This window comes from Schistocerca piceifrons, chromosome 4, assembly GCF_021461385.2.
Source record: "Schistocerca piceifrons isolate TAMUIC-IGC-003096 chromosome 4, iqSchPice1.1, whole genome shotgun sequence".
Classification (NCBI taxonomy): Eukaryota; Metazoa; Arthropoda; class Insecta; order Orthoptera; family Acrididae; genus Schistocerca; species Schistocerca piceifrons.
The window spans coordinates 315,432,513-315,504,601 of record NC_060141.1 but is presented as its reverse complement, the minus strand read 5'-3'; positions in this window follow the sequence as shown (position 1 = coordinate 315,504,601).

Genomic DNA, 72,089 nt, shown 5'->3' with positions numbered 1-72,089 from the left:
AGTAAGAATCTGGCCGCAATAAGATGTACGTAGTGTATACAGTCTCAGAAGATCGAGAAAGGGAGGCCAATTGTGACCTAATACAAGAACAGTTTGCCATACAACCTCCAGAAGTAAAACGATGTCGTATCGTATCTGTAGACGTACAACAACTACACAAATCCGTGTCGTTGGGCCCAGTACAGAAAAGTCACTCGTTCGTTGGAATCAAATTATTTACTACCTTATACCACGAGGACGCTATGCGCTTCGGGAGAATCGGAAGACTGATAATGAACAAAACTGTCGTCCATGTTATTTGCGGCGATTCTCTTTCAACGAGATTCGGGCAAGGCGCTCCTTCCCAACGATTCTTTAGGAATTTCATGGTGAGGACGGGTCTCCATAAACTATCCCACAAATAGCTCACCGCAAGCTAGGAGTAACGAATGTGTTTTAACTTATAATTTATGCGACCAACATCAATAGGGGGTTCAAGACCAGCAGGACGGACACAGAGAAATAAACGTGACGTGAATGTGGAGTTGCTTGAGTTATCGTCAGAGCAACACGTTTCACATATAGCATCTGCGTCTTCCTTCGACTATCAGCTAGGCCCATCCCCGCAAAGGAACGAGGCTTCGTCACTACCTCATAACGTAAACAAAAGATATGCCATTACGATACGTACACGATATGTCGTGAGAAAATGAGTGCAAGCACGCTGGCGACGGGTCTGACGCCGAAGCAAATGATATAAGGAAGTTAGTTCTTACATCACCAATGAATGTGGCTTGTATCGCATTTTGCCTTTATACGCCTAACATCAGCAGTTAGCAAAGCGGAGTGATCCACAAGTTGGAATATTAATATTCATAAGTTTTCCGAAAGTCTTGCGCTTTGGCAGAAAAAAGCTTCCCTGAGCCTCGGCTTTGACAGTTGTGTCCACCCCTCAAAGATGGAAGAGCACTTCCCAGTGGACCGTACAGTACGTTCCCACACGGCTCGATCACGTCATCGAGAGAGCAGTCAGCGAGGTGAGCGACGTTTAACATCCAAGGAGTGCGAAACAATTTGACTGGTTGCCGTTCAAGACTGAGACTTGCAGTCACAGTGAAGTGATACGTAAAGGAAGCTGGGATGTCTTCAACATTAAGAATACTATCGTGCAGGCAGTCTGATAAGTGAAATATAACTAATCTGCTACCACAAGTAGCAGTACAGTAGGTAAATTTAACTAACATCGGGTATTTACAAATCCAGACTTCTTTCAGGCGTAAGAATCGGGATAATTCATATAATTCAGGAGAGAAATTAAAATTTGGAGATTTATCTGCAGCAGGACGCAATACACCCAACAGAATACCCGGAGGACTCTTATGCAACAGATAAACGATTTCCTCTTTATGAAAACGCAAGTGATCCACTGTGTGACCAGTGCCAGATGGGGCATATAAAAGAACCAAGGTAAGATTAAAAAGTTGCCAACTGTCAGAACCCAACATTTCCACCTCAGCAATAGGAATGCCTTCACGAAAGAGTAAGGCGGTCCCCGTAGAATATTCAGGTGCTACCTTAAAGATCACACGAAAACCAGGTAAGGAGAAATGCCTAAATAACACCTTCTGCGAGAATAGTATGTCCGCACATGAATCATAAATGAACTGGCGCACCGAAGCCAATCGCAATTCTGATTCCACACGATTAACATTAAAGGAAAGGAACGTGTAGGCTTGGGTCATTGATCACAGCTGTACAGGGATATGCGGAACGTACCGAGCAGAATTACCTAGACAGCTGAAGGTAAAAGTTCCACAGCGGAGTCCACGATGAGTCAGACATCGAGGGACCAGAACCCCCGCCATCGGAATCTTTTTCTTAGATTTCTTACGTGCCACCGCACCGTCAGGTTGTAAACGCAATTTCTAAGTGGCATGGCGGCCTCTATAGACGAAGGTGTGGGAGGAGTCTATTCACAGCTTCCTGCCCCCCCCCCCCCCCAGATCAAGGGGCATGTAATGCAGCTCCAGCATTCTGTGGAACCACCAATGCAACTAGTGATACTTTGTCACTAACGTTATTCTCCTCTGGAATTGCTGTAGGCGGCAAATTTAGGAAACCGTAGGCGGCTGAAGGAACAGGAGGACGTTACCACGTCTCAGACTGTAACGGGGGACACAAAGACAAAGGGAAGGGTGGGGGGGGGAACTCTTCTCTCCCTCTCCACACACACAGGTATCGTACCGTCGAGAGGAGGAGTGACAAAAGCGATGCGGACGAGGCTGGGTCAGAAGAAGGCACAACAAAATCCACACCCTCACCATCGTCAATGCACGTCACTTGTTTGTCAGTGTTGCATGTTCTTTTCTGCGGGCAATAGGATTCTGACCATGTCGTGACGGGAATTCATTTACACTGTTGTCAGAACTGTCTTTTCGTTCATTATAATCCGAAGCAGTAGTAGGTCGGACTTCGGTAGTGGAAGGAATTAGATCAGCAACCGTTAATTTCCGATGCTGCACTAATGACAGCTTTAATACAAACACTCTCCGCGAACAATTAGACTGAACGTGTCCACTTTCATTTCATAGGAAGCAGGTTCTATCTTGACAAGTGTACATGACACGGACTCTGTAACCACACACTTGTAAATATGATGGAAGCCATTTCCACCGAACGAATTCCACAATAGCACTGCAGTCTGTGCCGAGTAGACCAACGTTCACGACGGACGTTTTTGACGTTAATACGGAGACCGACAACACTGCTGGCGGTTTTCTGTACTTTCCATAGACGTGTAGGAAAATGCAAGGGCATTGATGCCGGTATACCAAAACTTTCTGTATTTCAGTGCCCTTTACTTCTCTAAATAGTGATCTCAGGGTGTCAACACTGTAAAAGTAGACCTTCGCGCTGCTACAAAAAGATTCAAGCGTATGGGCCCTTCGTTATAAGTAACAGCATTAACTAAAATTCTTGCATGTAAAGATTCAAGGAACAAAAGGGGACAAGGAAATAAAACGCTAAATACTTCCTAGTTTATGTCATACAAACGTAATCTTCATTTCGTTCTTTTATATCTACACTCCTGGAAATTGAAATAAGAACACCGTGAATTCATTGTCCCAGGAAGGGGAAACTTTATTGACACATTCCTAGGGTCAGATACATCACATGATCACAATGACAGAACCACAGGCACATAGACACAGGCAACAGAGCATGCACAATGTCGGCACTAGTACAGTGTATATCCACCTTTCGCAGCAATGCAGGCTGCTATTCTCCCATGGAGACAATCGTAGAGATGCTGGATGTAGTCCTGTGGAACAGCTTGCCATGCCATTTCCACCTGGCGCCTCAATTGGACCAGCGTTCGTGCTGGACGTGCAGACTGCGTGAGACGACGCTTCATCCAGTCCCAAACATGCTCAATGGGGGACAGATCCGGAGATCTTGCTGGCCAGGGTAGTTGACTTACACCTTCTAGAGCACGTTGGGTGGCACGGGATACATGCGGACGTGCATTGTCCTGTTGGAACAGCAAGTTCCCTTGCCGGTCTAGGAATGGTAGAACGATGGGTTCGATGACGGTTTGGATGTACCGTGCACTATTAAGTGTCCCCTTGACGATCACCAGTGGTGTACGGCCAGTGTAGGAGATCGCTCCCCACACCATGATGCCGGGTGTTGGCCCCGTGTGTCTCGGTCGTATGCAGTCCTGATTGTGGAGCTCATCTGCACGGCGCCAAACACGCATACGACCATCATTGGCACCAAGGCAGAAGCGACTCTCATTGCTGAAGACGACACGTCTCCATTCGTCCCTCCATTCACGCCTGTCGCGACACCACTGGAGGCGGGCTGCGCGATGTTGGGGCGTGAGCGGAAGACGGCCTAACGGTGTGCGGGACCGTAGCCCAGCTTCATGGAGACGGTTGCGAATGGTCCTCGCCGATACCCCAGGAGCAACAGTGTCCCTAATTTGCTGGGAAGTGGCGGTGAGGTCCCCTACGGCACTGCGTAGGATCCTACGGTCTTGGCGTGCATCCGTGCGTCGCTGCGGTCCGGTCCCAGGTCGACGGGCACGTGCACCTTCCGCCGACCACTGGCGACAACATCGATGTACTGTGGAGACCTCACGCCCCACGTGTTGAGCAATTCGGCGGTACGTCCACCCGGCCTCCCGCATGCCCACTATACGCCCTCGCTCAAAGTCCGTCAACTGCACATACGGTTCACGTCCACGCTGTCGCGGCATGCTACCAGTGTTAAAGACTGCGATGGAGCTCCGTATGCCACGGCAAACTGGCTGACACTGACGGCGGCGGTGCACAAATGCTGCGCAGCTAGCGCCATTCGACGGCCAACACCGCGGTTCCTGGTGTGTCCGCTGTGCCGTGCGTGTGATCATTGCTTGTACAGCCCTCTCGCAGTGTGCGGAGCAAGTATGGTGGGTCTGACACACCGGTGTCAATGTGTTCTTTTTTCCATTTCCAGAAGTGTATATTTTTTATGAAGCTGAAATACATCGTGAAATAGTAAATGCAAAGCTGCAATTCCCATGAAAATAGACCTCTCATACAACGCGTAGTAGGCAACAAGGCAACATGACATGTAATTTAATATCCTGAATAAATGATAAAAATATTCCCTAAATTACTTACGCCGATTGCTAATGCAATTTTTTAAGGGGCAGGTCAGTATCATTTACTGCCTCATCCAGTTGAAAAGAATGAAAGAGTAAGTTATAACATATTTTCGGAGAGCCCGTTCGAGGTGGAACCGCAAACTGGGTTTAGGGTAAGAATAGGGAAGGGAATCGTCCCTGTCCTTTACACAGGAACCGTTGTGACACTTTCGTTCATCTGTTTAAGGAAAATAGGAGAAAACTAAATATGGATCATGGTGCAAGCCGTCGTTTGCTTTAATCATAAATACAGGTCTGAGTGATGCTAAATCTTTACACAAAGGGAAATATTATCTTCTCAGTTCCCTTAAAATCGTGAACTACACCCTTGACTTTTGTGTGTGGAGTTAGCGAATTTACTCATGGCACTTGTATTGCCTATGTCTGCAGATACTTTCAGAACTCAGATTGATAATCAATCTAAATAATTTAATAAGATTGAACCTTGAATTGCTGGTGTACGCATGTATCACCTTAATAAAATAAAAACAGCGAATAGTTAAGGGAGTATGAATAAGTACAGTGGCGTATTTAAGTTTAAAAAGTAATGATGAGTTTTTATTAATCCTTTTATAATTACAATGAGCTGATAACTCTTACAAAAAATGAAAAACACAAAACAGATAAAGGATGGTGCTTGACTGGCAAAGCATTCATTGGGGTGGAAGTTATACAAATTCTCCTCTGAATTAATCCCTTTTACAATGCAATCTGACTTTGTTTACATGAATCCACTGTGAGGCCCAATTCAGTTCAAATGGAATCAACTACGACCAAGTACACCACAACCTATGGTTCACGGAGAACAGGGAGCTCTGAATACCATTTAACAAGCCGACGCCTGCGCAGCTATAATTTACCCTTTCACTTTGATGCAGGAGGCAGCAGAAATCGGCGCACTGTAGGCGAGGAGCGGCGCGCTGCGGCAGCTATAATATTCTGACACATCCACAAAAATTTGCAAACTATGCAGATTGTATTTCTGACCCTTAGAAAGCTGGAAACTTCCCTACCAGAGGCCCGAAATGCTGGCAGGTTTCAGTGTGAGGTGCACCCGTTCGCTGGTCTGGCCAAACCAATTTGACTCACAGGCACGACGATGCGTGCTGGAATCGTCAAACGTCAGACGGCTGACCCAGGATGAATATGTTTACCCTTGGGACACACGATACGTCTGAGTTGATATGAAGTTTCACTGTCGGTACAGTTGGAAATTGCCACTGGCTCTTAGTCCACCACAAGTTACATATCAAAAGTTTCACCTATTAGGGAAGGACCTGCATTTCTCCACAGGGGAGAACGAGAAGATAAAGAAGGCAAAGAACCACAACCACTTTCTACCAAGCCGAATTAGCAAAAGCGAAACCGTCTCCACATTGTGCAAACAAACCGAACTATTCTTTACTCATTGAATCTCCCATCTTCACTGTTCTGTTGGCCTGGTATCTATCCATACACAGCATCAGGGTTCCCGCTCCAGGGGAGCAAGCCTCTGCTTTGCATATCCTCAGAGGAGCCAATCAACGACTCAAAATGGCGTCGTTGTCACGGTGATTACGGCCATGTTTCGACAAAAAACATCTACCTAGACAGGATCACAGTCCCTCATTTAAGAAGAGATCTGATCTTGCCAGGCCGACCATTTCCAATTTCTGAAAGAAGGCTGTGAAGCCTCCCAGGCGTTCATGTCCATGAAATAGAGGTTTTTGCCGCTCTCTGTCACCCTAGGATACAAGTCACTACAGGCTACACGTACAGTTATATGAACGCTCTGTCCACAGTTTACTCATCTAAAAAAGTCACAAACTACACATACCAAATGTAGTACCGGGGAACGCCGAGATCATGACCTAAAATATGAATATTAATCTGACTGACAGCGTTGCCAGAGTGAGAGCGTGGTGTGCCACCTCTCAATGGGGCAGCGATCAGAACAACCACCCTGCCGAATGCGAATTCACTGTCTTACCACTGCAGCTCTTCATTTCGCTATTGCTCATCCTCTAGTGGTTGAGTCATCAACGAAATATTGATCACTAACCACCTCTTCTGCTGTAGCTCACAGAGGGCATTTCCTGCTTGCTGGAGTTTTACACACCATAGAAATCTGTCAGACGGAGAAACCAACATTGGAGGGTTGCTCCTTTGCTGCAACTCTGTGGTTCGAAATTTGTAAGACGCTTCTACTGTTAGCACCCAATACTACTGCGTCAAGAAGTTTGGTGTTCTGAAAACTGATGCACGGGTACAGCGCTTTGCAACATGTTGAACGGTTTAGGCGGCATGCCTTTTGACGTGGAATGTCCTCTGCATGAGATGCTGATTTCAGATATCACGTATAGTGAGTCAAAAATGATAAATGATGGTGTAGGCTGTTCTACTTGATCATTTACGAAAAAATAATCTGGAAAATTTTCTCTGACAGGTAAAATTAGAACCAGTGATATCCAGGCTGAACTGAATACGGGCGAAATATACGAATTGCGGTTGGTTTCCACGACTAGTTTGCGTTTATCAACAAAAAATTAAGACGAGATGTCATTTGATCCCAGACAAAATATAATCTACAGTCAAGTTATTCTTGGAATGTAATTCTGCCGACATTGCCCAAAAAATAAAAACAAATATTTCACGCTACTTCAGAGGGCCCTCATGAAAAAGAGTGATTGTAGTACAATTAAACCTCGTGGAAACATTTGTAAGGCTCTGTGGGAGAGAAATAACGAAGCACATTTTAACTTCCACATGAGAGGGTAACATCTGTTAATTGCCTACCATGTTTACGTTCCAGGTTAGAAACGTTGCTCAATGTGACAACTATCTGCATCCAGGCAACCATAAACTGCAATAGAGATAGCTTTACTGCTATCCGAAACATCTCAGGTAGGATATTCGACCATGGAATGATCAGATGTTGTGACACAGCTCGTGCCCTGCTTGAAAATCGTACATTGCGTCCAGCATTCTCAGCCATGCCAACAGTAACTTCTTCAAAATGTAATGGCGCAACTGACCGTCAGCCTCTCCCAGGAGCAATTCCCAAATCATCAGTTAATTCCCAAATCGTCAGTTAAATCGAACTTCCGAATTCCGGCACTGAAAGAGGGCCTCTCGGGTTTTCTTTAATACGTCGATACTCTTGAACAGCAGCTGCATTGCTGCCGTTGTTTTGAAAAAAACTTCTTTACGAGTAAATACCTTCTTACCTGGTCCAGACCCCTGATGACTATCTGCGACTGTAATACATACGGATGCTTGTGTTTCAACTCTATGATGCCAACGGCAATTCGTGAAATTAACACTACTAACAACGCAAATTCTGCAAAGCAAAATCTGAACATCATTAGGAACTCATACAGAAATAGTTTTCTGGCTACTCTTTCTCAAGTAGCGAAAGTTTAATTATAGCCACCCTGTATCAGGCGATCGATATATAATTGTTGCTATAACTGCTGAGACCGTCTGGAGTAGTTCTTTAAAATGTTACAATGACTTAATATGTCTATTGTTTTATATCGTAGAAAGGCGAAAATATGCAAAGTTTTAATTAGATACTACAAAAGGTAAGTCATCGTCGTTTGCTATTGTGTCGAACAGCAAAATGGAAACTGAGGAAGCGTTGAGGGCTGCTGTAATTCTGCTTCCCTCTGAAATTTCACGTATTGCTGCGGAGAAGACTTATGGTATGGATGCAGGAAATGAATTTGACGTTCAGCGGAATGAATCACCACAAAGATTGTAACGCTTTCCTACACGGGAGCATCACGTTAACGCAACGATGGAACGAACAATTCGAGATAATTGCGGCTTTGTCCTCACGGACTGATTGCGATCCCTGAAATTAGGTCTCTTTCATTTTGACTGAGTGATTTTTCTGCTTTTCCGCTGTCCATAAACTGAACGAACCATCATAAATTTTTAATTCTGCTGGATGGGAGCAGAAATAATACGAAAACCATCAATCCGCTCCCTGCCCTGCATAAATCAGGTTTCGGCGCGCTGTAGATTTACGCCCTGACTTTTCAAGTGAAGCTCATTGTGAACAATAACCATAGCAGTTCGATTGAAAAACTTGAAGTTTTCGTTTACTATTATTTATTGTGCCGGGTGATTCAGCTGCCCCTACATATAAGTTTTGTACAACCCGCAACACCTTCAAATAACAAGCACATGATTTTCATATTCTCTCGCTCCCTAACTACAAATTATTAGTTCTACAGAAAAAATGATCAGACGTTTTTGTGGGAAATTTAATGCAGGTGACTTTTGTGCAGGGATACGTTTTCGCAAGAGGCTGTAGGTTGCAAAGTAATAGAGAAAAATGTGCAAAAGTGACCTTCTTGAATAACTCGAAAACCGTGGGCTCCAATGACAACGCATTCTAGCACAAAATTTAACTTCATTAAATTTCCTGCATAAAGGCCCTGTTTGTATTTTCTATAAGACTAGCAGTTTGTTCTTAGTGAGTGAGGGAATATGAAAATCTTGCATGTGGCTTTTGAATGGTTTGAGGGTTGCATAAAACCCATAAATAATGATTGCTGGATCACACTGTATAAAGTTTCAGTAATGTGGTTATTAGAATTAATGTGACTTGTCAGAGAAAAACTAATGTGCTTCCTGGCAACTTCAAACTGCATACCGGACCTAGATTCGAATGTGGGACCTTGCCTTTTGCCGGCTTTGCTCTTAACAGCTGAGCTGCCCAGGCACGGGTCAGGACAGCTTCAGTTCTGCCAGTGCCTCTACATCACTTCAAACCTTCACAGAAGATTGTCTGCGCAGCTTGTAGGACTAGCAATCCTAGCAATCATGGATGAATACAAACCTCCTAGTCTGTAGTTAAGCCATTTTTCCACAATTTCTTACAGGAGTGCTAGATTCTTCAGGCATGAAAGAGGGCTTTGAAGCTTGGGAAGCAGGAGGGAGATACTGGTAGAACTGAAGTTGTGAGGGCTGGACCTGAGGCGTCGTTGGGTATCTTTACTTCCTGTGAAAGCTAAGTTCCTTGGCTCATGTCGCGGTCCAGCACACAGTTTTAATCAGTTAGTAAGTAACAAAATAGCGCGCATTCCGCCGCATAGTGAGAGATTCATTCAAGATTTAATGCATCTGCAATGGGAAAGAAAGCGTAGCGCAATAATGAATGACTTTTTTGGGGAATTACACGAGCAGTTGTGGTCTTCTTTCGCATCTGAGAATTTTTTCAAATGAAGGATGTAACTCTTGAATGTAAACTGAAAGACATATCTTTTTGAATGAAATTCTTCAAATTTATCGAGGCTGTGGTGTCCACCTAGGAGAAAACATGGCTACTTGTAAGGATTTTTTATTATCACATAATTTATTTCGTTTTGAATACTGTAAACAGAAAATATATATTGTTAAACACATTTTTATTATTACTGAAATGTACTAACACTTCTCAAAATAAGCAGTAAGTCACTCTGTCTTATAATTTTCTCTTGAACAATGTAATTTTTTTTAAATAATGCATGCGATGGAAAATTAAAAAATAAAATAAAATAGACCACACAGGAACTTGTAAAGAGTTTTTTAGTGTCACGCATTTGATAGTATTAATTTCTTTTATTGTGTGCTGTAAACTGAAAGAAAGTATTCAAATATTTTTATACCTATACTCCGTTCATCATAAGAATAAACCTCATGTAAACATTGCACTATGTATTCTTCCGCGTTTGCTGGAACCTCATTGGAGCAGAAGCCAATCTGTCTTGAGTACAGTCAAGTACGATAATGAGGATACGTTTCACGCTGTGCATTACGCGTACATCGACTCCGCGATAATACGGGACTACAGCTTTACCGACGCATTTGACCTGGAAAGAACTGGCCAGCCATCTAGTCCAACTAACCTGCAGCGATGTGAACAGTTGTAGTAAAGACGTAAAATGAGACGAGCAGAGAACAATATAGCCTTGAATGTCATTTAATTTTTGAAAAGAAGGAAATAATGGTAAAACTCGGCAGATACGCTTCTTATATGACCTGAAGGAAAACATGCTCTCGATCATAGCTAACATAGTACTGTAAATAAAAAGGAGAGTGATGAAATTTTCTGACTTTAATATGGGTAATTTTTCTTCATAACTATGTGCGGCGTAAAAGTGCACTGCTGGATTTCACGATGTAGTTAAATATTGAAGCCACTGGAGGTATTACAGTCAGTTGTCTGGTAATCTCTGAACTTCTTCCACATCGGACTCCGAAGAAAGTGGTACATTTCAGTACTGCTCCGCTAAAAACGAGGCAATCAACAGCAGAATCCCAAACCACCAAAAGGTCCACATTTCCTCCTCATCCTCCTCCTCTTTTGTGACGTGCTGTTCGGCATTTCGCCATCGTTCGGTAGTGACGTGTCACAGAGCTTCGTGCATTACCTCCAGTAAGTTTGGCAGCTTATATGTTTTGTTATTCCTCGCGACAAATTCCTTTACTTGGCTCAACATCAATTCTATTGGGTTCATATAGCAGTGATACGGTGACAATTGTAAAAATGCTTCATTTGTACAGTATGAAAATTGTTTTCCGTGTTCCTACGACCTTCTCGTGTGTGTAGATATCTGTCCTGTAAAACAGTGGGAATATTCAAACAAAGAGTCTCTTATTTTTCATTTTTCTCCAAAATATTTAATTGCGTATTGTTCTCTTACTTCAAAATCAGTAAAAATCTTTTAGCATATATATATATATATATATATATATATATATATATATATATATAATGAAGAATGTAAATTAGCAATGAAAACCAGAGTTCTGCGTGTGATATGTAATTAGAAACCAGACTACATGCATTTTTCTCGAAAGAATGATGGTTAAGTATAAGTTAATCACCACATATTGATAAATTTCATATTTAAATGATTTAGGTATCCAAACGGAATAAAAAGATTATTGATTACAGCGGGTTGTCGAACCACAGTCCACCAGCCCGCTCGATTACCAATCAATGATGCTACTGACTACGTCAACTCTACAATTGAAGGTGTGTCTCTTATATTAATACATCATGTTTCTCAACAAACGTCAAAGCTCATTTTTATCTGTAATGCAGTGAAAAATATTTATAACAATTAGTTTCTAGCCATTAATAGTGTTCCGCGCGCGTGTTTCACTGCGAAGCAGGAAGCAGTGTCATCCATTTTCGCGGTACATATGAACAGTGAGACAATCAGAGCAGAAGTAGAGCTTACAGAGACTGTGACTGTACACGATTTTTTAAATAAAAAATTACGTAGGTAAAGTATGATTAAGAAAAACGTTGATAGCTGTTAATACATCAGAATGTCTTAAAGTTTCATTTACAGTGACATAGAAATAAAATACCTAGTACATAAGTTGGACCTACTTCCAATAGCGGAACAACACGAGTACGAAAACTACGGCTGCTGACCAATCACCGCGTTTGTGTTTGTTCACAACAGGTTTTTCTTATGATGAACGGAGTTCAGTCGGGCACACACACACTGTGCGTGGAGTGTCAGTGAGCGTGTAGAATATGGAAGCCGCGCGATGTATCTGAGTTTGACCGAGGACTTATTGTGATGGCACGGAGGCTCGACACGAGCATTTTAGAAGTGCACAACTTGTTGGATTTTCGACAAGTGCTGTGGCGAGGGTCTTCAAGACGTGGCGAAACCATGTGAAACCACATCCAGACGTGTGAAACCACGTATAGACGTCGTGGGGTTGCGCAGACAACCCTCACTACAGATGTCGGATGTCGTAAGCTGAACAGACTGGTGAAACAGGACAGGCGGCGAATAGAGGCGGGAGTCATCAAACTTTAATGCCGGGCAGAGCACAATTGTGTCTGAACACATAGTGCACCGAACACTCCTAGCAATGGGCCTCCGCAGCCGATGACCCTTGCGTGTACGAATGTTAACACCACGACGTCGGAACTACGACTGAGTTGGGCACTTGACCATCGGCACTGACGTAGGCACAGTGGCACAGGCTGGTGAATCCTGATACTTTCTTCATCGTGCCGGTGGGAGGGCGCGAATGCATCGTCTTCCAGGGGAACAGTTCGTTGAGACCCGTACTGCGGGACAGAGATAAGTTGGCGGCAGCTCCATTATGCTGTGGGGAGCATTCACGTAGACATCCATCGGTACAATGGAGCTCGTGCAAGGCACCATGCCACCCAAGGAGTATCGTACACTGGTTGCAGTCCACATACACCGCTTAGTGACGACTATGTTTCTCGACGTCAGGCAGGCCGCTGTGGCCGAGCGTTTCTAGGCGCTTCAGTCCGGAATGACGCTGCTGTTACAGTCCCAGGTTCGAATACTGCCTCGGGCATGGATGTTCATGGTTTCCTTAGTTACACTACTGACCATTAAAATTGCTACACCAAGAAGAAATGCAGATGATAAACGGATATTCATTGGACAAATATATTATGCTTGAACTGACATGTGATTACATTTTCGCACAATTTGGGTGCATAGATCCTGAGAAATCAGTACCCAGAACCACCACCTCTGGCCGTAATAATGACCTTGATACACCTGGGCATTGAGTCAAACAGAGCTTGGATGGCGTGTACGGGTACAGCTGCCCATGCAGCTTCAACACGATACCACAGTTCATCAAGAGTAGTGACTGGCGTATTGTGACGAGCCGGTTGCTCATCCACCATTGATCAGACGTTTTCAATTGGTAAGAGATCTGGAGAATGTGCTGGCCAGGGCAGCAGTCGAACGTTTTGTGTATCCAAAAAGGCCTGTACAGGACCTGCAACATGCGGTCGTGCATTATCCTGCTGAAATGTAGGCTTTCGCAGGGAACGAATGAAGGGTAGCGCCACGGGTCGTAACACATCTGAAACGTAACGTCCACTGTTCAAAGTGCCATCAATGGCAACAAGAGGTGACGAGACGTGTAACCAATGGCACCCCATACCACCACGCCGGGCTATACGCCAGTATGGCGATGACGAATACACACTTCCAATGTGCGTTCACCACGATGCCACCAAACACGGACGCAACCATCATGATGCTGTAAACAGAACCTGGATTCATCTGAAAATATGACATTTTTCCATTCGTGCACCCAGGTTCGTCGTTGAGTAGACCATCGCATGCGCTCCTGTCTGTGATGCAGCGTCAAGGGTAACCGCAGCCATAGTCTCTGAGCTGATATTCCATGCTGCTGCAAACGTCGTCGAACTATTCGTGCAGATGGTTGTTGTCTTGCAAACGTCCCCATCTGTTCACTCAGGGATCGAGACCTTGCTGCACGATCCGTTACAGTCATGCGGATAAGATGCCTGTCATCTGGACTGCTATTGATACGAGGCCGTTGGGATCCAGCACGGCTTTCTGTATTACCCTCCTGAACCCACCGACTCCATATCTGCTAACAGTCATTGGATCTCGACCAATGCGAGCAGCAATGTCGCGATACGATAAACCGCAATCGCGATAGGCTATAATCCGACCTTTATCAAAGCCGGAAACGTGATGGTACGCATTTCTCCTCCTTACACGAGGCATCACAATGTTTCATCAGGCAACGCCGGTTAACTGCTGTTTGTGTATGAGAAATCGGTTGGAAATATTCCTCATGTGTGAATGCTCTGAAAAGCTAATCATTTGCGTATCACAGCATGTTCTTCCTGTCAGTTAAATTTCGCGTCTGTAGCACGTCATCTTCGTGGTGTAGCAATTTTAATGGGCAGTAGTGTAGTTAGGTTTAAATAGTTCTAAGTCTAGGGGACTGATGATCTCAGATGTTATGTCCCATAGTGCTTAGAGCCATTTGAAAAATTTTTTCGATGTCAGTGGCGTTCTTAAGCAAGATAGTGCGCATGTCACAAGGCCAGGAATGTGGTGGAGTAGTTCGAGGAACACAGGGGCGAGTTCTAGTTGTGCTGGCCTCCCGACCCGCCAGTTATCAACTCGATCGAAAACATCTGGGGTGTGACTGAACGTGGAGTCAGAGCTTATCGCCCTCCTACCCGGAATTTACGGGAATTAGGTGACTTGTGTGCAGATATAGTGCCCGCTCCCTCCAGTGATCTACCAAGGCCTCACTGCTGCCATGACATGATGCGTCGCCGTTGTCATCGGTGCCAAAGGTGGACATACCGGCCATTTAGTAGGTGGTCATGTTCTTGCTCATCAGTGTACGTATCTATGGGCCACAATGTAAGTTAGAATTGAATGATCTCTGACTCATCTTTACATTGTTATGATCTTTGATTTGTTTATTTTACTGGCTCGTGTTCTGTGAAAAATTAAGTGAAAAATGTATATTTATAATGAACCGCAGGGTCCTGTGCACTACAAAAGATTGTAACTCTGTCACCGCTTAGAATTTATAATCTTAGTGCCATGTCACTCTAACAAGTGTCTGTTATACGATTTTGTAGCAAAATGAAACAACAACAAACAACTGGCTACATCTAGCTAGCAAAGAGGCAACATAATATCATTGTCCCACTTGAAGATGAGCGTATAAACTCTCGAAACGCATAATGGGAAGAAATAAAAAGAGTGACCGACGCAGATAATTGTTTTATGTAAACTTTAGTTGGAGGAGGGCTGCTCAACGGATTGAAGATTTTCTGAATTTTACAGGAAGATATGTGTACCGGAACACTGTAAATAATGGCGAGACCAAAGGAGTTGAAACATAATAAAGATACCGTGAGAAGCAAATGTGTGATATCTGAAGAAAAGAAGTGGAGTATGCGACAGCAGCGGTACCCCTTAAACTGCACCCAACGTTTCTGCGGAGAGGACTATTTTCGATGCTGCCGTGGAAGAGCACACGGCGGGTGATTTTTTCTGTCCACAGCGCTCTGCTCCGCGTTGTGTGCCAAATGCGGCGTCCGACCGTAGTAATGGAGTTAGCTGGCGGCGGCGTGGCGGACGGCCGCTAGACCAATCTGTTAATGGCGCATCTTGAGCGGCGCTGGCTGCAGCTTCCATAGCACTCTTCCTGTCGGACTTTTGGAAAGCATCAAGCACCACTACTGACGCGGTAGCCCGCAATTCATGTGTCGTTTGCTGTACACCTCGCTGATATGTGACCGCGTGTTTGCATATAGCGATTACCGTATCTCATTCCACTACGTATGCAAACACATAGCTTTGTCATATTTATTATATCTGTAGTGGCAGGTTATTTCAGGGAATAATTGTCGTTAGTATCCAGATATTAATATAATTTGCTCCGCGACGTAGGTTAACAGCATCGGACTAGTTTTTTCTTTTCATTGCTAAAGCGTCAAACATAAATATTTTTGAAACTTCCTGGCTGATTAAAACTGTGTACCCGACCGAGACTCGAACTCGGGACCTTTGCTTTTCGCGGGCAAGTGCTCTACCATCTTTTTTAAAAAAATTTTCTACCAACGTCTTTTAATTTTTTTTAAAAAAGAATGCACCGGCCATGTTTCCATCGTACAACCTTTCGGCTTCTAGCCGGATACTTTACTGCTTTTATTTATTTTTTATAAGAGTTGAGTAGTCAGTTGTGAGCAGGTGGAGACAAGGCGGGCAGCGGTCGAAACCCGAGCACCCCCCCCCTCCCTCCCCCCCTTCGTCCATTCCCTGAATCACTTCCTCAAGAAGTTTTTTTGCTTTTTCTTACCGGGAACAGGGTAAACAATCAAAATATCTTTATTGATACAAGCTTAAATACAACAGAAATGCCATCCTTCCGGCGGAAATAACGCGAAACATTACACTCGAGCAAGGCAAGCAAAGTTTCTGTTAAAAAGTTGTCGGAAATAATAATAATAATAATACCAATGTAAGGTAAGAGGTGTGAAGCAATAGACAGTAGAGTTGGGGGAATAAGCAGCGTGTCCATGCGCCTACTCCACTGTGGGTTACGATATAGAAAGTAGTGCGGAGAGTCTCAGATGTCAGCAAGGGGGGGGGGGGGGGGGGGAGCACCATCCAGCTGTCCAGCTGAGCGGGGCTGACGTAAAGTTCGCGTATAGGTAATTGACGAGGAAGGCGCGGTGCCGCGGTAGGTACTCGACTTCACAGTGGGCCTTTTGTAAATACTGCCAGAAGTCAAGGCGTGATTTGTCGCCATCATTATACATGTAGGTGATTGTCCACCCCTTGACCCGCAAAATCACATGATTTTTCGTGGCGGGGAAATAAGCACCTTCAGGATGGATAAAGTCCAGGGATCAATCGAGTCAGGCGGAATGCGGAGCTAACAGGCAACGAATTGTCGGTCAGGTTTCCAGACGTCACTGCTGGCTGCACAAATGAGTTGGTGGACATCGTCACCCATCTGGTGGCAAATGGAAGAAAGCGGAGAGTCCGTTAGTCCGATGACGAGGACGTTGATTTGTGTCGAATTTTCCACTTGCGACGTGGTACAATGTTGCCCGGACATTGGAGGGAAGAAAAGGCTGGTGGATATGACGCCAAACCGTGGGCCACCTCTTGGATGAATGTCTGAGTTCGATGTTGTTGCTGGATATGTAACGAAGCAGTGGGGTGTAAAAATCGTTAGGTCGAGGAGAACGCTTGTTCGGTTAGTGTGTGTGAGCGTAACTGAAGTTGACGATGAAATCAGAAATGTGCGTCAAATGGTGCTTGATGTATCCGACTGGTACTGGTGGCGTTATGGTCTTGGGCATAAGAATTTCCAGCAAGCTGCGTATAAGGGAGGTGCCCCCGTCCTACTGCTTGTGCACGATGGACATGTACCAGGACGCCGCTCGGAGTTGCACATTGACAAGGCCGAGGCCTCCCGCTAGCGGGGGAAGGGTGAGCGTTTCGTAGCGGACCTTAAAGAGCGTACCGGTCGTAAGAAAGTATCAGAAGGCAGCCTGAAGGCTGCGTCCAATAGTTGATGGCAGCGGGAGTACCTGTGCGATGTGGACCATTCTGGACGCCACATATTTATTGAGGTATTGGACACGTTGTAAAGAATCGAGTCGGCGGAGGAGATTTTGTCGCACCGCCGTGTGGATAATTTGGAGTACACGCCAAAACTTGATGGCAGCGGAGTGGCGAACGGTGGAGGTGAAAATGATACCAAGGTATCGTAGTGTCCGCACACAGGGAAGAGGTGCTAAGTGGTAGTGTGAGAGGCCACGTCCAATGGACATCGCCGTGGATTTAGCAACATTGATGTTACTGCCCGCTGCAGTTCCGTACGTTGATATCAAATCAAGCACCGTTTGTGTTTCATTCCGGGAGTGAACCAAGAGGAGTAGGTCGTCCCCATACGCACGACACTGAAATCTGTGCTGTCGCAAAATGAGACCAGAAAGGTGGCTCGTCAGACTTCCGATGTGTGGCTCCAGGTTTATGGCATAGAGTAGGTCCAAAGTGGGCAACCTTGCCTTACGGAACGCCGGATCGCCACTGGTCCCGCCACACGCCTTTGACCTGAATCAGCGATTCGGTGGTGCCGTACAGGCGCCGGATGACATCGATAAAAGCAGGTGGAAAACCCATTCGGCTCATCACTGAGATCAGAAAACGATGCCGCACCTTGTTGTATGCGCTGTCAAAATCAATGGCAACCACCACGGTGCGGAGTCTGCACGCCGCTGCCAGTGCAATTAAATCACGACATTCTCCTGTGGCCGTTTGTATATTAACTGAGCCATCCGGAGTTTCCTGTTCCGGGGGTAGAATGCTAGGTAGGATCTTGTGGCATCGCGTCCCCAGGAGTCGTGTAAAAATTTTAAAGTCTGCGTTAAGCATAGTCAGGGGACGTTAATGTGCTGTCGTCTCTCCCCCTGTCGGTTTGTGGATGGGTATAACAATTCCCCTCACAAAGGACGGCGGTATGGTGTTCCCATCGTCACCAGTTCATGAAACACCGTGAAGCCATTAGTGCGAGGAAAGCGCGATAAAATTCTATCGGCAATCCATCAGCACCAGGTGACTTATTCAGAGCACCTTTGTTGATTGCATCGTGGACTTCGTCATGCGTAACTGGCTCCATCAGCTCGTCCGCTTCGTCGCTGGCGAGGATGCGAGTTACATGTGTTAACACAGACTCCTCAGCGTGGTTGTTGGTAGTGTCCTCCTGGTACACTGTGTGGCAATGGTCTACAGAGGCATTGACTGTTTCGGCATGGCAAATGACTTGCTGGGCGTGACAGTTGTAGATTTCAGTGATGAGTCGTTGTCGTCGGTGTTTCCTATCGGAGGCGATATGATGCATTGTGGGATGTTCTTGTTCTGCCGAATCTTGAGTCGGGCCCGCACCATCTCCCCATGCAGTCTAAGGCGTGTCAACGCTAAAATTTTTGCCTTAACCCTGCTGCGTTCCCTCTGGGTGTCAGGCGTGGGCGGCTGGGCTTCCAGCTCGCAGAGAACGGCGTAGAAATAGTCGGTTGTGTGACGGCACCATGCAGCTACTTCTTTGCCATACTGTGTCAAGGTACGTCGCATGGCAGGTTTGGCACATTCCAGCCACCATGTCAAGGTCGTGCAGCACTTAGGTAAGCGAAATTCACAGGTGGCCCATGTATCGGTAACACGTTGAAGACATTTGGGAACTTGAAGATGGGAGGTGTTTAGCTTCCACGGTGCACGACTGCGCCAGACCACTTGCTGGGGGAGGAGAATGTTGCAGATGTAGGCACAGTGGTCCGAAAAGGCCAAGGGTTAAAGTTCTGCACCTTGGACTGCAGGTGTGAGTTCCCGAGAGACGTAAATGCTATCAAGGTGGCTCGCGGAGTGACTCGCCTGGTAAGTATGTCCAGGTGCGTCGCCGTACCGAACTTCCCAAATGTCGCGGAGCAAGAGTTCACGGACGAGACAGCGTCTGCGGGTGGAGCCTGACGGAGTGTAAATGTTGACATTACGTGTCCCCATGACGGTGACGGTGATGCCTCTGGCGGATGGAAGGTATGTGATACCAGCCACTGAAATTCCTTCTCGGGCGTAGATGGCTACCCCGTGTCCCAGTTGGTCACCAGGAGAAGGATAAGTGTTATATCCCGCGACGTCTGGAAGTGTGGCGAAGTATACTTCCTGTAGTAATGCGATGTCGACTTTCGATGCCTATGTCATCTCTCGCAGTAGTTGAAGTTTCTCGGGGGAGCTAATGGTATCGTCGCTACTCGGTAGCTTTGGAGTCGTACCCCACCGTGGAGGGCAACTCCACCAGCGGAGGGTGAAGAGAGGCGAGGCAACGGCGAGTCATGCCGTACGCCACCAGACGGCGTTATCGGCGGCGTAACCAGGTTTCCGTCTGGGGTAACTCTGTCCCCAGCGTGGGGTCCGGGTCTTCGCCGACTTCGTCACTCCACGCCATTGAAGGCGCTGTCATTGTGATGTTCTTACGTTCCACTTCGTTCGTAGGAGCGGAGGACGTCTTGGCGGCAGTCGCAACGGTGGAGTCCATGGTTTCAGGTGCACCTGGGCGAGCCAGCAGAGTAGGCACCTGCTTAGCCACAGCCGGCATTCGTGTCGTCGTGCAGATTCTCCGAGGCATCGTCGGCCCGGACGGCCTCTAGAGCCTCAGGGGGAGGTGATCCGTCTCGTTCCGAGACCGTACGGCGCCTCCTCTTGCGCCTTTTCGGCGAATGTTGTTTGCGTGTTCGTTCCTCTGTGAAGACGCGCTCCTGCCGTCGCAGCGGAAGGAGCTCTCAGCCGGTGATGGCCGGTGCAACGGTAGCTACTGGGGTTTAGGCCTCGCTGACCGCTCTGCTCAACAGAGAGTTCCCTTTCGAGGCGCCAGTTGCGCTCGGTGGATCGACGGAAGGTTGAGCTTGCTCCCTTTCGTAGAAAAGCCGCGTAGCTCACGGAGAAGCTCAATTGTCGGAAGAGTCACTGACTCGCAGCAACCCGCAACTTCGGTTACAAACTTCCTTAGCAAGACTATCTCGTTCTGTGTTAGGGTTGATCAGTGCCAGGGGCCCGTTCACGTCGGACCACCCCGCGTACTGTAGGCCACTTCTCTTCCTCCGCACCTCCTTTAGGTGCCGCGCCACTGCACCAACGGCGCAAGCTAGGCCGTAGGGCGTTCCCCCTCTTCTGTAGAACCTATTTGGTAGCTCTTTCTTTTCAGAAAAAGCATAATTGTCGTGTCCACCCACACCTAATAAAGCTCCTGAAAGCACCAAGATGGCAGATTCCGCCGGTGTTTCCCCCGTCCTAACCCGCAACAAGGCTGCAGCTAAAGAGGCGCGTGAGTCGGCTGTTCCCGTCGACGTCAACGTCCCGCTTGCCGCCGTTGAGGAGGTGTTGGCCGACAGGGATCGGCAGATCGCTGCGCAAGCGCAGGAACTGCTGAACCAGCGTCGATTGATAACCGACCTCTGCGGCCCAAGGGAGTCCCCCACGCGGACAAGTACCCTCCACATCACGCTACATTCACCTGCAACTGGTGACTCATGTACTACCGTCCCACTGCGGGAGCTGACTGCAACGGCGGAACCAGTAGCTGCAGATGCGGACACAGAACAACACTACACTGGGCCCTGGCAGGTGGAGGGCCCACGACGCAAACCGAGAAACACCACGCAAACAAGCGAGCAACCACACTCGCAAGGTAGCCGAAAGGCGCTGCTGCCTACACCAAAACCCGCACTTCCGGTTAGGAACACCAACACAACAACAAACACGACCCGACCTGCGGTCAGCAACACCACAAAAGCACCAACCGCAGCTACGCCCGTACAACAGAAGACTGGTTTTCCCCCATTCGTAACACAAAACTACGGGGACCTTAGTGTCCTCAACACAACATTCGCGGAAAGGCACACACCTTGCACGCTACACACGAAGTACTCTGGGGATAGGGCCTCACTGTACGTATCAACTAACAACGAATATAAAGATCTCCTTGTCTTCCTCAAAGAAAAGGGGATCGAACATTATACGTACAGGACTGCTGAAGAACGAACATAGCAGTACGTGGTGAAGGGAGTGGACCCCAGTACCCCAAACACTACAGTACAAGCGGCGTTCAACTTCCTAGGATTCGACTGCAAAAGTGCTTCCAGGATGACGGGCTTCCGCTCCCACCACCGTCTACCACACTACCTGATCGAGATGGCCGACACGGCCGCCTCACGCGGCCTTCTGCAGATAAAAAGCCTTTTGCGGATGGACGTAAGGATACAGATATACGAACCGCCACAGGTCCCCCAACAATGTAACAACTGCCAGCGGTTCGGTCATTCGGCCCTCCGCTGCGGCCTGGCACCCCGTTGCCGCGGATGCGCGGGCAAACACGCGTCCAACGCCTGCACATTAATCCACGAAAACATACGCCGTTGCGCCAACTGTGGCCAAGGCCATGCGGCCAACTACAGGGGCTGCGACGTGTACAAAGAGGCGCAGAGGCGCAAAAATCAAAAGTCGAAGACACCCAACGTCATACACACGTCCAAGGCCCGCACCAAACCCTGTCAGGAACGGAGTGTCGTTCGCCATGGCTACACGCCCTGGAGGAGCGGAGCAGGCCGCGGAACCTCTGCGCCCAGCGCACGCACCTAACACAACCGCTGCGACAACAACACAGTTGTCTCAGCCAACACGCAACACTACAACCACACCGGTACCAACACCAGTCCCCAAAAACAACACAACCCCACTCCCTGAAGCCACTGCCTGCGAACCCACACACGACACACAGGAAGACACACTTACAGAAGGACCCCCAGAACCAAGAACCCAGAGAAGGCGTAGGCGACCACGCGGTAACAGGAGCGGGAACACACGTGCACCACAACAAAGTACCCAACAACAACAAAACACTGACACACAGACACACAGTCAGCAAGCCAGCGACACCAGCACACACACTACTCCACCCCTCACCACATCTGACACACAGGCACCTCAAAATGTTCCACATAACAACAAGCGCCAGCCGACACACAATGCCAACACCCGCAGGCCGCCAACACCACAACCGAGCCACAGGCCGACACACGCAACACCAACACAACACTTGAGGGTTTATTGGAAACAATATTCCCCCATCACACGACCGCTCAGATCTTTAACAAGTTCGCGGCGGCCGTCACCACACTCGTCACACGGCTCTTGACTGCTCAACCTGGGCAGTACTGGGCCGCCATACAAACAGCGCTCTCCACACTGTTTACACCCATACATGGATAACACGCCACACCCGGCCCCCATCGCAAACAACCAGACACTGACACAGATCCTGCTCTGTAATGCAGACGGGATCAACAACAAAAGCGCGGAATTTGCCGCGCTCATGGAGCGTAAGGGTATCCTTATCGCACTACTGAGCGAAACTAAGCTCAAACCACGCAACCAACTAAACTTCACCGGCTACTGCGTCTATCGTACCGACCGACCGGACGACTCCGGTCATGGCGTAACAGCCATCATCATACACAAAGACATAGAACACACAAACATAGTGCTCCCTGAACTTGAAAAACTAGAGGCAACCGCCGTCAGGGTCATGTTCAACGGAGCCCACACTACACTGGTGTCAGTATACAACAGCCCTAAAAACATTAAAACACGCGACATCAGCACAATACTCAACATATCACCGCGCGTAATAGCCGCTGGAGATCTTAACGCAAAACACCCGGACTGGAACTCACAAATACGAAACTCCAACGGCAAGAAACTATACGAACACGCACTAGGACGAAACTACATCACACTAGCGCCGACCGAACCGACGCACATTCCCTACCGGAGGGGAGACAGGCCAGACGTGTTAGACATGGCCCTCATCAAGGCCATAACAACGACACTCAACGTTGCAGTTGAAAACGACCTGCCCTCAAGTCACCAACCCGTTATACTGTACACTGAAGAAACTCTGCAGCACATGGAACAACGCAGGATGTTAGACTACAGGCGCGCAAATTGGACCCAGTTCAAGGAAACGCTTGACAGTCGCATCCCACCCACCCACGCGATTAACGAGACAGCCCAAATTGACGAGGCAGTTGAAACCCTCACCGGCGCCGTCCAGGACGCAATAGATAACACCATACCAATCCGCACACCACAACAACACAGTGCCGCCCTGCCCCAGGAGATCCTGGGCCTAATCTCAATTAGGAGCCGCCTCAGGAGACATTGGCAGCGTACCAGGCGCCAGCACTTCAAACAGCACATTAATAGGCTCCAGGGTATAATCCGGGAAAAAATACAAATATTTAAGACACAACAGTGGGACCAGAAACTAGAAGGGCTGGATACCACGCGACCTGGCGTGTGGCAGCTGGCCCGACACTTCACGAGGGAGAAACTGTACACCCCACGTTACAAGGGCCCGACGGACCAGCATATTCTGCGGAAGAAAAAGCGGAACTGATGCCCCTCACACTCGCAGCGACATTCACACCGAACCTGGATCCCTCAGACCCAGCGTTCACACTTGCTACGGACCAGGAGGTCACACGCATCTTGGCCCAACCAGTGCACAACATCATCCGGCAAGCTAGTACAGCTGAAGTCAAATGGGCCATCATGCATACCACCGCTAGGAAGGCCCCTGGTCACGATGGCATTCAAAACCGTGTCCTCCAGGAGTTCACGGACAAAGCTGTAGACTACCTAACACACATCACGAATGCCATACTCAAGCACCAACGCTTCCCCGCCTTTTGGAAGACGGCCAAGGTCCTGATGTTCAGGAAGCCGGGGAAAGACCACTCCCTCCCACAAAATTACCGACCCATCAGTCTGCTGAGCGCGCTCAGCAAGATCGTTGAGAAGGTAATATTAAAACGACTCACTAGGCACTGTATCACAAACGACACCCTGAGACCGGAGCAATTCAGTTTCAGGAATCACCACTCAACAACACAACAACTCCTCCGCGTCGTTGAATACATAACACAAGGATACAACACAAACAAAGCAGCTGGGGCGGTGTTCCTTGACATCGAAAAGGCTTTCGATCGTCTATGGCACAACGGCCTAATACGCAAACTCAGCGACGCAGGGTTCCCCGACGGGTTCGTACGTCTCATACACTCATATCTCACGGGCAGGAGTTTCAACACCGACGTGCAGGGCAAACAATCGACACGACATGGTATCCAAGCAGGAGTACCCCAAGGAAGTATCCTAGGGCCCTTACTGTTTAACCTCTACATTAACGACCTCCCAGCTACACACAACACGACGGTAGCAATCTATGTGGATGACACCGCCATCCTTGCGCAAGACTGGAAGCCGTCTAACATTAATTCACGACTACAGACTGCACTCAAAACGGCGGAGCCTTGGCTGGTGAAATGGCGTTTTAAAGTAAACGTCGACAAGTGCGAGGCCGTTCTGTTCACTAGAAGACCGAAGCAACTGCGCAAACATCAGCACTGCAACCCAATAACACTACACACAAACCCAATACTTTTCCGTGAGAAGGTCAAATACCTAGGTGTCTGGCTGGACAGGAAACTACTCTGGGGCGACCACATTCAACACGTGACAACTCTACCCTATGCTTAACAGGCGTAGCACACTGAACAGGAGGGTATCTAGGTCCGTGTACATGCCACTTGTTGGACCCCTGATGACGTACGCAGCCCCTGTCTGGGGATACGCTGCGCCAACTCGCCTGCGCCGTCTGCAGCTCATACAAAACAAAGTACTCAAAATCATAAGCAACGCTTCGCGCTACACACGCATCGCGGACCTTCACCGGGAATACCGGCTAGATACTATCTTGCAGGTATTCTAAAAACTCTCCACACGACTGTACAATAACACGAGACACTCGCGCAACTCGTTTATCCTTTCTCTGGGTAACTATGACCACAACCATAGATGGAAGCATAACAGACCAAAGACACTACTGGCTAGGAACTAAACATCTATGGTCCATAGAACGCTAACACGACAGTACTGGCGAGCCCCTGCAACACAGTTATTACTGGAAACCCCAGATGTTCGACCAGCCGAAAAAAGGCAACCGCAGGGAAACAGTACTGTACACAGCACGCAAACCAGCCACACACACCCCCTACACCGTCTGTGAGCCGATCTATGACCGATCGCCCACTAATCTACAACGAATTTGAACCTTGAACTGTTGCAGGGACGCAGCCACTGCAGCAAGCGCCGCAACGAGCTCCAACAACGACATAGGTAACGACGCACGATACCTCGAACTAACATAACCACACCTTCCATGCACTGTCGCAGATAGCAAGCCGCTACTGCCCTTACTACCCGTCCTACTGTCGCAGAGGTTTTTTTTTCCCTTGGCGCTTGCCTTGGCACTTTTTTTCCTCTGCCCTTACAACCGCTACCCTTCGATCGCTTTCGTTCACTTTCTATCTTCTGATGGACCATGTTAATGAGTAATCTTACCCAGACGCATGGACAACATCACAGCCCGCATCCTGTGACTCCTGATTCAAAAACTAACATGTTATACGGAGGTGACAGTAGAACTTTTGGTTTGGTCACCACGTTGGTGTGGGCGTGGAGGGGCCCCATCCTATCCGTTCCTCCTTGTCGCAAGACGGAAGGCTGTCGCGGCGCTCTGGGAGGACGGCCGCCACGGGAACGATAACTGAAGGAGAGTCCATATCATCAGCCGGGTTGGTAGAGGCGCCGGAGTAGCGTCAGGTTGTGAGCGCGGCGCATCTACCTCGGCAGTATCCGTAGCAGCAGGAAGGGTCATCGGTACATGGTCCGACGGGCGGCGGTAAAACTGTCGTCGGAGTCGGAGGTGCCACGGTAGCGGCTGGCAATTGAGTGATTCATCGCTGAAGACACTCAGACCTGAGGTGTCCTTTGCCGCGCCCAGAGCAGGTCTTGGGTTGGCCGTCGCATATGACGACCGCGCGGGACCCGCTAATTTGCAGGTAAGATGACACGTGACGATGGAGATCGATGGTGATAACGTCTTCCGTCGGGAGCTCGAACGGGAGTTCGAAATTTCGTGTGGTGCGCATTCCCAAGCCTGCAAGGTCGAAAGTGACCCCGTCATTTCCGTCGTGTGGCAAAAGCGTAGTCCGTGTTTGGTGTCACGAAGTATTCTTTCGCACATCGCGTCATTGACGGGTTTGACGTACACCGTACTGCTTAATATGGACAAATGGATGCCCAAGATGTCGGAAGCTGGGATCTTAGCAATCTCTCATAGGAAGCCTTCCACTTCCAAGGCTTTGGTCGTGTGTAGTCGTTGCAGAAGCTGAATCGTAGTGTTGATTTTCTAAAACAGTTGGTCATGGTTCTACTACAAGTAAGCGACACGTAAGTGACGGCCGCTGAAATGTAAACAACAGCGAGCGCACACGCTCCGCAGGCGAAAACAATAGCACGTCCGCGCTGCACGGCTGCGAAAGCAGGAGTTTCCATCTGAGGTATCCAAGCACGACTCACGAACCGTCCTCACAGCTTCAATTCTGCCAGTAAGTTGTATTGGAAAGTCGACTGAAATGTAAGAATGGGCGAATCATTAGACTCTTAGACTCTGGTGTCAAAGATGGTGGCTATGAAAATAAAAACAGAAAACAACAGAAATACATACTTCTCAGGCATGAAATAAGTGTTTATATTTTCTTGCTTTCAGTGGAGGGAGCTGAAAATCCATGCATATTCGAAAGTATTTCTTCGTGAATAAGTTGTAGCTTTCGTCACTGAATCAATGTGATTGAGCTGGTTTTAGATGTGTTTCATGATAATTCATGTCTCTTGGTATCTTGTTAACGCATGGAACGCCAAAGTATAGCACTATTTAGTTAATTAAGTAGAAAATAACGAAAAAAATCATCCTTACTATGCATGTAACTGCTTTTTTCACTGCTTGGAGCGTTAGTGTCGCTCCAACTGTCATTCGGTAACAACCTTCGCACCAGAGAGTGTTGTGACTGTTTGTATTAGACTGTGGCTATGGCGTCAACCAGAGATAAAGTTTTCTTTTACTCGACGCTTGGAATACTTTTCGCCTTAAACGTCATTTAAAATTATTTTATGTAATCTTTTCACTGCTTGCATACCATTCCTTGCTTCCTTTTACCTAAACTTTTAATGTTTAACAAGCTTGTAAACTTTGTTGAATGTAACTTTTTCCATATTAATATTTCAGGAATACATTGTATTTGATTCCTTCATATTTGATAACTATATATGTTCCTTTTGATTTCTTAATCGTTTGAATCTTCCAGTTAAACATGGTAAAGCTATCAAATTAAACTCTTCACAAAACATAGCTCATATTTCGCACTCTGCCAATAAAAAACCTTTTTCCATAATTCCAATTAACAGATGTGTTGCCGTTGTGATCAATGCTACATAGTCTTCCGTACGTTACCAGATAGATAGTGTTTTCATACAAGATAAAACATGAAGACAGAACATTACAAATGTTAAATTAAAAAGTTTTTCATGTCTTTTCTTGTTTCTATAATTACAAATGCAGTAATACTGGTCTCATGAAACGAGAACAAAACGGCGCTATCTTTTCGCGGTCGCTGGCCATTGACTAAATAAATGTTTCGCTCTGATTGGCGCGACTATGGTTCGCTCTCATTTCCACTCGTTAAAAACAAATCTTAAAAAATAAAACTTTGTATTTAATTCACGAACCACGATGAGTAATAACTTCTTAATTATTAATTTCTTAAATATTTGTTGGTTATTTATTTTTTCATAAATATTTATTTCTTAAATATTTTCCTCACGTGGCTCAGGCTACCCAGATAGTGTGATTGAAAAGTCAGTCACACTCTAAACTCCAAGTAAGTTGCAGTGAGATATTCATAATTCTTAGAAAATTGGAGCTAAAGTGCAAAGACATCGTCTGCGAAAGCCAGGTAGAAGTAATAAAATTAGAAGGTCCAGAATGACAAGTTAAGTACGAGGACAGCAGATTCAAACGATACGACACAATAATTATGGCCAGATGTAAGGATTTCCCGTAGCAGCAAAATAGAGAGGGGTAAGTCTCCACTGCGGGCAAGACTGCGCAACCCCTTTATCTCAGTTTTAATAAAACAGCAGTGAGCTGCTCGGTTGGGCCCCAAAGGACTTCTGTGGCTGATTCTTCATTGCACTAATTTAGTTATTGTCCTGGCACTAACTGCTGTACAGCAGGAACACTCTTACCCTATTTTCGTTTAAAATTTATAATTGCGAAAATAAGCTACAGCTTAGGCGATAGTGAACTTGCGATGTTTAATTTTACAGCATTACGTGTGTCGACGTATTGCCACTCTTGTTGTATGTTAATAAATCGCCACTCCTACAAAGCGTATTCCTGTGAGAACAAAAGACGCCATCGCTTAATATAGAGCAAGTCCATGGGTTGAAAGTGAGTAAAACAGCGCACTGCCTAATATTTTTTTAAATTTTTTTTATAAAGCTGGGCCTATTTATGAACGTAACGAATGGATACCATATATCTATTATAGGCTGAGAAGAGACTCTCCTCACCATTTCCGTGTCTATTAAAGGAAAAATGAATGGAAAGTATGCGCTCTAGAAATGTCAGAAGCTATAAATAAAGGCTGAAAATACGGGAGGCCTAAATCATAACCAGCATAAGTAGCAAGGGAGTCTGTAATAAGTGAAGCCGCCCTTAGAAATTATCCTAAACAAATATGAGGGCATTTAAAGTCTAATTTAATCTATGTATTTTTTTCCATTTTGTATGTCGAAGTAGGCTTGTAATTAATACTCCGACCTATATATTTTCATGGTTTTGAATAAACATCAGGAGGAACAATTAATGATAAGCAGGAACTGGAACTCAAGGGTGACTGAAAATGTTTGACGGATATTACACTCCAGAGAAAAAAATTTAAAGAAAAAGGATTATCCGAATGGGACAGTAATCTGTAGATGTGATGTATATGTACGGACAAATGTATGAATACAATTCCAGAAAAATTGGATGATTTTTTCAAGAGAAAGAGCTTCACAAATTGAGCAAGTCAGTAACGCGTTGGTCCACCTCTGACCCTTATGCAGACAGTTATTAGAATTGGCATGGATTGGCAGATTTGTTGGATATTCTCCTGAGGGATACCGTGTCAAATTCTGCCACACTGGCGCGCTAGAGCAACAATATCTCGAGCTGTTGGAGGACCCTGCCCATAATGCTCCAAACGTTCTCAATGGGGAAGAGATTCGGCGACCTCGTTGGCCAAGGTAGAGTTTCGAAAGCACGAAGACAAGCAGTAGAAACTCTCGCCGTGAGTGGGCGGGTATTGTCTTACTGAAATATAATCGCAGAATGGCTTGTCATGAAAGGCAAAAAAACGGGTCGTAGAATATCACCGACCTACCGCTGTGCTATAAGGGGTCCTGCTATGAAATCCAATCTCATCCCAGACCATCACTCCTGGTTGTTGGGTTGTATTGCGACAACAGTCACGTTGGCATCCCACCAGTGTCTGGAGCGACTCCAGATACATCTTTGCTGGTCATGGGGGCACAGTTCGAAGCTAGACTCGTCACTAAAGATAATTTTACTCCAGTCAATGAGATTCCAGGCCGAATGTTACCGACACCACTGCAAACGGACTTGCTAGTGTAGAGAGGTCAATGGTAGGTGGCGCAAGGAACGCAGTGAGCTCCACCCGCCTTCTGTGAGTCGACTATTAATGATCCTAGGGTCACTGAAGCACTCGTTGCACGTCAGATCGACGACAATGACGGATCCGGAGCTCAGAGTGCCTCTCTGACAACTGCTCGGCAGTCACGTTCTGCCTTCCCTCTAGATTGCCCGCTTCCTTCTTGAGGTCATATTTCATCTGTTCCTACCAACATCTTCCAATAGTGGCATCGTTCCCATTCAAATACCGAGCGATTCGCCGATTACTGCTTGAGCCCAACTTCAAGTCCGCGTATGTTGTTCACGTCCTTGTCTCCGAGGGATAGTTACGGTCCAACCGAATATATAGAATGAAACTCGCAAAGACTTTATACCCTGGTATCAACATGTTCGCTGTTTACGATCGTTGTCAGCTGCGTGGTAAAACTGAGCTACAGCGTCACACATTCATCCACTGGCCACCGCCACCAAAGTTTACAATTTTGCATTTTCGATCGATACCTGTATGACTTTCAGTTTTGCAAACAATTTACGTAACTTCCTCGTGGTGTATCGTTTTCTTTTGCCTTAGAGTCTGTTATGGCGTGACAAGAAAGAGAGGAGTAATATACTAAAAGGTTGGCAAGTACCTAAGATTCGCAGAGGGGACTGCACAGACGAAACCTTAGGCTTCGGACCCCGTAGAGAACTAGTCTTGGATGTGCGATTGACCTCAACAGGACTATTTATTTTATTTATTTATTTCATTAACATTACATAGTAAACCACCACCTTGAAATGAATCTAATAGCAAAGACTTATCATTGTTACAATATTATTGGTATACAGTTGTGAATGCTTTTTTTTAATAATATGAAGAACATAATATATAAAGATTTCTCTGAGGTTACAACAAATTGAATGCTTAACAATTGTTAAAATGGTTCCATATAATTTGTTACTGTCTAGTTGATAAGAATAAAATTTATATAATGTAAAAGTCAAAGAAAAATAAAAAAATGAAAATGTAACACAATGAGCTTGGTGAAAATAATTTGTAGTATGTAGAGGGAAGTGATATGCTGTATTTGGATGTGTAATACAGTCTTAAGTAGCATGTTTGTTAATAATGGCCTATATCTACCTATTTCAGATGAGAAGGTCTCCGTATAACCTCGAGGTATTCTCATCTGAAATGGTTTGTGCTAATGTATGTTTACACAGATTATACAGATTAAATGCTGATTGAGCACTTCATTCATGCAGTACATGAATTTTAGCTTTACATGAGAAATACACTTACGTTTGTAACTCGTTAGTAGAAATAGAATATAGTTCATTGCTACTTAATGCATTATTTCTTAAATAACTTAATACATTTCTGATATACGAAATTCATTGATTGTGGCTTTGAATACAGAAGAGAATATAATTCTGTCTGCACACAATAAGACGAGCAATACGTTACTGCTTGTGTGCAGTATACTTTAAACACTATGTCATTGGGGAGGAGGAGCCTCGGTATTAAAGTTCTTCGAGCATTCTCCTCCCAAGCGGCATTACCTTATTACTATAGTATGTGGTGCTGGTGATTATTTGTTTTATGATTGTTGTGTTGTTTGTGACTGTGTTTTGGAATGCAGTGTCATGCATTTTTGGTTTTGGTCCCTTACGTGATGATCCCTTCTCAGTCATGTTCACTTAGTGTTCCTTCCTGGGTTTCGGAATCTGTGGTCGTGTTTGTGTCTTCCCATGTGGTTTGTTATGTTGTTTGCCGCGCGGGATTAGCCGAGCGGTCTGGGGCGCTGCAGTCATGGACTGTGCGGCTGGTCCCGGCGGAGGTTCGAATCCTGCCTCGGGCATGGATGTGTCTGATGTCCTTAGGTTAGTTAGGTTTAAGTAGTTCTACGTTCTAGGGGATTGATGACCTCAGATGTTAAGTCCCATAGTGCTCAGAGCCATTTGAACCATTTTTGAGCTTCCGAGATGCTTGTTCCCAGGCGCTGCCATAACAGTCCGCTCTATGTCAAAATTGGTAACTTCAGTGGATTTCCCCATTTGCAGCACGTGTCGTCGCTAGAATGACTGCGCGTTCGTCTCTGCTTGGTCGCATTCTTTTCTCAACGCATTAGGTATCCGCAAGGAAATCAGGCCACATTCTGTCACGTGCTATGCAGTGGTCATAACTTGTGCGAATTGTATAGGGGTTCAATGGTCAGTTGAACAGCTTTCTTTAAAAGTCTTTCTCCTATTTCTCAAAAATCTTCCTTATTTGCTTGTGTGCTCACTGAATACTGGGTTATGAGTACAGATGTAGTGTGATATCATTCCAGCACATACGCTGATGTTTCTGTGTGCAACATTATTATGTAAAATAAAGCAGGAAACAGTAACGTAATGCGTTGATGGTATTTCCCCAAATATAGAGAGCAAAATTCCTCGTTTATTCATTGTTACAAAATACCCAATACAAATATACTAATTTTGTTCTTACTAGGCTTTACACTTGACATGCTTATAATTTCAGTGGAGACAAGTAAATTCATCAACTATCCACGTACTGGCTTTTAAGGGACGTATAATATATTTTAACTTAACAGTGCTTAGTTGTACTATTATTCACTTCCGTTATCGAAGATTGTAGACATTATTTTAGATAACATTATTGGGAAACAGCGATCTGTTACGTAAAATTAGTAAAAGAAACAGTTTCGATCGGACTGTCACTTATTAAGAATATGACAAGTTTCGGCCCATTTTTTGTGACTGAATTCAGCGCAGCTGTCCCAAGTGTCATCATCGTCAGCTGGATGGTGCATTATCTGAAGATTGCCTACTACTGGACGCCGAAACTGGTCATATTTTTAATAAACGACTGTGCTATCGACACTTTTTTTACTAATTTTAGAAGACGGTAGAATCTAGTTCCAAAAGGGGAGCGCCTACAAAAATCTCAAGTCTAAATCATTGGCAAATGTTCAAAGACATAAAGCGGAAACAAGTGGAAATCAACCATAAGTGCAAAAACATATCGCTTTCAAGAAACCAAAGTAACAGAACTTTTCGCATACCCGTATTAACTGAGTACCAGTTTCACTTGTCGCCAAAATGTTTTAGAATCACAAAATGTGATCGTTTGTCAAAAGCTGGAATCTGTACAACTCACACATTTTTCATATATCAGAAACTGTACTGACTGGAAATACACTGTTTTGAAAAGGTAGACGAGGGTAATTCACCATGTAAACCGACACGAATCCCGAGTACTCTGACACAGACGAATAGCCGCGTCGTGATCAGTGTGTCCACTTGTCCAGGGTGTAGATCCACAATCACATTCTAAACGTAGCAATAAAAATAGGATTAAATCGTTCACTTTAAGAAGCAAGTGACTATTTTACAACTGTCATTCCACTAAACTTTAAGCAACTGGAAATAGCACCAACGTAGAATTATAAAACATCTAAAAAATAAACGGTCATATTGTGTTAATGGAATTTCAAAGAGAATTTTGAGAAGTTGTTCCAACCTAATAAGTAATGTCCTTACTGATATATGCAATGCATCATTGGCACAGGAAATTTTCCCAGGCAGATTAAAATTTGCAGTTGTTAAAACTCTTCATAAGAAAGATGACAAGACAAACTTAAACAGTTATCATCTAGTTTGCTTCGTGACATCTTCTTTCCAAAATATTTGATAAAGTATTGTACTAAGGAGTAGTCTCACACTTACGAGGAAACAGTTTACTTAGTATATCACAGTTTCGATTCCTGAAGGATTGCTCGACTGATAATGCTGTTTATATAACCACTCATCAAATAGCAGGAGCTTTAAGTAATAAAGTATCGCCAGCGGAATTTATTCTGATCTTTCCAAGGAATCTGATTGGAGAGATTATGTCAGTTTCTCAGAAAAATTCAAATTTTATGTAAAAGGTCGAGCGGAATACTTCAAAAAATGCTGGAGGAACAGGAAACTTTAATGATGGGAGAATCACAAAGCGATTCCCACAGGGTTCAATTTTGGGACTGCTCCTATGACTTTCCAATTAACATTCGACAAGCAGAATTCGTATTTTTGCAGACGTTGCTAGTGTCATAATAAATCTCATTAGGGAGAAATAAGCAGAAGAGATGGTAAATGATATTTTCCAAAGAAATATAAAATGTTTCCCAAAAAAGGGACTCACCTAAATTTTGAAAGAAAAAATCCCTTTTTATTTAAGTCTGTCTAACAAATGGAGTTATACTAAAATTGATGTAGCTCGTGATCAAGAGTTAGTAAATTGTGTGGACTTGTCTAAATTTTTGGGTGTACATACTGATAAAACTTGTTCTGGTAGAAGCATATTACTGAATTCTCAAACAATTAAGCTCAGCTGTATTTGCTCTTTGTATAATCTTTGAAACAAGAGAATCAAATCTCCTGACATATTTTGCATATTTACACTCAATAACGTGTTATGAAATAATTTTCTGGGGTAACACATCACTTAGAAAGAAAGTATTGCTTGCCAAAAGCGACCAGTAAGAGTAATATGTGATGTTCACCCATGGACTTGAAGTAGCTAGACATTGTAACTGCACCATCACAAGATATATGTTAGCTAATGAAATTCGTCATAATTAATTTGTCACAATTTGAGAAGAAGAATGTCAGTGGCTTAGAAAGGAGTTCAACATGTAGCAACAAAAATTTTTAATCATTTGCAAAATAACCAAAGTGCCTGACAGATAGAAAAACAAATTTTAAATCTAAAAGTGTGATTGCATGAGTAGGACTAAAATAATAATGTATTTATTAATGTTAACACTAATCTTATATATCTTTTAAACTAACTTGTTCCACATCGTTTCGATAAAAGATTCGTTCAAATGACCTGTTGTTGTTGTTGTCTTCAGTCCTGAGACTGGTTTGATGCAGCTCTCCATGCCACTCTATCCTGTGCAAGCTTCTTCATCTCCCAGTACTTGCTGCAACCTACAAATGGCTTATGGAATATGTAACTAACTAACTAACAAGCAACTTGATGATAAGGTTAAAGCACGATAGGGGACGTTCAATAGAGGAATGTCGGGAATGCAATGCTGTGAAGTTATGACCACTAAAGACAGCCAATCAGCGACGAGCACGCGGAAGTTTTTCCGCCAGTCGAACGTGTTTAGATATGCTTGGCAGTGTGATTTTTCTTAGAATATATCTTCATTCATGCTGTCTGTACATTAGCAAAAAGTAACGGATTGGAGCTTCAGATTTCATAATTAATACCATTGCAACATGCAGTATCACACGTCGACTAACTTATTGCAATGTTGTCTTAAAATATGTGACTTAGCGTACTTTCAGCATAGTTGACTTACGAGTGTTAGTCAAGTTTTGCACAGTAAACGTCACCCAAAAGTACCATCTAATGTAATGTACGGGCAGGAATTCAAAGTCTGCCTAGCTGAAACCGTTATCTTCATCTGCGCTCTTTAGCACAACAGGAAAAATCTGGGGCAAGTTAGTTAAAATCCACAGATTAGTTGTAATTTTATGGCTATAGCACTATTCGACCTTTGATAATTTCAAAGATTTTGCTCGATCGACGCTCCCTACCCTCCTCTGACCGTATTATAAAATTGTTTTTCTGCACCCTGCGAGCCCGAGGCCAGTCACCGCTCCTAAAAACTGACTGTTACAATTAACAGGTGTCAGTTTGTATCTGTTTACAGTAAGACTATATATGAAACCTATTTACTCCATTGAATGAGCATTATGACACTGATCAAGATGATACTACACATAGCAAAATTATTGTAATATTTTTCGCAAAATTAATTAATTAACATAAGCATCTCACAAAGAGGGTTAGTTAAAGGAATAGAAAGAGACATAGATTTTATAAATAGAGTAAATTCGATAAAAGGATCTAAAAAGTTTTTGCTTTAACTTTCACATGGTTGAGTTGTGGAATTATATTTTCTTCAAAGTGCTTAGTTTAATTAGGCAACGTTCATTAATGTAATTGCTGTTAGATGTAATTATATTGTAACTAACAGCTGGACACTGTTATTTTAATCATATAATGTTGTGTATGATGAGACAGAAGAAACTGGAAGCACGTATAATATGGAAGTATCGAAGATTGTTAAAACTTAGTGGCACATATAAAGTACGAAATGAATAAGTACTAAAACTAACAGATGAGTAAAGAAGTCTACTAAAGACCTATGACGGAATAAAGGAGACGTTAGTGAGACATCTGCTGCGGCGTCAAGGAATAGTTAACTTGGCAATATCGAGAGTTGCAAGCTGACGTCTTCCTGTTACAATCTGTGTACATGACTCGAACAACCTCCAAACATTGCTTACATTTTCTATAATAATTTTCGCATCGAATTTAAGTTGTTGTGATTACGGTATTCTTCCGCATAACGTGCCCCAAGTTTTGAGAAATTTCTGTTGTTCTTACTGCACGTAGTTGTTTAGCCTACAGTCTTTTTCAGTGTATAGAACACATTATGTCACCAAAGAAAGCTGTGCTTGTCTAACTAATCATGGTGGGCAGTGCCAGATCAATACGCGTTTAAAACTTTCTAGTATAGTGCCTGACAGGGAGGACCAGCAACATGAACAATAATTACTAATCGCTGTGATGAGTTAATCACATTTTGTATTTGCACTTCATCAACTGAAACGTGCTTCCACATACATCATTCTGTCTGAGTAAGTTCTCGACTTGATAACAAAATGAATTACTAACGCAAGAGGTAACGCAAGATCGTGCGACCCTTCAGAGAAAAACACACAGTGCAAGCATCTCTGAAGTATCGCATACATTTATATAAGTTAGTAAGCTTCCAAGGCTGTGTTTATTTTGGATAAAATAATTTTTGGTATGGGGATACATCATTGTAACTACCAAAACAGCTAAATTTACGACATTTAGATCCACTTGCTGCGGGCCTCTTCAGGGCGGTTCACTGAAAAAAAAGTACATTTCACTAGGGTTGATTGCCAAAAATTTAACAAAAAATTTAACTGCACATTCATTTCGAAGTCTTTAGGAGGGGCATGCGAAAGACATGTTTTTGCCTTTCCGCGATAAGGAGTGCTTTCGTATACTCATATTGAAATAAAGGACGCTGTTACAGCCGAGTAGAGTTTTATTTAGTGAAATTATGTATATCAGAGAATCTATAGTGTGGCAAAAACTATGTAATTAATAATTTTTGTTCTTTATTACAAACACAAGAATTTTTCCATTTCAGTTGCATTTTTCAGTTAACTTACGTATTTCGATAACTCGGGATCGTCTTCAAATCTAAAACAAAGTAAAACTAAGTATGTACCATCTAATATTTTACAACAAGTAGAAAAGAAAAGAAGTGTACATAAATGTAGAATGTACCTGAGTAGTTGCGTCAGCAATCAGTCTTGTCTGCTCAGAACCACATATCAGAGTACTGTGTTTTGCATTTGCAGTCGTTGTTTTAAATGAGTTGGAGGCAGAGGTGAGGGGGGAGGATGGAGACAGGAGAAGGGGAAATGAAGTGAGGAGGGGAAAGGAAAAAGGGAGGGGGTAATGGGGATGTCAAGAGTTTAACAAAAAGAGTGGTGCTAATATTATAGTACGTATAATTATAAAAAAATTGTTCGTTAAAATACTAATAATGTAGAAAAATAGTATGTAAAATGTAAACAGCTTAAAATGGTAAAATTATATAGTCGAATGAGGGGAACTGTGGAAGGGCAAAGTAAGCATTGCGGGAGTGGGGGGGGGGGGGGGGGGAGGGGGGGGGCAAGGAGGGATGCTACGGATTTAAAAATAGAGGCTCTTATATCAAAACTGCAAAAAATCAGCTATGTAAAAACTTTCTGTCAAAATACTAGAATGGATACATAAAACGGTAAAAGGGGATAAAGTAGGAGATTATGAAAGTGGAAGTAGAGTAGCGAAAACTGAATTAATATCTTAAGATTTTCAAAGCGTGAAACTTAGAAACTATAAAATCATAAGGCGTTCATCTGAAAGTATAAAAAAAAACTGTAGAATTTTCTTCTCGCTAAAATATTAAAAGTATAGGTCAAGAACAACTGATACATAAATAGTGAAACAGACAAAGATCGGAAAATTACAGAAGTGGATTTATGTAGAGGACCTAGAACTGAATCAAGTGTCGTTAAACACTGTTAATTTTTAAAAACTTTGAGAATGGGAAACCGTTAAAAGTGTAAAACAATAAATTATTAACGTGAACCGATGTGCAGCAACTGAAGTTACAGGTACAGGGCGCGACGGTTATGATTAATTGCATTAGCATCTGCTTGGTGGCGGTGCGCGGCGCGCAGTTTTGCAGTCTGCACGCCGGCCAGCTGATAGAGCTGTGCGCGAGCCGATTCGCTGCCGCTGTCTCCTCTCGGTGAGTGGAGCAGTTGATCATACGCTTGCTTTTGTAAGGAGGGCGACTGGAAAAGTTCAACAATTTCTAAGAATTGCACTGTTAATAAAATAATTCTGCTGATTTAATGTGTTGCCAGACTCTTGCACACTGTGTGTACAAATCTCAGTTTCTTCCAAGATCGTTAGGAGCTGTCCCTTAGGTTCATTTTGCAGTACTTCGAAATGCTTATCAATAATTCCAAAAGCATGCTTCGATATTTGAAGATACTCACCAAACTCTGTTTCATTACTGCAGATTGCAGTGTGCTGAAATTTTTGTGGTCACAATCAGGCAGGACCATTGACTAATCGGTTGTTAGAGACTATAACACAGCATCAATTTTCTTTCACCTTTCTGTTGTAGCGTAAGTACGTCTACGAGCAAGACTACAGACAGGTTACAAGCAGTCTTCTGGCCTCCACAAAGCTGTTGGGTTGTTTCAGATGTGGTAAGGTAGAAAATAGCTGAACAGATAGTATGAGTTGATTTCATACAGTCAAAATCGTTACCCAGTGTGCGCTTTTGCTTAAAGAATAGTATAATAATTTCGTTTCGAGTCATGGGCTTGTCCTTTGTGCATATTCAGTGGATCTTACTGGCCAACTCGCAATAACAGGGGGGGTGGGGGGGGTGTAGGGGGGGCGGCGGGGTGTCTTTCTACTCTAGTCATGTACTTCATATATTAAAATTCTGAAAAACATTTACATTTTTTTGACTATTTGTTATACCAGATTCCGTAATTGTTTTGAATATTTCACTGAAACTTAACCAAACAATATAAGACTTAGTAGTAAATGTGACTTTTCGCAACGTGTGTCGTACGAATATTTTCAAGTTCAGGACCTGTCTTACACATCTACTTATCTTTAAGAGTATGTTGGGAATAAAAGACAATGACATTTACGGAAATCTGAGTTCTTTAAAAAATTTTTGTGGTTGTCATAAAATACCCTTTCTCTTCGTTTACACGTTACACACAATTCATTGATATTGCTAGGGCTATACTAGAGACATCTTCAGGTTCTGGGCCCTACTTATACGTGCATCATTCCCTATTAAAAACGATGTTGTTAATAACAGTTAAGAACATTAACGAAATTTGTTATTCTTTGTGTTGGACATACAGTAACCCCGCCGACCCCCTCTCCCTTGGTAATATGCGTTGTGGAAAATGCGTTGGTATTGCTAGAGATAATGTAAAATGTTAGTTACATGCTGTTCAACTACAACGCTGCAGATCACTTTCTACCTAATGAATGCCAAGCCCCAGAGAACATTGTTACATAATTTCGGCGTGGTGTTCGTATTGTTTCGCCACAACGCACCCAGAAAATTCCCGCTGGAATGAATTTGCCATCTGCCACCGTATAAAGCGTAAAGCAAGTATTCGTGTAAACTGAGCAATCGCTACGGCGCATGAATAATTGACAAAGTTTTGCATGGGAATTACGCCAGCGGGTGATATCATGTAGTTCGCCGACTGTGTATTATTGCCACTGTATTTGCAGAAGTTTTGACTTCCGTTCTTAGTTCATTTGCGTCAACATGAAATGAAAGATCATCACGGAAAGTAACGAGTGCAAGCGTATACAGACATTGATTTCGATTACTGAAACGTCGTCTTATGTCGGCCAGTGATGAACAAAGAGTTCTTTCCGATTATTTCCATACAAGTTGATGCCATTCATAGACATGGCGTATAGTCAAAAGAGCCTTAAAAACAGGAAATATAGTGCTGTTTCACTGTAGCCCATTTAATTACAGACCTCTGCTTTTCTGTTATGACACTGTGCTAGCAACTTCACACAATATTTACACCCTACCGAAAAATAGGTTGCAGGTGTACGTTACGAGAAGCGAGCGAGGTGGCGCAGTGGTTAGCACACTTGACTTGGAGTCTCTATGAGGATGGTTCAAACCCCTGTCCAGCCACTCAGATTTACGTTGTCCGTGATCTCCCTAAATCGCCCTAGGTGAATTCCGCTATGGTAGCTTTGGAAAGGACACGAGCGATTTCCTTCCCCATCCTGTCTTAAACCGGCAAACGCCGAGCCGAGCGGACGAGACAGCGGCCGTTGCGGCAGCAGTTGCCTGACACACAGTAATTTAGTTTAGTTTCTGTTTTTTTCCCCACTTGCTTCTGCAAAGAAGTGAACTATACCTATGTATTTTACTGTGTAGACCAACGGTTAGAAAACTACTGTTTTTTTTTTTTTTTTTTTTTTTTGGCGGAAATCTTGGTGCATATTCATATGTAAGGCGGCTTCCTAATGTAATTTTTCCACCGAAAGTTCCATGTCACGCCACTAAGTTTACGTCTTGTGCATGTACACTTTATAAAGTTTAGATCAATGCGTTCTTGTTTGCATACTTATCTCGTGCAGTAGCGTTTGGATAAGCAGAGTTTCTAGTAACAGGCAAATGTAGATACATCCACTTCAGTAGAGAAATTTGTTTTTGTTTAAAAGTTTACCGCCTCAGGGTATAGTGAGAAATCTGCAGGGCAGTTTTCAAGGTTTCTTTATTCTCCTCGTTATATTTTGTGTACATTCCAATCTCAGTGGCACCATGTGAGATCATATATGTACTTTTTACACGCTACGATACGGGTATGGACAGTGCTCGTTATGAGCGGACACAAGGAGAATTAGCTACTATAAGTAAACAGTTGGAAGCTGCTTTGGCTACCGTCGACAAGCTTCTGTCTAATGTTCAAAGTTGTAGAGACGTTGGGGTGCTGGTGACGAGACTAGCGACTCCTTTGGTGCCGTTGGAATCCCCTGATACGGAACATCTGACCAGTCCGTCCTCACTCGAGAGTGGGTGGCAGGCAGTGGTGGGATGATGTGTCACTGGGTGGAAGGCGAGAGATGGAGCAGGTCGGGCAGCTGGCTTCCTACGCCTTAAAAGGTACGAGGTGCTGCCCAGAGTTACAAGTGTAGGCTTCCTCCCGGCCCTTCCTCTAACCCCCTCCCCCCCCTTCCCTCCTACAGTGCCTCAGATTGAGTTGTATGTGGTTACTAAAATAGCATCGCTGTAATTGTTATTCATGACTTCATGACTGAATTCATGTTCATTCTCATATAATCATTAAGTCAATAATTTTCCGCCTTAACTGACTATTTCAGCTTTTAAATTTGCGTTTTTAATCTTAGCGCCGGCCGTGGTGGCCGAGCGGTTCTAGGCGCTACAGTCTGGAACCGCGCGACCGCTACGGTCGCAGGTTCGAATCCTCGGGCATGGATGTGTGTGATGTCCTTAGGTTAGTTAGGTTTAAGTAGTTCTAAGTTCTAGGCGACTGATGACCTCAGAAGTTAAGTCCCATAGTGCTCAGAGCCATTTTTCTCAATTTTAGCTGTAAACTATAATCTATAAAACTTTGTGCTTCTCCGTGTTTAGGAGCTTCTATTTATTGACGTAATTCATCCTAGATTCACTTAGGCCATAGTAAGATTTTATTTTGTATATTAATGGTAAGTGATCTACGCAGCCTTCTATCCTTCCAGAGTTTAACTCACACGTTTCGTTTCGTTGCCGCTTACGTGTCCAAGCGCTCCCTCCATCGAGCATGTCCACGTGGCCTGCTGGCCGGCTACTCACGTTTGTTACAAGGAACCACTTGAGTGCGAGGTGGAAACATCAGTCTTCAGTAAGACTCATTTGAAACCACTGTGCTAATAGTTATGGCAGGAAAGATATTAGTCACTACTATGTGCGTCAGGAAGGCGACAAAAAAATGGGTGTCCGGGAAATGAAGTGATCAGCCTTCTGTGGGGTTCATGTACGAGTATTACACTTCACAAAATGGACATTGTCGACATTCAAGCAATGTTAAAAATAAATCATTAACTTGCCCCATGAACACCGAATAAATAATGGCGCGCCACGGTGATCACAAAGGTTCGCGCTATCAAGATGGGAGGCGAACGCCTTGCGAGTTACAGACCATGCAGGACGTTCATCTACGTATCCTCTCTTAAAGAATGCATATAGAATCATATTGGTCTAACTTGGTGCTGAGAGCTGGAGAAATGTTATGACATGCAACTGATAGCGAAACAATCTGTCGTGGAACTTATCATGAAACTTGCTATCCTTTAAGGCGTAGCAGTAGATAGTGCGATAATGTGTTTTATAGGTACGGAAAAAACAAATGTCCACGGGCTGAATTTGTCCGATTGTTCCAGGTAGCGTGAATTCCAACGTCATGCACTTTTTAGGAGGGATAGTTTGTTCAAATGGAGTGCGAGTTTTATGCACAAGTTATAAGCAAGTTATTCTGACCATTTATTGGCCAAAAGCAGTCCTTATACCAAAGTTGCAGTTCTCTTACGCCCATTTTCCCACTCTTGCTTGCTGTGATGTAAATATTCCCTACTGCCCCTGCAAGATCATGCACACGAGAAAGAATCGTAGAGGGCAGAGCATCTCCAACTTCTCTGAGTACAATAAATAACTTTCCAGCCAGTTTACCATCCGAATTAACAGTCGGCAAAACTGTGTATGAATGCTTTAAGGCACTGATATGAGTTGATATTGATACAAATCTCTTCATATATCCAATTTCCAGGGTTCCTTTCATATGCATTTCTCCTTCATATCCCGATTGATTGGATCTGAAATCACATTTTTTACTGAACGATGGGATAAATTTGTTTATCTCATCTACAAATTTTGGGGCCGTTTCCAAAGTTTGCTGTGCATCCTCAAGTGGAGTCTTTGTTTGAAATTTCGTTAACTTACTCCTTTCAATTCTGTAACTCCGTTTGAAATTATGCAACCATCCACTGCTTCCCATGAAATCACTGTAATCTATGTCGCGCCCAATTTGGTCAGTCAGTTGGTAAGTATCATGTGCATCCTGTAAATTGTACCGAGAATCCTTGAAAAGCGCAAACACCAGTTTTTGTAACAAGTGCTCTTTGTCCTTGTAGTATTTCTTATGCACTACACGGTTATATTACTGCGGACTTATTCGAAATCTGTTCATTGTTTCTTTACTACACAGCAGATGATATTCCAAGTACGTAATTATCTTAAGTACCCGCTCCTTGGACAACGAATGGCTCCCTGCCCGACAACGACGTGGCTCGATAATTGTTTCAGCAACACTTTCACTTGTTAAGCACGTATTGTCATCATTGTACTCCTCATGTACGGGGTGACAACTATTGGACTATATGTAAAAAAAAGGTAAATTAATTACAAAGTATGGTGTGCACACACTTTATTCAACAAGTAAACGTCACTACAGATATTCGGATGTAGGTTACGACATTTCCGATAAGCCTGCCATCACTGGCGATGATGTGGCGCAGACGAATAGCGAAATTCTGCATGAAGTGTCGGAGCATCGATGCTATAGATAACCTCCCGAATTGGTGTTTTGTGCTCAGCAATGGTTTTGGGATTATTGCTGTACACCTTGTCTTTAATATAGATCCACAAAAAGGAATGGCACGTGTTCAGATCCGGAGAATATGTCGACCAATCGAGCACATGTCAGTGGCCTCACGGTACTCTAGAGCCAGAATGCGGTCCCTAAAGTGCTCTTCCAGGACATCGATCTCTCTCCTGCTTCGGTAGGATCGAGCTCCGTTTTGCATGAAACACATCTTGTTGAAATCAATGTCACTTTGGATAATCGGCATGAAATAATCTTCCAAAACCTTCACATACCGTCCGGTAGTCACCATGCCACCAAGGAATACAGCACCGTTTATTCCGTGACTGGGGATTGCACACCACACAGTCGCCCGCTGAGGGTGAAGAGACTTCTCGATCTCGAAATGCGGGTTCTAAGTGCCTCAAATGCACCAGTTTTGATTCTTGAAGAACCTGTCTAAATGAAAGTGGGCTTCGTCGCCAAACCAAACCATACTCGTTCCCAGCATGTACCGCGGCCAACCGTGCAGTTTGAACGTCCTAACGCAAACGGTTCAGAAGTTCATATAATTCAATAATTGACACCCTGTACATCCGCTCAGTCGAACTTATACGCCACATCACACATTACACTGACTCATCTTGCAGAAAGATTAATGTTTCATCTGCCACTTCTTCCTCACTCTGCGAAATTCCTTGAGTTCCCTTCTGAAAAACTGGCAACTTTGGCTACCGTTGTCGTGAATATAACGCAATGTTTTCTTTGTTTATTGTTGCCATTGCTCTGCTTTGTGTCAACTCCACTAGAATTGTAACACTGTTGTGAGTTACTCGTCTACTATGTAGCTCAGCTACGCTCCGTAGCCTCGTGCTATGCTCATCATTGGATACCTCCAGTCCCGTCCCCCCTTGCCATTAGCAGCCACTATTGTGGTTGCATGATAGATAATGTGTGGGGTGTCATATGATGTAACATCATTGACCTTTTGCGACCTCGTACTCTAGGCGCTCCTTGTCGATAATGGCTTGTTACTCTGGTGTTGACTTCCTACAATGATGTGTACTTCTGTTTTGGTAAGTTCCTTCCTCTGCAATCTATATAATCTCTTCTATATTTTCAGAATACCATCCAGTTTTTGGGTACGAGTCACTTTTCTTATTATCGTTTCTGCACTATTGTGTTCTGTTTCTGTCTCTCTGATTTTCATGCCATGTGCAAGTTATTTGGGTTGCTAGCTAAACGTTCAAGTAATGGATTACGACTATTTGTTATGATATAATTTTTTATTTTAGGTTTTTATGGGAACCCTTGCACTGCAGTCCATTTCCCTTGACATCCTGCTATTATGGCGGCGAAACTTTTTAGCCACTGAACTGTCACGTGGATACTGAGCGATTGTGGTCATTCGCTCTATAAGTTGACGTTCGGTGAGTACATCTTACATCTCCTTCTTAGCAATTGTGACATTACGTAAAATTCTTTTTCGTTTTTTTTACCTTTCTCGTAGATTTTACGGGAGTGTTATCCACCATATCTTACTACGTTTAGTAAATTAGCCTTCTTTGCGGATCATCTATTGTGTGGGTGTTCCCATAACATGTTATGTATATCATGACTTGACGCTGGTGCTTGTTTTCATCTTAGATTCAGGATTCTTTATTTAGTACAGGAGTTTTTCCACTTATATATAGATTTGTATCTGCAGATGCAGCTGCAAGTGCTGTTAAACCTCTAATGCCTAAGGATAAAAGGATGTTACAGCTGCAGCGTTTTTATTTCTCAACACCGTTCCATTTGGTTGATCCCTGCGTCCTGGAGAACGCCAGAGAAATACTTTAACAGCAAAGAAGGTTACTGTGGCGCTCAACTTACCATTCCCTGTATAAAAATAAATAAGGTAAATTTTGTATTCTAGTTCCTTTCCTGAAGGCAAACCGCGAGTGTGGCAAGTAGAGTGAAGTAAGTTGTCTTACCACGAATAATATACTTGAAAATCATGAATATTTCGATGCTAGCCTATATTATGAAGCCTGTAGTTGTATACAATTTCATGCATACGAAACCCCGAGTCCAATGAGAGGGAACGCCAATTAAATAAGATAATTGTCACCACTGGAGTTTGGAGTGAATTAGCGACGAGGTGGAGTGGCGAGACTGAGTATGAAGGGGATTATGAAGAGTTCATGACATTTATAAACTGCACTGCAGCAGTAAGAGTCCACACTGCGCAAGGAACAGGTAACGACCGCAGTACTTGATACACACACGGAAAGTTCTTGGTTACAGCACTGAGGCAAGGGATAGTGGCGTAACGGAACCTCAGACCTGCTCTGCACTCGAACGATCCAAGTATGTCAGTTCCGTACGTTTCGACGTTCACTTTAATCCAAGTTTGAATGATCTCAACAGAAATGGGCTAGACATTGGCCAAAGCAACTTCACCTTGTACAATTGTTAGAAAACGTTCAGAGAGTCGTAAGTTCGCTCACTTCGTAAAGAACCAGCTAAGGAGGCAGACGGTTGCTAGAAGTCAGCTATGATGTTGTGTGTGGTTGGCAAGATGCAGGTCAGTATCGCTGCACGGTATAGTGATTGTTACTTTACTGCCAACAACAAGGGTCAATGGTGTCTTCATCAATATCTGACATGCTTAGACCAATTGAGCTTCATTTATTACCAGGTGTCGTGCATGCTAACATCAGGCTAACAGAATAAACACCTAGTTCCAATAACATATTTGCAATGTATGATTTTGCTCAGTATACGACGTTCTTCTTATTTTGAACAACAATTTATTTTAACATTGTGTTGTGATGCTGCAGTAAACAGAAATAACTCGCTTTCTTGAGCAGCAGTGTAGAATGCTTTAGCGACGAGGAGAAGCGGTTTTCACCTACAGAACACAGTGAGGCTATCCGCGTTGTGTGCTACTGAAGTACGTCAGTGTTTTGAAGAACTGCGTGTAAGCAGCGAGAGTGCATCCAGTTCGACGATTTTGAACTATGGGGACTTACCAGCATTTAGGAACGAAGCTCAGATATTTCCTTTATCAAATATTGTTAGAATCCACATTTTGCATATTAAATACTAAGGGAAGCCTGTCATTATAGCTTTGGTACTTCAGTGAAACTATGCAGTAAACGCTCACATAATGAAACAAATGACGATTATTATTCTGCCGACTATGTACGAACAGTTCTGAAGTTATACGAAGTGTACTGAAGATTACTTTCTGCTACGCAGTAATCTCTTCATTTGGCGCTAGGTTACTATCTATATCTGTTCTCTGTGCTGCCAATGTTCTCGATTTTCCTTGCATTTTGAAGTTATATATATATCAAACTGTGTTATTGTGAATTATTTTGCGGTGTTTCGCAACAAATGCACCATTACAGCATCACAGAATTTATTTAAAGTTGATTAGCTACAAGCATTTTCCATTTATAGCTACATAGGCAAGATGTTCGCATATCCCATCGAATCCAGTGTGCTACGAGAACTGCTTCAGTGGACTACGTCACTAAGCGTAAAACACAGGACAGGTAAGGAGGAGTCCAAGCGTTGATTCAATACGTTGATCAAGGAAAGGAATAACTTAAATTTTGCAGTCTCGATTGTGAAGGAACGACCACTTGTGCTTTACGCCGCCTGTAGTACTTCCCGCAGACTTGTTTCTAGACTGAAAAGTATCTGTAGATGTTAAGATGTTTAGTACCACAGGAAATCTTGCAAGTAAAATAGCCTCACTGACGTTCCTAAATTCCCCAAAAGTGTTTCACACAGTGCCGCACTGAATAGTCCGAGCTTACATAATAGTTTGTCAGATATGTACATGGTTCCATGTCTTTTTAAATAATAGAACCCAGTACATTCTCCTGGACGGTGATTGTTCATCAGAGATAAAGTTATCGTGGGGGAAATTTGATAGGGTCGATATTGTGCTCTGAGTGAATAAACGATTTGACAGGCATGGTGAGCAGCAATCAGCGAATGCGTGTTGACAACGCTGTAATGCACAGAGATGTGTTGCCTTCGAATGATTGCAGGAGGATGCAAGACGACTCGGATGGAAATTCTATTTGGTGCGATAAATGGCAGCATACTCTAAGTGTGGGGAAATGTAATGTAATACAGAACAGTAGGAAAACAATCCCGTAATTATCGAATACAGCATTAGTAGTGTACTGCTTGTCACAGTCCCATCGATGAAATACCTAGGCGTAACGGTGCAAAGTGACACCAGCCAGCGGCTCTGTCTCCCAAGAAAGATACCTGTTTTAATCAAGGTTTGGACACAAGAGAACGTCCACACATGTGACTCGACTGCCAAGTACGCTATTAGCTAAAGTAATGGCATGAACTCGCCAGTAACTTCAGCAGATTGCAGAACTGCTTCGGTTCAGAAAGGTAGGCAACTTAAGTAACGTAGGTACAGCCGAAACCACTCATTGAGGAAACTTGTACGGATTTGTGTTTAATATCATGATTTCGGCCTTCAGTCATTATTAGTTACAACAGTATTGGCTACATAGTTAGACTTTGTTAAGTGAAGTCATCATCAGGATCTGTTGAACTGTGAGTCCCAGTGCGAGTACAAAATCAACGAAATGTATGGCAGGCAGGTAGCAAACATGTTCACCAACTGTAAAACAATTGAGCCACAAATAAATATCGATTCAGTAGTTACTTGTGCACTGTATTGATGTTCATTCTGTGGCTCATGTTTTACGGCTGGAAAACATATTTGCAACCTGTCTGCCATACATTTCGTTGATTTTATATTTATCTACAGGCTGGGTCATACAGTGCAATAGATCTTGACACTGACTTCACTTAACAAAGTCTAATTATATATCCAGGATTGTTGTGCTATGGCTTAAGGGCGAAATAAATAGAGGCGTGCTGCTAAATTTGTTGCCGGTAGCCTCGATAAACACGCGGGAATTACGGAAATGCTCAGTGAAATCAAATGGGAGTGTCAGGAGATATTCTTTTCGTGAAACGCTATTGAGAACGTTTAGAGAACCGGAATATCCAATAAGACAAAACAATCCTACAGACACCGGTGTAAGGACAAATCAGAGCTAGTACAGAAGCATAAACACACGTATTCTTTCCTCGTTCTATTTGTGAGTGAAAGAGGAAAAGGATAGAAAAGGTACACAACACCATGCACCGTAGGATGGCTTGGGAATATGTCTGTCGATTAGGGTGGTGCTTATTTTCTCGAATTTCGTATTTCTTCATGCACGCACTCTAGTTTTATTCTTTTTTTCTTAGGAAGAATTTTAAAATCTATTTTGTTGAAACTGAATACGAGGGACTCATGCTACAGTGGTCGAGAAGTTCCGTCATGTCTCTACGTGTTGTTTATTACTGCTTTTGCGTGTGCTTGACTGTTATCATTAGGTTAGTCATATGAGCGGTTACAAAAAAAAATCAAGTGATTTGAACACCCTGACCCCATTTTTTACTTTTGGGGTGTTTTTAAAATATGCCAAACGTCAGCACAATTAATTAATATTAATCCACAGTGCACGGACTTAAATATTTAAATAAGACGTATATACTGAAATAAGAGTGTCTATTTTCTATTGGAATAAATAACTGAAATCAACCTATTTATGTATTTTTGCAAATATGTTTAAGTATATTTAAACGGGAGAAATTTAAGTGCTACTGCTTAACAGAACATACCAAATGTGTAAATGCGTAGTAGCTCAATACTAGTTTTAGCACAATTTTCCTTTGGGTGTCTTGCCTTTCTATAATCAGAGTTATGTCTCTGACGATCTTGCATATGTCGTAAAATTAATTCTTCTTGTTCTTGATCAGCTTTTAATAGTCCATTGAAATGTTACTTCACTCCTCTTTCCACCGTATCATATGCCATCTTAATATCTTCCGTAACCTTCTTGTCACTAAGGCAGAAAATGTTTGAATCCCAAGAAAAAGTAACTTTATTTAAGAAATCTAAATCTATGCTTAACTTCTGCAACACGTCCAAACTCTTTACTGAAGTGAACTCATTACTGCGCTGCAGAGTGGAACTTTAATTCTGGAAACATTCCGCAGGCTGTGTCCAAGGCATATCAAAAAAGTGGTTCAAATGGCTCTGAGCACTATGGGACTTAACATCTATGGTCGTCAGTCCCCTAGAACTTAGAACAACTTAAACCTAACTAACCTAAGGACAGCACACAACACTCAGCCATCACGAGGCAGAGAAAATCCCTGACCCCGCCGGGAATCGAACCCGGGAACCCGGGCGTGGTAAGCGAGAACGCTACCGTACGACCACGAGATGCGGGCTAAGGCATATCACCGCAATATCCTTTCTTTTAGGAGTGCTACTCCCTCATGTTTCGCAGGAGATCTTCTGTGAAGTTTAGAAGGTAGGGGGTGAGGTACTATCTGAAGTAAAGCTGTGAGGACGGGTCGGGTAGCCTATTCTGATGAGCACTTACTCGCGAAAGGCAAAGGTGCCGAGTTAAAATCTCGGTCCGGCTCACAGTTTAATCTGCCAAGAAGTTTTATATCAGCGCATACTCCGCTCCATGGTTAAAAATTCATTCTGGAGTATGATAGATATTAAGCGCATTCCTAAGTAGTAGTAAAGAATACGTAGTGGCATGACGCAACTTCACGGCCACTGCGGCATCTGTTACTTTCTTCAATTTCAACAAAGTAGTTCTTAAAATTCTTCCTAAACCAAAAGGGAAAGGGGGGTGTGCGGGAAGAAACACGGAAAGGACGATAATGTAAATTTAGTTGTGGATAAGGGTTAATACTACTTCCATATCTTTTAGAGTCGACGTGAGTTAGTGTGTTTGGTTCTCTGGAATTCTGGCTCGATCTGTTGTGATACGACCCGAAACGAAGTAACGTGTCTACGAGGCAGGCCTGGTGCCGCAAAATACAACGCACGTACGAAGCTACGTACCCGTGCAGAAGCGGAGATCGGGATAGGACGCGGAACTCGGCAATGCAAAGGGGCGAGAATAGGAGCGCGTATCCGCCAGCCCCTGAATGGCGGCAGACCCGCGTGCCACTGCGGCTGCGGCGGCTGCTGCGGCGTGCGTGACCGGCTTACGGCGGCGCGGCGGGCAGGGCGCAGGTGGCTTGCGCAATGCGGAGAGCGGCGCGTGGCGCGGCACGGCGCGGACCGGGCTATCCATTATGCAGCGCCATCATCGCTAATGAGCGGCCGGCGCGGGGAGGCGTCTTGCGGCGCGGCGCCCGCACTCGAACGGCCGGTGGACGCGGGCTCGCCTCCCCGAAAGATCCGCCCGTTGGCTCAATAATGCACGCTAACCCTCGCAAAGACTGTGTTTGCTCTACAGACTGCAATTAATAATATAGATCAAGAAGTCAGCCCCAGACTAAGAATACAGACCCCTGCAGCCCCCGCATAGGAGTTCACAGATTAAAGAGGTGTGGCAAGGACGACGAAGAAGGCAGCAGAACTTTGCAGGCGCAGCACAAGTTCACTTCTTCCTACGATCGCTGACTTTAGTCACTACAATGATATTTAACCCTGCTCATTCATGACGCTACGACTATAGCATTAATATAACAACATTAGGAATTGTAGAAAATATTCTTTTAACTCTGTCGATCACTGGTCGATTTTGGCCAGTGTCACTTATCTTTAACTCTTTTCTCATACTTGCCGAGTAACCAGTCATATAACGCTGCTAGCAAACCCGTCAATGTTTTGCAATTGCTAAATATGTATGGAAATTCGTTGGACAAACTGAATGCAAGAAAAAACGAAATGGTACATTTACATAGCACACCAATTCCTTCTAACAGCTAGTCTTGACAGAAAACGTATACATTGTTTAAAAAAACAAATATACAGCAGATGTCCCTCTGAATGTTTCTTAGTGTATTATGTAAAAATTTGAAGTAAATCTGTCAAGAGCTTTTAGAGGCTTTCGGTAACACTTCTCATTATATATTACAAATAAATTTATATATTATATATGTTAAAAACATATAGCCTATGTATGTCCATATGTTAGAGTATCGTGTAAAAATTACATTAATATATATTTATACATGTAAAAAATGTAGCCTATGTCTATCTGAACGTTCATTAGAGCATCATGTAAAGATCTGAACTAAAACGGAAAACTTTCCAATGTGTTTCATACCAAAGTTACCTGTTTGTATAATACATATATTTATATATGTAAGAAAATATAGCTTATGTCCATCTGAATGTTCATCAGTAAATCGTGTAAAAATCCGATGTAAATTGAAGAAGTTTCCCAGATTTTTGGTAACAACTTTTCCCATTTGCACAATATGCTATTAGAGTACAGCGTAACCATTTGATGAAATCTGTTAAGATCATTTCACGAGTTTTGCGAAAAACGTGTCTCTGTTACAAGACGTATATTTGTATATTACATACATTAAAAAGGACTTAGCCTATGTGCATCCAAATGTTTGTCAGAGTATTGCATAAAAATTGGAAATATACCACTCAAGAACTTTTCGAGATTTTTGCTAAGGACGTTTCTCTCTTATATATATATTGGAAATATGTACCATATGTCCGTCTGTACATTTATTAGAGTATCGAGTAAAATGTGAAGTAAATTGGTCAAGAATTTCGCCATTTATATAGTGTATATATAATTATATACCATATACAGTATGTTATAAAAATGTGTAGCCTATGTCTGTCAGGATCGTTAATAGGGTATTGTATAAAAATTTAAAGTAAATCGGTCAAAAATTTTTCGAGAGTTTTGGTAACAACGTTAAACTACGACTTGTCGTCATCTTTAAGCATGCATTTCATCTATGTATATTAATGTACTGTAGATATACTGTATATACCGGGTGATCAAAAAGTCAGTATAAATTTGAAAACTTAATAAACCACGGAATAATGTAGATAGAGAGGTAAAATTGACACACATGCTTGGAATGAGATGGGGTTTTATTAGAACAAAAAAAAAAAAAAAAAAAAAAAAAAAGAAAGAAACGAAGTATTGCTAGACGCGTGAAAGATCACTTGCGCGCGTCGTTTGGTGATGATCGTGTGCTCAGCTGCCACTTTCGTCATGCTTGGCCTCCCAGGTCCCCAGACCTCAGTCCGTGCGATTATTGGCTTTGGGGTTACCTGAAGTCGCAAGTGTATCGTGATCAACTGACATCTATAGGGATGCTGAAAGACAACATCCGACGTCAGTGTCTAACCATAACTCCGGACATGCTTTACAGTGCTGTTCACAACATAATTCCTCTACTACAGCTATTGTTGAGGAATGACGGTGGACATATTGAGCATTTCCTGTAAATAACATCTTCTTTGCTTTGTCTTACTTCGTTATGCTAACTATTGCTATTCCGATCAGATGAAGCGCCATCTGTCGGACATTTTTTGAACTTTTGTATTTTTTTGCTTCTAATAAAACCCCATGTCATTCCAAGCATGTGTGTCAATTTGTACCTCTCTACCTACATTATTCCGTGATTTATTCAGTTTTCAAATTTATACTGACTTTTTGATCACCTGGTATTTGAAAATGTAGTCTATGTCTGTCCAAACGTTTACTGAAGTATCGTGTATAAATCTGAAACAAATCTGTCAAGAACTTTCCGAGGTATTTGATAAAAACCTTTCCCATTTATATAGTGTGTATATATTTATGTATCATATTTATTTTAAAAAAATTGTGGTCATGCTTATCCGAACATTTATCAGAGTATTGTGTAAAAATCTGAAGTAAATCCTTCGAGTGCATTAAACTACAACTTGTCTCTATTTGGTAATACTGGCTTAGTGCCTGCTGCTGCGCTCTCGTTTGTGTAGTAATAACATCAAGAATCATTTTATTAGCATATATTAGCTCTACTGCAGATTTAATGTATTAATGAGCCATTTACTTTGCTTTGTAGTTCTGACAAATTTAAATTGTCGTGGTGACTTTAATTTAGTTCACAAATTGTAACATCTTCTAAACTTTTCACTCGAATTAAGGTTTCTAAAGTATGGTCTTTTCACAATGTACTTCTGACCAAAAAGCGAGTCTGGTAACTAGAGTTTCGTTAATCATGCTTATTGCATTATTGTGGTGATATTCCCATAGGAACCTGTGTCCCCTAACGGATATTTCTTTATACTTAACCGAGAAGTGAAACAAGAATTGTGACGGATTTATTTTTTTAATGTAATGAAATATTTTCTTAAAATTTTCATCCCCTATTTCACCGCCTTCATGGCTGTATTTCCACAATCAGTCTGATACAAATATTTTTTAAATTTCAAATCGAGAAGCCAAATCCAAATTTTATGAAATCTAGCTTTAAAACTGCTTTAATAATGAGATATTCTCATAAAATATTGCGTCCCTTATTTCATCCCTAAGGGGTTGAATTTCCAAAAACGTTGAAATACGTATATTTTTATTTCTAACTGAGAAGTCAGATACAAATTTTCATAAATGTAGGTTTAAAAATACTTTAGTAGTTCTTTAATAATGATTTATTTTAAAAAAATTCCCCCACTATTTCAACCCCATAGGGATTAAGTTTACAAAAATTCTGGGACACGTATTTCTTCATTTCTGACTGGGAAACCATACACCAATTTCGGTAGGTCTCGCTTCAAAATCGTCTTGATAGTGACAGCTTTTCAAAAAACCCTTTCCCCTATTTTACAGCCTTAGGAAAAAATTTTCAAAAAATCCCTTCTTAAACGAAGCCTACAGTATAAGATCAACACCTCTAAGTTTCAAGATTTCCTTAGTGGTTTGACCTAGGCAATGATGAGTCAGTGAGTGAGTAAGTGAGTCAGTTGGAAGACTTAGTTTTGGTATACAGACTGAGGCAAAAACACGCTAACATTAAATGGGTGTTTCTTTTTCCTTTTTTCTACAGGTTAAACCGTGGCGTCTCGCTATTTCGTTGATGAACGAAGGAATATGGCTGCCTGCATGGAGGTCTTACACTTCCTAAGCATCGTACAAGAAAAATACAAGGCCTGGACTGGACGGGATGCACTATCGCCTCTGACAATTGGTAGAATCTACGAGAAGTTTGTAAGGACGGGATCGTTCATGACAATTGCAATGGAAACAGCGGTATAAAGAGTTCTGTTCGAACTGAAGAGAATATCGTCCTCATACAGATAGCGTCCTGGTGGGGGCACACTTTAATAAAGCCGGCCGCTGTGGCCGAGCGGTTCTAGGCGCTTCAGTCCGGAACTGCGCTGCTGCTACGGTTGCAGGTTCGAATCCTGCCTCGGGCATGGATGTGTGTGATGTCCTTAGGTTAGTTAGGTTTAAGTAGTTCTAAGTCGAGGGGGCCTGATGACCTCAGATGTTAAGTCCCATAGTGCTTAGAGCCATTTGGACCATTTTTTAACCAGATAGCGATGGAAACCAGCCCAACCACGTACTCGCGCAGACTTTGTCTAGCGAGTAATATTTCTCGAGGGTCAGTGGTTAGAATTTTGCACCATGATTTACGAAAGAAGCATATCACCTGCAGATTGCAGCAAGATTTACGAATGAAGCCATACCACGTGCATATTGTGCAACAGAGCACAAACGCGGACAAACAAGCACGTGTGAGTGCTGCACAAAGTATTTTGGAAATGGTGCACATAAAGCCTGACCTTCTTAATGTTTTCTGCTGAAGCAACAATTCACATCAGTGGTCGTGTAAACAAGCATAGCTGTGTCATTTGTACGCCGAGTAACCCCTGGAAGCTCGAGAGCACATGCTGGATTCCCCTTAGGTGAACGTCTGGTGGGCAGTGAGAAAATGTGTAGTGATTGGGCCCTTCTTTTTTGAAGAACAGACCGTCATAGGGGAGAATTACGTTTCCATGTTCAGCAAGTTCGTGGAGAAGGACGCGTCCCTTGCCATTCCTCATCGAGGATACAGCGTCCCTGACCGTTACAATCAGATGGTTCGGGATTATCTGAACGAGACCTTCGGTATGCGTTGAATTGGTATGTGTGGTCCTTTCCCAAGGCCAGCATCTTCGCTCGACCTGATGACACGCGGTTTTTTTGAGGCACGGTCAAAGATCGTGCCTTTGTCAGCAAACCTAGCAACTTGGATGACCTGAAGCACCGCGTCACTGAGGTCATCGCTTCTGTCCCTGCCCAAATGGCCAAGTGGGCCTTATAATCAACAATGGACAGACCCTGTAAGTGCAATGAGTGGGGTGTTTGCCTGAGTGAAACCCTGAAACCAAATCCCGCCTTGCAATTTGACGTAATTAAACACCCATTTAGTGTTAACATCTTTTTACCTCACTCTCTATAGAGAGATAGAGTAGTTTTGCTCTCATATCACAATGCTAGTGTTCCGTTAAGATTGGTTACTCTACAACTACGAGAAATGATCTGAAGATAGGAGACACTGTCCGAAACCGATCTATTTGATTTCGTAAAAAACAGTGATCGAGAAACAGTCAATTTTTTACAAATAAGGATCGTTGATAACTCCCTGCCGACAAGTACAACAAATTTTGATAGCAAATTGTAGTTTACATATAGTAAATATTTACTGTATTTACTATTTTACATCTACATTCTGCAAACCACTGTGAAGTTCATAGCAGAATGTACTCCACATTGTACCAGTCATCAGGGCTTCTACCTGTTCCATTCCTCTCTGGAGCCCACAAAAAATGATTGCTTAAATGCATCTATCGGAGCTCTAATTAGTCTAATATTGCCTTTACGACCCCTATGAGGGTAACACTTAGGGGGTTATAGCGTATTTCTATATTTCTCAGTTAAATCTTTTTCGTGACTCTTCGTCACGAGGCTCATGCCGGATGACTCGCGCCTGTCTTCAGTGTGTGCAAGTTTCTTTTAGCATCTCCTTGACACTCTGTCACGTGTCAAGTAAACTTAGGACAATGCTGCTCTTCTTTGTTCACGTTCAGTATCCTTTGTTATTTGGTATAGATCGCACACAATTAAGAAACATACTAGGATAGTTACTCATCTCCTTTGCTGTGAACTGCATTCCTAGTATCCTAACAATGAAGAAAAAAATATTGTCGTAGAAATTTCTCCATTAAAATTGCGAGGAAGTATACGAAACAATGAAGTTATGTTTATTATGAATAACAGTATAGTTAGAAGATATCATTATAAAATTTGTAGGTCATTTTGGGATATTCGGGGTGCTAAATTTACTACACAGAATTCTAATAGCAGACATAGCACTTACCCGACTGGGCATCGAGTGGTGTGGAGGCTTTGGCATTTTCGGTTGATGAGAGTGATGGAGGACGTGGTGGCCATAATAACAGTAGAACATCCTCTGTATCAAGGTTGCACAGGGCGCCACGGGAAACAGGTCACGAATGTCTCGGAAACAGGGCACTGCCATCGGCCTTTACCGCAGTCCAAATCACCGGCTATGCGAACCAGAGGTGGTTCAAAATGGTTCAAATGGCTCTGAGCACTATGGGACTTAACTTCTGAGGTCATCAGTCCCCTAGAACTTAGAACTACTTAAACCTAACTAACCTAAGGACATCACACACATCCATGCCCGAGGCAGGATTCGAACCTGCGACAGTAGCGGTCGCGCGGTTCCAGACTGTAGCGCCTAGAACCGCTCGGCCGGACGGTTAAGCATATTGAATCACATTCGCTTGCATGCCACTACCTTTCATTACTTCGTATTACCATTTTATGTGAATCTGACTGGCAAAGCATTCGGTAAGTGTGGGTCTATAGAATTTGATCCGGGCCGATTTCACAGTCATCGGAACTTATGCTTCGCCGGCGTACCAGAAGTGTTTGTGCTGTGTACGCAATGGCACACGGCAACCTCACGCTAGGTGCTGGGCTCACATGACAATAACGAATACAATCTGGTGACATCTCTTCTGCTCGGTGTTCCACACGATCATGATTTTGTATGGAGAAACGAAACTAATCTGAAAAAGATGATGGAGCTTCACTCTTGCGTCCAGAGTTTTTGCAGGGTGCTCCACAATTGGCGCACTTCTCTCTACTGATGTGCCAAAAGAAGTCGACTACAGACGCCATGCTAAAAACAGGTGATCCTTCAGAGGTAATCGAAAAGTTTGCCTTGATATATGTCTTACTACAGACAAGCCCATTTCCTTATTGTTGTGGCTGTACGATCCTGCACGCAGGAACGAACAGTTTGTCTGTCCTCTCTGGCGCTACTCTCGTGTGACTGTTATCGCACATTTTTTCATATTCTCACAGTTTTAACCAGCTTACAACCTGTGCTCTATTCAACAATTTCTCTTCAAATTCACACACAAGGCAAACAGGTAGCCAATTACAAAAGCTGAACCATGATAACTATTCAGAAGTAAGCAAACTTTCAATATTACTCAAAAAACTAGACTGTACGATTACTGCCTCTGGAACGTAAGAGATCTACAGAAATTAAAATTTACTTAAATCATCGAAAGTGGCAAAAGAACACAAGAGTGTGCTCTCAGTTGAAACACAACAAGGATAACAGTAAGTTGTACGGAGCTCTTCAGACTCTCCTTAACTCACAGATAAACATTCGAAATTGATTATTATAGCATCCATTAGTAAAAATAGAATGGAAGTAGTATTTGGAACAGTTCCTTCCCTTTTTGTGTAGCTGGCTTAGGTTCGAGGCACGGCGCTCCCACATGCAGTATTTATATCATCAACAGTCGAGTACCTTTATGTGACAGAATACAGAACCGCATAGTGTATCTGAAACAAGCCATTGTTAGAAACAAGAACTACAAATTTTCACTAATTCTTACGCTCTGCACAAGCATGTTATGGACTAAGAAATAAGCAAACATACACTCTACACGTTTTAATGAAATGTCTATAACATCACACTCAGAAGGCGGATACAGCGGAATAGTTTAAATCAGGTAAATGCCTCTGTAATAAAGTGTGTACACGAAATTGCTGAAACTCTGTAGCTGATACAGCATATAGAATTTGTACGAACAGTTTCATGGACAAGTAGCAGTACACCATAAGCATGGAATACCATGAAATGATGCCGCAACTATCCGTACGCAGTACATGAAGGATATGAACGTACTACACAGTCCCGTCACACAATTTCTTTGCGTCCGACTTATTCACATTCCATAAGCGCACAGTGTGTTCGCGCCAAGAGAACTCAATGACAGTCCTCCGTGAAACAGACCACGCTGCTTCCGCTTATGCGCAGCCAAGTAGTCTGTGTCAGACGTCCCTTCACAGTCAGCGCCAATTTCCTGTTTACTCGCAGTACTTATTCCACCTCGTCATCGCTCTCCATTCTCCGCGCTGTATTCGCGCAGATAAACCGTTCTCTCTGTCAGAGAGGTCGCAAGCAGCGTCGATAGGGAGTATGGCAACCCTACAATAGTTCACACGTTGCCAGCCTAGGCCATAGTACGAACACGGCACAAAACTGAGATCCTGCAAGCGGTTTTGTATGATGCTCCTCAACTCATCGCATTCATATTCGCGTGACAGTCGTCCGTTCCAGAGCAAGCGAGCAGCAGTATCGCGGAACGGTAAATCGCTGTCTTGGTAAGCCACGAATTCCGACATTTGTTGGCAGTCGTTTATCCTGCAGACTACCGATATTTAGACGCAACACTTGAATGAGAAAACCGCTGAGTAATTTTTTTTTTTCATACACGAAATGTATGTGGTTTTCTTGCCTTCCACAGCTGCACTAAAATGATGATAAATTTCGTAGTTAAGTATGCAATACACTTATTGATAATTTTTTGTTGTTGCTTGCTGCCTTCACGGTGCTGCAATTCTGATAGACCAGCAGCCTGTATTTATAAAGGAGTATAAAAACAGCGACAAGCACTGTATGTTGCGCAATGTAGCAAACTGGTAATTTTTCAAGGAGAACCAACATCATGAATGCGAAATATTGGCGCTGTGGATCTGGGTTATGTCTTGTAGAACGATTTTGCGGCCTGTTCTTCAGACGCCGTCCGTTCGTGATCTTCATACTAATGACTAATGGCTTACGTAGCATATTAGGCTACCAAAAAGAGTACGAAGACGATTTGAAGCCACCATTCGAAAGCTTTGGAGCTCCACAGCACCCGAATTTTGAATTAACTTTCCCTCTAGGAAAGTGGCTTCTTTGCCGTCCCGCACAACGTGCGACACGTTGTTTGTGTCTTTTTCATACACGTTGTAAACGATGGACGGCCATTATTTTTCAATGATTTATGCACATACAAAGATGGATGTAAAGTAAAAAGTAATTCTGAAAACCTACATAAAGACTTGCCACTGAAAATCTATCCTTAGTGCCGCTACAGGCTGTCCCTATAAATCCATATCACTGCGGAAAAAATTTGGGGGAGAGATTCGAAAGTTACTGTACTGATGATTTTAGTAGGGGAAATGCTTTTATTGATGAAGGTATTACAGTACGGAGTCAAATAGAAATGCCATATTATTTTTAGACAGGTTTTCTGAGACTTGGTAGGCACATGCCTGAGTAATCGTGCTCTTTGCATCTAACCTGAGCATTATAAATAATGAAGTGTTCAAGTGACATATTACGCTAAGATCTCCCTATCTCTCAGTAGAGCGTTTAGCGGGTATTCCGTCATTGCAGTAATGCCAGATTATTACACTGGCAGAGCGCAAAATCCAGAGGGGCCCATACAGACACAGCTTATATAGCTAGATCTCCACACTCGTCATATAATTAATAGAAATCTGATGTGCGGACGGATTAAGCAAACCAGTCCGTAGCACAGTTTCCAGTACCAGCGTTGGAAGCAAGAGAAAACTTATTCACAGCGAAGATCGGATAACTGTTGTAACGAGAATCTATAGACGGCATTCGCGATAAACAGAACACTAGCTGTACTACGAATAGCGGAAGAATCAGTCAAAACTGTTAAAGACTCTATGAACAGTCGTGCGGAGCGCGTTAAGGTAAAAGAACTACATAAATATGACGGGTAGGAACGAAGATACCAGATTTAGATTATTTGGAAAAATCTTAACTAAGTGTAATACACACACGAGAGCGATTGCTAACGAAACCGTTTTTCCAACAATTCTTCAATCTAGACTGTCTGACGCCCTAAATGAGGAGTTACGCGTTTCGTCATTGGCTCAATTACTCAGCGTGAGAGTGTCATAGAATTCGTCATGACAGGAAGCGGGAGATGCTACAAGAAAGGTCATGTGTGACGTGGAGAAACCAACTCATAAAAATAAGAAAGAGACTGAAAAAATATATTACTTCCTCCAAGATACACGTCACGTGGTGTCTTATTCTGTACAGGGTGTTGCAAAAAGGTACGGCCAAACTTTCAGGAAACATTCCTCACACACAAAGAAAGAAAATATGTTACGTGGACATGTGTCCGGAAACGCTTACTTTCCATGTTAGAGCTCATTTTATTACTTCTATTCAAATCACATTAATCATGGAATGGAAACACACAGCAACAGAACGTACCAGCGTGACTTCAAACACTTTGTTACAGGAAATGTTCAAAATGTCCTCCGTTAGCGAGAATACATGCATCCACCCTCGGTCGCATGGAATCCCTGATGCGCTGATGCAGCCCTGGAGAATGGCGTATTGTATCACAGCCGTCCACAATACGAGCACGAAGAGTCTCTACATTTGGTACCGGGGTTGCGTAGACAAGAGCTTTCAAATGCCCCCATAAATGAAAGCCAAGAGGGTTGTGGCCAGGAGAGCGTGGAGGCCATGGAATTGGTCCGCCTCTACCAATCCATCGGTCACCGAATCTGTTGTTGAGAAGCGTACGAACACTTCGACTGAAATGTGCAGGAGCTCCATCGTGCACGAACCACATGTTGTGTCGTACCTGTAAAGGCACATGTTCTAGCAGCACAGGTAGAGTATCCCGTATGAAATCATGATAACGTGCTCCATTGAGCGTAGGTGGAAGAACATGGGGCCCAATCAAGCCATCACCAACAATGCCTGCCCAAACGTTCACAGAAAATCTGTGTTGATGACGTGATTGCTCAGTTGCGTGCGGATTCTCGTCAGCCCACACATGTGACGGTGAATCGAGGAAGTACAGTACATACTGACGAAACTAAAATGAGCTCTAACATGGAAATTAAGCGTTTCCGGACACATGTCCACATAACATCTTTTCTTTATTTGTGTGTGAGGAATGTTTCCTGAAAGTTTGGCCGTACCTTTTTGTAACACCCTGTATAACTGTAACATGAAAGGCGTTTTTCATGACTTTACCTTCTAAGGCTCTACACTTCGTTGCTTGTGATGCTATAAGCTTGCGCCTTGATACCGTCCGTGGCTCCCAGGAACATTCCACGTACAGGTACTGCCAGTTTTAGTTTTGACAAGTCCACACGTCATGTGCAGCCAAGTTCGTTAGAAATATATCATTGGCTTGTAGATAGGATCAAAGTCACTTCAGAACAGGTTCTCACGGCTTACTTCGTTTCCGAATCGTATGTGTTTTATGTCAAGTTTATAGACCCCCTTCAGGTTGATAGGCTCCATTCGCAGCGCGAACAACAAGTCCCTTACATTCATCGTGATGGCTCTAATTGTATGGTTATTCTGGAGAACGTGGAGGTAGAATATGCGAATGTTAGGGTGCTTAACCTTCCGCCCGAAATTGATGACAGTTTCCTCAAGATTGCCCTGCTTTCGTTTGTGGGTATACGGAATGCACAGCGGGAACGCTGGTCCGCTCAAGTTTATAGCGGAGTTCGATCCGTGGACATGGTGGTCAAACGGAATGTTCCCTATTATTTGTAAGTGTGTGGATACAGTGTGTGATTAAAAGTTTCCGGACACCTGGCTCAAAATGACTTAAAATGTCGTGGTGCCCTCCATCGGTAATGTCTGAATTCAGTATGGTGTTGGCTCACCCTTAGCCTCGATGACAGCTTCCACTCTCGCAGGCATACGTTCAATCAGGTGCTGGAAGGTTTCTTGGAGAATGGCAGCCCATTATTCACGGAGTGCTGCACTGAGGAGAGGTATCGATGTCGGTCGGTGAAGCCTGGCACAAAGTCGGCGTTCCAAAACATTCCAAAGGTGTTCTATAGGATTCAGGTCAGGACTCTGTGCAGGCCAGTCCATTCCAGAGATATTATTGTCGCGTAACCACATCGCTACAGGCCGTGCACTATGAGCAGGTGCTCGATCGTGTTGAAAGATGCAATCGTCATCCCCGAATTGCTCGTCAACAGTGGGAAGCAAGAAGATGCTTAAAACGTCAATGTAGGCCTGTGATGTGATTGTGCCACGCAAAACAACGAGGGGTGCAAACCCCCTCAACGAAAAACACGACCACACCATAACACCACCGCCTCAGAATTTTACTATTGGCACTACATACGCTGGCTGATGATGCTCACCGGGCATTCGCCACACCCAAACCCTGCCATCGGATTACCACATTGTGTACCGTGATTCGTCACTCCACACAACCTGTTTCCACTGTTCAATAGTCCCATGTTTACGCTTCTTAGACCAAGCAAGGCATCGTTTGGCATTTACCGGCGTGATGTGTGGCTTATGAGCAGCCGCTCGACCATGAAATCCAAATTTTCTCACCTCCCGCCTAAATGTCATAGTACTTGCAATGGATCCTGATGCAGTTTGGAATTTATGTGTGATGGTGTGGATAGATGTATGCCTATTACACATTACGACCCTCTTCAACTGTCGGCGGTCTCTGTAAGTCAACTGACGAGATCGGACTGTACGCTTTAGTGCTGTGCGTGCCCCTTCCCATTTCCACTTCACTGTCACATCGGAAACAGTGGACCTAGGGATATTTAGGAGTGTGGAACTCTCCCATAAAGACGTATGACACAAGTGACACCCAATCACCTGACCACATTCGAAGTCCATGAGTTCCGCGGAGCGCCCCATTCTGCTCTCTCACGATGTCTAATGATTACTGAGGTCGCTGGTATGGAGTACATGGCAGTAGGTGGCAGCACAAGCACCTGATATGAAAAACGAATGTTTTTGGGGGTGTCTGTATATGTTTGATCACATAGTGTAATTTATACGGGACAAAAAGGGACCTGTTTTATGTGTAATGAGAATGGACGTCTCCGTACAAATTTCCTCAGTCGTATCACACTCTTAAAATCCACTTATGAACAAAAGTCAAAATTTAGCTGATTTGGTTCCCCAAGTGACAGCCATTTTGCCTAAACACGTTTATGAGGGGCAAGGCGAGCCATTACGTGCTCGTCCTAGTGCATTTTCGCCATTAGCCTCGCTTAGGGACTTCGCCACTGTAGCTTTCGCGCCGCCACTTCACTTCAAAACAAGTGTAGATGGACGCAAGGTGGCTAGTAGTCAGACGGTTCCTGTTCGCTTTTCCTCTCCCAGAGTTTAGACCGTATGATATGTCGGTTGCTGTTCAAGTTTCGAAAACGTCCAGCAATTCCTCCGACCTATCTTCCGAGACCGCCTCTTCGGATTCACATGAGGATAGACCTCATGTGAGTAGTACCTCCGTATTATATCTATGAACTTGCCAGACATCCCTGAGTCTGCAACGTATTCTTCTGTGCCCCCGCATGGGGAAAGCAGACAACAATCCGCTGTTGATCAGAACCAGATCGGCCCAAGTGTGCCAGCGGAACATATAGTGATGGTAAAAGACGTGCCGTCAGTTTCCGTTTCCGTTCATTCCGAGAAGCCGCACCGCCCACCTGTGGAAGAGTGGGATGTATCCTCTGTACCTGATACTGAATTTCAACAGGGCAGCCGCCCCTTCCCCTTTTCCCACGTTGCCCCATGCGGCAGTCGCCTTCCTGCAGCGCCGCAAGAAACAATGTTTTCAAGCTGAGCGCGTGGCATCGCGAAAAAAAAAAAAGACCACCAGGAAAACGGTGGAAGAGACGGGTCCACCTCTTTACATTCAGATTCATCCGTTGAAACTGTCACGGACTGTTAACTGCCATCTGCAAGTACTCAACTGCATAGTTTTCGTAATCAATAGATACTGGCCTATACCTTTGTTACCTTGAATGTGAATTGAATTACACTCCTGGAAATTGAAATAAGAACACCGTGAATTCATTGTCCCAGGAAGGGGAAACTTTATTGACACATTCCTGGGGTCAGATACATCACATGATCACACTGACAGAACCACAGGCACATAGACACAGGCAACAAACCATGCACAATGTCGGCACTAGTACAGTGTATATCCACCTTTCGCAGCAATGCAGGCTGCTATTCTCCCATGGAGACGATCGTAGAGATGCTGGATGTAGTCCTGTGGAACGGCTTGCCATGCCATTTCCACCTGGCGCCTCAGTTGGACCAGCGTTCGTGCTGGACGTGCAGACCGCGTGAGACGACGCTTCATCCAGTCCCAAACATGCTCAATGGGGGACACATCCGGAGATCTTGCTGGCCAGGGTAGTTGACTTACACCTTCTAGAGCACGTTGGGTGGCACGGGATACATGCGGACGTGCATTGTCCTGTTGGAACAGCAAGTTCCCTTGCCGGTCTAGGAATGGTAGAACGATGGGTTCGATGACGGTTTGGATGTACCGTGCACTATTCAGTGTCCCCTCGACGATCACCAGTGGTGTACGGCCAGTGTAGGAGATCGCTCCCCACACCATGATGCCGGGTGTTGGCCCTGTGTGCCTCGGTCGTATGCACTCCTGATTGTGGCGCTCACCTGCACGGCGCCAAACACGCATACGACCATCATTGGCACCAAGGCAGAAGCGACTCTCATCGCTGAAGACGACACGTCTCCATTCGTCCCTCCATTCACGCCTGTCGCGACACCACTGGAGGCGGGCTGCACGATGTTGGGGCGTGAGCGGAAGACGGCCTAACGGTGTGCGGGACCGTAGCCCAGCTTCATGGAGACGGTTGCGAATGGTCCTCGCCGATACCCCAGGAGCAACAGTGTCCCTAATTTGCTGGGAAGTGGCGGTGCGGTCCCCTACGGCACTGCGTAGGATCCTACGGTCTTGGCGTGCATCCGTGCGTCGCTGCGGTCCGGTCCCAGGTCGACGGGCACGTGCACCTTCCGCCGACCACTGGCGACAACATCGATGTACTGTGGAGACCTCACGCCCCACGTGTTGAGCAATTCGGCGGTACGTCCACCCGGCCTCCCGCATGCCCACTAGACGCCCTCGCTCAAAGTCCGTCAACTGTACATACGGTTCACGTCCACCCTGTCGCGGCATGCTACCAGTGTTAAAGACTACGATGGAGCTCCGTATGCCACGGCAAACTGGCTGACACTGACGGCGGCGGTGCACAAATGCTGCGCAGCTAGCGCCATTTGACGGCCAACACCGCGGTTCCTGGTGTGTCCGCTGTGCCGTGCGTGTGATCATTGCTTGTACAGCCCTCTCGCAGTGTCCGGAGCAAGTATGGTGGGTCTGACACACCGGTGTCAATGTGTTCTTTTTTCCATTTCCAGGAGTGTAGTTCCCAGCTTAGATTTGCGACGCTCTGACAATTTATTTACGATTCAGATGCAGACGAGATATTTTTGCAAGAAGTGTTATTTGAAAATTTTTCTATTCCCGGCTTTACTACTTTCTTTAATATGGTCTCTGGACTATCTACTGGTACTGCGCTATTTTACACTAAGGGAATACTACTTACTGATTTCGAAGTTCTTGACAACGCCCAAGGAATAGACTGCGTTTTTGTGACCTTGTGTATATTGTGTATTGAACCGGGGACCTAGAAACGATAGAGAGGCTACGTCCTGCCGTAGTCCACAGTGGTCCGTAAGCCCACAACAGGCCACAGCAGTCCACCCACCCCACCGCTACCCCACACCGATCTCAGGGTTATTGTGCGGGTCGGCCCCCCGTGGACTCCTCAGGTATGTCTCATACCAGACGAATGTAACCCCAAATGTTTGCGTGGTAGAGTAATTATTATGGTGTACGCGTACGTACAGTGTTTGCGCAGCAATCGCCGACATAGTGTAACTGAGGCAGAATAAGGGGAACCAGCCCGCATTCGCCAAGGCAGATGGAAAACCGCCTTAAAAACATCCACAGACTGGCCGATACACCGGACCTCGACACTAATTTTTCTTTATGCCCCTTCAGAATATCCACAGATCGTGTGCGTTTTTTATATAGGGGATATAGTTTATTTACTTAGAAAAACTCCGCAGAAACTTCTGTCAAGCTGAGATTTTAGTTGTGTTTTGCATCTTGTGGATGAGACCCCTATTTTTAATTTCAGTAAGGAACTAGACGATTCTTCGAAGATACGAGGTGCGTGGACTTGTAAATAACCCACCCTCGTTAGGTATATGCATTTTACATCTACTTCCAGCAGCTTTTATCGTTCTAAATCTTTACGTGAACAGCTGTTAGCCATAGACGTGATACCCACTTGTTTCGCTGATCACTGTGCCGTAGGTGTAACTTTAAATCTCTACCGCAACCAGTAAAACTGTATCGCCTCCCCTGGGAGCTGAACACCTCCATCTTAAAGGATCCTTCCCTAGAGATTATCTATCGTTCGAGAGGTTTTAGCCCGTAGCTTGCGTTCGCAGGACAGTTAGCTTTCTCGTATGGAATGGTGGTCAGGGCACCCCAATCTTTGTTCCGGAAAGCGTCAATGCGTTACGGCGCTGAGAGGGCGAGGGATCTCCGTCGGACCCAGGAATTTTATTTTTACATCTTGTGTCAACTTCATGACGGTGCCATACAAGCTCCCTTATGGATTATCTCTGTCCGCCATGTTAAGGGTAAACGTCTTCAGTTAAAGAGGCAACAACTGGAACGATTCAGGATGCCATCAAAATCCCGCGTCTTCCTATAGGATGAACTGACTTCCTTATACCACCTCGTCCGGCTGCGGGCACGTCACGAGCACGCATCACGTCCCTTACTCACACCGATGGTCACCTACTGACATCCCAACGTGACATTTCCACAGCGACCTATCATTACTTTACTGACCTATGTGATGACCCTGATATTGTTACGATTGTCCCTGATGGGTTTACTCTTCTCTTCGATTTGCGTGGTCACTCCCGCATTAAATGCTAACTTTCTAAGTGACTTTACTTGCGATGATATTTATCGCCTTATTGTTGATTCATCATCGCAAAAATCGCCGTGACTCGGCGGTATTCCTAAGGAATCTTATGTACATTTTTGGCCTCTTAAGGTGATTACGTCACTGGTAAATGAAATGATTCGGGGGAGTTTGATTGCTGACCTCTTCAATGTGGTAAAATCGTTCTAAGTCCGAGGCAACCGGGCGACCAGACATTGGTAAATTCCGGCCGGTCACACTGCTTAATGTCGATTACAAAACTGTGACAGGACGGTTAATAGCGGTTTCTCGATACTGCTAGAGAAAATTCATGCTGTCCACCAAAGCTGTGTGCCTAGGCGCGCTATTCTGACCTCTGGAGTCGAATGCCTCAACGTTGTCTCGGTGCCTGCAGCAACGTATGCCTATTTAACCAGGTCAGTCACTGTTTCTTGGTGCAGGTGCTCAAGGCGACCGGAATCAGTCATACTGCGTATCAGGTATTATCACATCTTTTCACAGGTATTCACGCAACTGTCGTAGTGAATGGACAACTTACTTGCCAGATCACCATCAGATAGGGCATACCACGGAAGATCCCTCTCCATGTCGTTTTTTGTCTTGTGCTTAGAACCTCTGCTTCGTCATATTGCTGATCAATTAAGTGGCTGGAAGATATTACGAGAAACCTTCTCGGTAGGAGCGTACGTGGATGATGTTATGGTATTGATAAGTTATATTAATGGCATAGTCTTGCAGAACGACATATTTGATTCATGTTGTTATCTCTCTGTGACCCGCATTAATGAACGGAAATGTACCCTATAACCACTGCACGGTTTTCAGCAGGTTGTCTTTCCATGGGCAACGGTTACTCACCAAAAGTCGATGGAATTAGTGAGGATCGCTGACCGATGAAAATAGCGGAAGGTGATTAATGGAATTCAATGGGCAATTCGTGAGCACGAACGCCATTCCCTTAGTCTTCTTCACATAGTGCAGATCTTAGATTCCTAAATTTTCAGCAATGTGTACTATATTGCACAAATATTCCCGCTCCACGCTATGATGACGAGCAAATTGATGCAAACATGCAGTCATTTCCTTTTGAAAAGTCGTATTTTTCGACTTCGGTATGAAGTGGTTGCAAGGCCCCGTCCCCTTGGAGGGTTTGGACTTCCCAATATCAAAGTGAAGGCTTCAGTATTGTTTATACGGCGTAACTTTATGACATGTATCGAGCTGTTCATTCTATTACATCTCGCTTGTTTACGTGTCTTCGTCCGGACAGTCTGACTCCGCATGCCCATGTTGGCTGGATCAACTAAACTGCGGGAGCTACGTGAATTTTATATTACAATACGTTTTATGGGAGCTGATATTTTATCAATGACACACCTTATCACCAGATCCTTGATTTCTCGTTGGGGAGTACGATCATCCCTCTTCCCAGTTGAAATCGCCGCACCATTTGTATCCTGGAAAACACGTTAGTCTTCCTATCCTCCCGATGGAAGTCGCCTCAACGTGTTATAGTGTCATTCACAATCTGATCCCGACCAACAACTCCTCCATCCCATTGGTCTTAGTCCGACTGATCTTTGCGACACATGTCATCAACCTGATACATTACCACACAGGTTTGTCTCTTGTGGACGAGAACACTGGCACTGGATTCGGCGACGACGGGCTTTCCTTGCCCGATTATCTAATGCTGCTTTCTCGGTTGAACTTCTGTGGCCATACTTTTCCGTTTTCCCTCGTACCAAGGCTGATTAGAACATATGGCTGCTTGAACACTACGCCCAGTATGTAATCGGGTGTGTTTAGTGTCAGTGTATGGTGAATGCTCATTGAAAGTGGCAGAGGCTTCCCGGTTATCTTGCTTTACTTACAAATATGTTGCACCTCGTATTTAATCGTCAAGGAATTGAGCATTTTTTTTCTGGAACCTTCTCTCTTTTTGGTCTTTCTAGAGAAAGAATTTGTTTCCTTTTGAGTCCTGGGATTGTGAAAGTTTAGTCTATCAAATTTTCTTTTCATAACACAAATAACAACAAAACTAAAGACAAATTTTAAAAATGTCAAAAAATACAAAAATAAAAATGCCAAAAAAATCACCCTTGTGTTGGGGTGCCTAGGAAACCTACTTTCTCGGATCGTTAGACAACAATTCAAGAAAATCGTATTAATGAATTTTTATTACAGTAAGATAAATTACAACACTTAACTTTGAGAATTTACAGTGATGTGTCGCAAGCAATGGACGATAGAAAAAATAAGAAATCTCACCAGTATAGACAATGCCTAGTACAAGTTAAATTATAGGGTTCCTAAGTCGCTGCTGTAGATCTCGTAGAACGGCTAATCTTCAACCTGGCCACGGCCAGACGGAGCGGTGTTAATAAATTGGTGTTAATAAATTTATAGCTGATGCGATTACTTTTATTCGGTTATTTACGAGTCAGCATTACAACGATTATCATTTGATGATGGGTAAAAGTAAATATCAGATAATCTGAAGCTGAGCGTCAGTTACCATTTTTGAGATAGACGGTTAAGCATATTGAATCAAGAAACTTCCTGGCAAACTGTGTGCCGGACCGAGACTCGAACCCGGGACCTTTGCCTTTCGTGGGCAAGTGCTCTACTAACTGAGCTACGCAAGCACGGCTCAGGCCGCCTCCTCACAGCTATACTTCTGCCAGTACCTCGTCTCCTACCTTCCAAAGCTGTGAGGACGGGGCGTGAGTCGTGCTTGGGTAGCTCAGTTGGTAGAGCACTTGCCCACGAAAGGCAAAGGTCCCGAGTTAGAGTCTCGGTCCGGCACACAGTTTTAATCTGCCAGGAAGTTTCATTTCAGCGCACACTCCGCTGAAGAGTGAAAATCTCATACCGTATCACATTCGCTTGCATGCCACCACCTTTCATTACTTCGCATTACCATTTTATGTGAATTTGACTGGCAAAGCATTCGACAATTGTGGATTCATAGAATTTCATACTAACTGATTTCACAGCCATTGGAACTTATGCTTCGCCCTTATTATAATTTGATCGTTATTTCTAAACAACTATTTGTGAGGGAGTGATGTGCTGCTTGATTCTTTAAGGATTTTAACAGTAAACCGCTACGTTATGTAAAATGCCTGTATTAAAGTAGCTCCTGGCTGATGGCCCATTTCTGCTTTGGATCTCGTCTATTAATCGTTCTTGGCAAGGGTTCCAGATCGCTTAGCTATAGGCAGATCGACGATTTTGAAAGGTGCCTACTAACAAGCATACTGACTTTGAGATTCCTGGGAGAAAATTTTATGATAAGCATAGTAATCCATTATTCATTCTCTGCTCTTGGTACAGGTTAATGACTGGTATTTAGCATTTATTTACATTTTCCTTATAAAGTCCATTTTGCGGCCTTTGCGTAAATATTGTGGCCCACGCTTTTCAACCACTTATGAGATCTCAACCCCGTAAGTTACTGTCTATAACTACGTCTATTCTCTGAAAACCAGTGTACGATGAGTGGCAGAGGGTATTTCTGGTACCGTAACGTTTTCCCCCTTTTCAGTTAAATTACTGAATGGTGCGCCGTCGTTGACTGCTTATAAGCTTCCATACGAGTTCCTCACAACCTGATTTTCCTGTTATGTTCATTTCGAGAAATGCATGAGGAAAGAAGCAACATGGTGCCTGTCTGTTCTTAGAACGTACTCTATTGTAATTTTTACAGCAAATCTGCCAGTGATAGCTCAGCGCCTCGCTTTCATCCTCTCCTTCGACTGAATGGTCAACTACACGTCGCTCTCGCCTTGGTAAACGAATCCATTATGAAACGCTCATGGTAGGACGGCCCCTCTGTAGAAAGGTTTCGCTAGTTGGTTCAAAAATCGTTTATACGAGGGCATTTAAGCAATACAAAACATTTTTTATGAAACCAGACAATGTTGTACAAAAAATTGTTACGATCAGACTCGTAACACGCAAGCAATTACGCGCAGTTGGTCATTCGTTGCTCTTTACGGTTTTCTGATAAGCAGTGAGGATCCCAATGGGTACATACCTTTGTGTACCCCAGCTGGGAGTAGGGG